This window comes from Diadema antillarum, unplaced genomic scaffold (genome assembly GCF_040938485.1).
Source record: "Diadema antillarum isolate AM-2024a unplaced genomic scaffold, OU_Dant_1.0 seq00000455_RagTag, whole genome shotgun sequence".
Taxonomy (NCBI): Eukaryota; Metazoa; Echinodermata; class Echinoidea; order Diadematoida; family Diadematidae; genus Diadema; species Diadema antillarum.
Genome location: NW_027271427.1, coordinates 464769 through 535000, shown reverse-complemented (window position 1 = coordinate 535000; position 70232 = coordinate 464769). Strand labels below are relative to the sequence as shown.

Genomic DNA, 70232 nt, shown 5'->3' with positions numbered 1-70232 from the left:
TTCATATATATATATATATATATATATATATATATATGCACTTGCCGAAATGGACGTATACATATATCAATATAGGGACCTAAACAAGCTCAACTTTTTAGGAGGTCCGTCTCATTTCATGTTTGTAAAATTGTCTTCTCTTATATTCTTTGTCAACGACGCTATGTCTCGTCTTATGTTCAATCGATTGTATCATGTTATTTGAGTATGAGATGTGGAACAATAAAATTAAATCAATCAAAGGTCAGCGAATAAAAAAAATACATGTGCCCGCTGAATCTAGTTACGCCTACCGCTCCTCTAAACTTACGTCTATATGAGGATTGTATTATATATTTGACATTACTACTGAACAATGCAAAAGACACATTCGAAATAATAACACACATAGGGAAACATAAAATGTGGCTATGCACATCATGTGATTTGTTTATTTTGTATTTCCACTAAGCTAATAATCATTATCAATCACTAATCATTCATGACATTAAAGTGAAAGAAATGATAACGTATTGAAATGTCAAAAGCACAATTAAGATATACAGTCATGTACGTGTAAAGGAAAAATTATTTACACATGTTCTGTAAAGAATGCAAGGGGCTGTTTCTTAATTTATCCAAACGGAAATAGATACACACATGCACACGCGGTTTTATTTGCCACTTAAACTTACATCAAAGAAGTAAAACCAGGAGAGCAAGAATTTAATTTGATGGTCTATAGGCTGACTTTAATTCACATGTAGCATTAACAAAAATTATGAAGAGTTACAACTTACAAGATTCCTTTTTTTCCAAATAGATGGATAGTATTACACACTGCATGATATTTCCAGATAAAGTACATGACTATGTACATGTATTGTATGCGCTGTAATCAATCATACCGAGAATATAGAGATTGCTGATTCAAATTAAAGATCTTTGATCAGCATTCAGTAATGTACACTGACAAGTGTGAGTCTTACTTCCAAAAGAGACTTGAGCGTGGCTGTTTTTACAGCTGAGGTTTCAGTGATTGTATGGATAGCTATACACAATACCATAAACACAGTAAATAGACTGTTAGACTGATTATGTATACAGAAGTCAAAGACAAAACAAGAACACACTGGCTGCATTCTTGGTTTAAAAAATATAGAAAAATCATTAAACAATATAAAAAAAAAAACTGAATCGGTTAAATCAAAACCAGTTGACCACAACATAATTATGTGCAAAAGATGTATTACTACATGCTACTACGGTATACTCTATTGGATAATGGGATTATACAGTTTCAATTTTCCCCAACATACGATCAAAGTGAAATGCACTCAATAATGTAATCTACACAAATAATATGCGCGATATATCAGGAAACTATTCTCCTGTTACAATGTACAATGGTTACAGTATGACGACAAAAAAGACCATGTGATACTCAGTACAGTAACCTATATTCGCATAGGAGGGAAATTCGTAAAATGCTATTCCAGTTTGTTAACGTATGTTGATAAACAGTCATGACTACGTTTGATTGAAATTCCTTACACGGGATCAAGTCCGTCATTGGAAGGCGTCCTGTGTGTTTCCATCCAGGGTATAATAAGGCACTTCATAGTCACGTCTTTGTCAAGCTATAAAAACACGTTCCTGCCCCTCCATCAGATATCGAATTTGCATTGACTGTATCACAGTGGCTACCATATAAAAATGGGTGAACAAACCACAGTGTATACTGCACATTAGTTGAATGTTAGCATCGTTCCCTCGTGGTGTCATCCTATATCGTAGAGGGAATTAGCTGGAGCACTCATGTTTAGATAATGAGCTTGGAGATTTCGTATATGTATTGGGGGAAATGTATTGAATTGCACTATCTACTTTTAATTCAGTCATTCCACTGTTCCCTAGTAAAATAATTGTTCTACATGACTATAATGGCACAAAAATCCGATTATTATGCATTTAATGATAAAATACGTTTGTATACGAATGATCATACAATGGCTATTTTACATGCTATCAACACAAAGCTATAACACACAGAATAGAAATCTATAATGCACTATACTACAAACGTGTAAAAAATATTCAATCAAGTACAACAACATACAAAAATTATGTTTCATAATTGTGTTCGGCTGAGATATTATTGACGTTTGATGCCATTCATCAACATTGTTTTTATTTACAATTTGGAATCATGCAAAAATACACTACAATAAGCCTCACGTGATGGTAGAAGTTAGGCTATGTGTTTACATTGGTTACATTGCTTAAAATCTGATTAAATAATGTTTCACCCTTATGAGGATTTTCACAAACCATTTTGACTCACAACCAGCAATTCACCAAATCAAAATTCGTTTACATTCTTCATTCTTTAATATACCTCGTTAACAACACACGGAGAGATATTTTCAGCATGATGTACAACAGCGCTAAAACATCAAATCACATCATACATCAAATTTAAGTCACATCATATTTACATAATGCAATTACAACATAGTCCTCACCTAAACAAGAAGGAAACAACAGCATTAATCATTATTTCACAAGCACACTTCTGTTTAAATTTCTAGTAAGAAAGTAAATAAGTGCAACGTTTCCATTCCTTCCTACAAATATAAATCTCTTCTCTAAAAAAGTTCATGTTAACGATTTCAAAAGTACAATGCATCATCTCTGATATTCTATCACACCCTGAAATATGAAATCTACACATACACCATGCAAATAAAACTATTTTATTGAATATGAACAAGAGAGCATTGCTAGCTATGTCTTTTTTACCAAATGAAGTCCGCATCAATCAGTCCTAATTCACAGACAATTCACATTTGCATTACGTCTTTCCTTTGTCCTCCCATTCGGCGGACTTCTATATTCAAACTCATATCGCTAAATGACCACAAATAGAAATGTGTTGAACGCCTAACGATGCATTATGTATCACAAGCTAGTAAATTATACAAAGAACAACATATTCATTCCATGTTACAATGGTGTTACGATTAGCTGCACTTTAGTGCTATTGCTCTGTTGTCATATTTTTCATGTTCATCATGTTATATATTTTCTCTCACCACATTCCCCCTTGCTGTCTAAAGAGAGAGGAAGTCATACAAATTCGATAACAAATTGCGTTCAAAACCTTAACAGAAAATTGTTCTATTTACACATTTTGATATAAAAATTACAAAATGTTTCCACTATACATGTATATGCAAGGGCGGCGCAGCCGTGGGGGCCGTGGGGGCTCGGGCCCCCACACTTTTTGTGCACCATACAAAGGAATACATAAGGTGTCATCACTTTTGGGCCCCCACACTTTTTTTCAACCCGGAAGTACGTAAGAGGCACTACAATGGGAGGGGAGAGAATGAGCTGAGGACCTTTTTTTTTTTTGCTTGTCAGCTGAAGAAACCCGAAGTGGACGGGTAGAGATGAGCTGAGGACCTTTTTTTTTTTTGCTTGTTAGCTCATGAAACCCGGAAGTGGGCCCCCACACTTTTGAAAACAGTGCGCCGGCCCTGATATGAGTATACCGACTAGACAATAAGAAGGTAATTACAACTTGCGGAAAGACCGCATTCCACCTTTCACTTCAATTTCAACTGATATATAGTCATTGCAGATTGATATCAGTTACTGAAATCTATTGTTTTCACTTTTGAATCATACAAAATACATTATATCAACATCATGAAAGTGGAAAACATATTCAAATAACCCTAGGCATAATCATGCTTACATTGTGTAGAAGAATGTGAAATTCTATGGGCTATAATTTCTCAGTGTTTGCTTATCAGCTTAGTGAGTCAGAACTTTAACCAAAATCTGTATATCACAATTTACAAGTGTCAGCCACATCACCAGTTTGACTTTATGAAATACACTGTCTAGTGCAAAAACCTACATTTACTTGCACCAAAGGGGGAGATATTCTACACATATTCAATGGTGTCTTTAACTTGACACATGTTCAGTTGTAACTATATAACATTATTTGCATAACAAAGAGAAATAGCAAAACATATTATACATGTACAAGTGACTCAAATAGACCATAATGAAATGATCTCCAATTCCATGCATAATGCATTAGACACTTTGGATTGACAGAGCAGCAGAGATGTGAGAGAGTCATTATTAACACAAACAGTGAGATTACGTACAGTGTACCTCCAATAATCACATGCAGCCACTTTCAATATCCATCCATTCATCCAAATAACACACAGTACAGTAATAAGTGCATTGAAATAAACATTTCTGTAGAAGTAGAGATATAGGTATATTGTAATGAATGATTGTTTATATATTGCGGCCATGACGCTTTTAGAAATTTACACCTATACTTAAGTATAAGTCTGAGTTTACTTTCAAATAACACTTGAGCATAGCTGTTTTAACTAGTGAGTTTTCAGTGATTGTATGAATAGCTATGTACAATACCATAAACGCAGTAAATAGACTGGTAGACTGATTATGTATACAGAAGTCATAGACAAAACAAGAACACATTGGCTACATTCTTGGTTTACAAAATATAGAGAAAGTCATAAAACAATAATATCACGGGAAAAATGATTCGGTTAATAATCAAAACCAGTTGACCACATCATATATGATCAAAAGATTTATTACTACGAGCTACTACGCTACATTCTCTTGAATAATGGGAGTATGCATTTTCATCGTTTTCACAACATACGATCAAAGTGACTACATGTATAAATGTACTCAATTTGTAATACCCAAATATGCGCGATACATATATAAGGACATAAAATCTCCTGTTACAATGAAAAATGGTTACAGAATGTCGATAAAAAGTGATAAATTCAGTCATATTCGCATACAAGGGAAATTCCTAAAATGCTAACCAGTTTGTTGAAGTATACTGATAAACAGTCATAATGAACGTGTTTGAGTTCAATTCTTTATACGGGATTAAGTCCGTCTTTGCAGGGCGTCCTGTGTGTTTCTTTCCGTGGCATAATAAGGCATGCACTTCATAGTCATGCGTTTGTCAAACTATCAAAACACCCTCCTGCCCCTCCATCAGATATCGAGCTTGAATTGATTGTATCACCATGGCTACTATAAAATAGTGGTTGAACAAACCATACACATTGGTTTAATATCCGCATCGTTCACTCATGGTGTCATCCCACACGTATATCGTAGAGATGCTACGAAGGTAATTAGCTGGAGCAGTCTTGTTTAATGAGCTTAGCGATTGCGTATTACTACATGTACTGGGAACATGTATTATTGAATTGCATTGTTTACTCTTGATTTAGTCATTCTACTGTTCCCTATTGAAATAATTATTACACATGACTATGACTGAAAAAAAAAACCGATTATAATGCGTTCAATGATAGAACTTTTATATACGAATGAGCATACAATGGCTATTTTAGATGCTATCAACACAAAGCGATGAACATGTAGAATAGAAATCTATAGTGTACTACTTTACAAACGTGTAGAAAATTATTCAATCAATTACAGCAATATATATACAAAAAGGATGTTTCATTCTGTTTTCGGCTGAGATATAATCATTGACATTTGATATCACTTATCAACATTGTTTTTGTTTACAATTTAGAATCATGTAAAATACACTACAATGAACCTCACGTGATGGAACAAGGTAGGCTAAGTTTACATTGGATACATTGCTTAAATTCATTTGATAATTGCTTACCCTTCTGACGATTTTCACAAAACACTTTAAATCATAACAAGTAATTTACCAAATCAAAATTCATTAATTTTTTTTTGATATACCTCTTAAACCTAGCAGACACACGGAGAGATATTTTCAGCATGATGTCCGATTGTTCTATAACATCAAACTACTCGTAACTTCACATTTACATAATATACAACACAGTCCTCGCCTGTACAAGAAGGAAATAAATTAATGCATTAGTCATTATTTCCATAACACATTCTGCTTAAATTTCTAGCAAGACTGTAATAAAGTGCAACGTTTCCATTCTATCCTTCAAATACAATTATCTTCTCTTGCTAAAATCTCATGGTGACGATTTGACGAGTACAATGCATCATCTCTGATATTCTATCACAGCCAGAAATATGAAATCTACGAAAAAAATATGAAAAAAGAGTGTTATTAAAAGAAAGCAAGAGGACATTACTATCTCTGGGTTTTACCAAATGAATTCAGGATCAGTCTGTCCTAGAAGTCACAAACACTTCACATTTGCATTACGTCTTTCCTGTGTCCTCCTATTCGGCGGACTTCTAAATTCAAACTCATATCGCTACATGATCACAAATAAAAATGTGTATACCGCTAAATGATACATGTATGTATCACAATCTGAAATTATACAAAGAAGAATAACTTAATACCATGTAACATTGGTGTTACGATCACCTCCACTTCAAGTTGGTATTATTGCCGCATACTTCCGAAAAGAGCATGTTTCACTTCTCAGCTCAGTTTTTACTGATACATATTCATTGCAGATTAATATCAGTTATTGATATTTTTAGTTTTGAATCATACAAAATACATTATATCAACATCATGAAAATGGAAAACCTATTCAAATTACCCTAGGCATATCATGCATACATTGTGTAGAATAATGTGAAATTCTACGGGCTATAATTTCTCAGTGTTTGCTTATCAGCTGAGTGAGTCAGAACTTTCAACAAAATCTTTAGATCACAATTTACAAGTGTCATCCACATCACCAGTTTGACTTTATAAAATACACTGTCTAGTGCAAAAACCTACATTTACTTGCACCAAAGGAGGAGATATTCTAAACATATTCAATGGTGTCTTTAACTTGACACAATACAATGTACAGTTGTAACTATATAACATTATTTGCATAACAAAGAGAAATAGCAAAACATATACATGTACTAGTGACTCAAATAGACCATAATGAAATGATCTCCAATTCCACACATAATGCATTAGACACTCTGGATTGACAAAGCAGCAGAGATGTGAGAGAGTCATTATTAACACAGACAGTGAGATGACGTGCAGTGTACCTCCAGTGATCAAATGCAGCCACTTTCAATATCCATCCATTCATCCAAATAACACACAGTACAGTAATAAGTGCACTGAAATAAACATTTCTGCAGAAGTAGAGATATAGGTATAATGAATGGTTGTTTATATATTGCGGTCATGATGCTTTTAGAAATTTACACCTATACTTGTGTAAACTTTAAGTACCAGCATGAACGCGTACGTGTATGATTTGATTATATCCAGTCATAGTTGTTTACTTTTTATTTAAAGAAGTACACAATCTTCAGACAAAAAATACACATTACCATTCTCCACAGAACAAAGCTAAGCTACAGAGTAAACTGAATGGTCGGAGTCTGAATGGTTGGAGTTTGCATTATATGCCAATAACAATATGTCACATGACAACACCTTTAAATGTCAAAAAAACCTAGCATATTCACAGAGTGAAAACTTATCAGATTACAATATAGTTTACAACCTGGCATGTAATATGTGCATTGCAAGTTCGTGTCGGATGTATACGAGAGAATAAAACAAAGTGTTCCATTTCAAACCTCCATCTACAGCTCTGCATTCAGACATTAACATGATCAACGTTAAAGTCTTATGACAATGAAACATGCAGCATTCAGCAATACCAACAAAAGGCTGTCAACTCACCTAAACTGGGATACTGCTTTCACAATGTTTCGTCCAAGCAGCATAATGTCAAATAGATTAAGATAGATTAAGAATCATAGGTGATGACCTCCTTTCAAACAGTAAACGTTGTGATTGCAGTTGATCACACTAAACACATGTATTTTTGATTTTTTTTTTTGTAGTCTCCAACAGATTTGGAATATTAAAATCATCAAGTGCTTACGATAAAGGAAATAGTTAATGATACTGTGAAACCATTGCACAGTGCAGCTAAAAGTGATATATATGTGTCGATTTGAAGAGTTTGTTTGCAAAAACCGATAAGTCCATTTTTGAAGATTTTGAAGTACGGTCTCTGTCATAAAGTACAAAATAATACCTTTTAAATGATATATTGTTCACTACATATAAAGGTATATATTTGAAGTTATGGTCAAAAGAAGCAAAAAATTTCCTATTATTCTGTTTATTTTTCTTGACCTTTCATCACAAATATCTCCATTTGACAAATTATGGACTTATCGGTTTTTGCTAACAAACTCTTCATTTACAATGATAAATTGGGCTTTTATTTTTCATTTCTTCATTTCAAAAGCTGAACAAACCTCCATAATGTGTGACTAAACAGAAAGGAAAATAATGAATAGAACGAAAAAAAAACCCTGTACATTTGCATGTAACTGGAAATTGTGAGATTATCAAATTCTCAGTTGTCTCAAGAATGTCTGAAATCATTTTCCCCTGAAAACATATGACACTATTAACATACACGGCCAGCGCCACGTTTTTTTGTTTGTTTTTTTGTAAGTGTTTGCGTGTGTGTGTGTGGGGGGGGGGGGGAGCAGTTTATCATTTCTGATGTCCCTTCCGGGTTTCATCAGCTAAGAAGAAAAAAAAAACTCGCACACACACACATAAAAAAAAAACCCCTGTAGTACAACTTTCTGTTCCCACTTCCTGGTTTCTTCATCTACCCGGTCCCCGGTTCCGCCGGCCCTGACACATTCCAAGTAACCATTATATTAATTGTCATGCTCAACACACATTATGAAACAGGGACCATACTTTCACCTAGGAGAATGAAACAATAACAAGAGTTCTGACAATTTACATAGGTCAGAGGTCAAGTCTGCTTCTGTGTTCAAAGAGAGCACAGCGGTGGCAATATCATGGAACCAAGTCAAACACCATTGCAGAAAAGCCGAACACAGAGTCTTGATTTGTCTTGGTTTGAATAATTCAACATCAAACCATCACATACAACATATAACTTGTTTTGAGCACATTTTGCTTTTCTTTGCTTTTTTTTTTTTTGCCGACATGAGACACATCGTCAACAAATGATTAACTGTAAACATATAAAACCACAATTGATAACAATCACACTGGGCAATGAAAATTTCCATAAAACAACTGATTATACACGCAATGATAGCACATACATTACAAAGAATATCTTTACATCTTAGGATACAATAATGCTCAAAAGCAATAAAGAAATAAAAGATTATGGCCAACATCGGATGCAGGATTGTCACAAGCTGCTGTATTACCAATCTTCACTTAGAGCAGCTGTAGAACGTCTGTCCGGTACAGCAATGTCCGTGGCAAGATTCTGTCTACGTCGTTGATTTTCACCATCACGACTACGGGAGCTCTGAAAGTTTGTATTCAAGCAAAATGAAAATGATTAGAGGTGTTTCAACATATAACAGTATGCACGTCTATAAAAACAACAACAAACAAACAAACTTGAAAGTCTGCATACAATTTGTAGCCTGTGGCGGATCCAAAGGGGCGCACCTGGCACGCTCCACCTCTGTGTTTGAGTAAAAAAAAAAATGAAATGAAACCCGGAAGTAGTATCAGATAAAACTGTTTGCGCCCCCAACCCCCACCCCCTTTTACGTAATGCCTGGATCCGCCCCTGTATAGCTGTCTTTCATCTCTGATTTCTTACCGTGAATTATATCTGAGATCGGAGCACAATATTGTATACAATTTCACCCACAATCTCCATTTTGTCTGGCAATCTTATTAGCAGAGTTTGCATTGGGGTTAAAATCAGAGACTGATGAACCCAAAGAGCTGAGTACTATTAAACGGACAATACAAAGAGATTTTAAATATGGTCTGCAGAGGGAAAGACTTAAGTCTTCTTTGAAAACCTATGACCTATTGAGGGCATTCAGGGATTTTTGCGAATTGTCTTTATGTGGATGCTTCATAGATCATACCTAAACCTAATGGTGAGCCCTGAATGATTTCTAGCGCGCGCACACACACACACACAAGGATTCGCTTGGTTACGTTAGAATTTAAACTGAATACAGCAGCACAAAGCAAACACAAAAATATTCTACATTTGTTTGATATCCCACTTGCACCTGTATTTTTCTGATGCAGTACTGAATTACATGGTGATGATAGTTAGTCTGCGACATCAACATTAGATGCAAAGCACCTGAATCATTGTATCCTGAAGTCTGACTTCTTAATCAATATTTATATTAATGCTGACACTTTTTACTCAGCAGTTACAGAAGACATTAAAAAAATCATTTGTATAAAGCTCTCTATGAATTTTTGTGACAACACTTTACAAAAAAAAAATAAATAAATAAAAAATCCTCAAATAGACCAAAGTTTTAGTTGGCACATGTCATGACTAAAACACTTTGTGCTTTTTTTTTCTTTTTTTTTTTACTGTATGAACAAGTAAACACCATGCACACACACAAACATGTAATTGAGTATCTGCATATAAGAACGACCCAAGTTCATGGAAGGCCATTTCGAGTAAACTTAAAAAAAAAAATAATATCTTTTCTATTTGTCCAATAATATTCTATTCAACTGTGATGGGAAGGCAACATTGTATAAACAAATTAGAACATATATAATTATGACAATTAGCATTTACATTAATTGTGGAGATGTCATTTCGTGCGATGGACTTGGGTCGTTCTTTGAATCATATACATGATAGGCTGCCATGAGATGAGAGAAGCGATGAGAGAGGGCGCTATAATATGAATGTAAAAATGACCCAAGTCCTGGACGTGGGTCATTCTTACATTCATATAAGATTTCACTCATTCATTTCAGGCACTTCCGGGGGTAATTAGGATGTATCATTCATACACAAGATGAGTCCTTGCATAAGCTACAATTTCCCCATGTCAAACTGAATTTGACCAAAAATTGCACTTGGGTCGTTCTTATATTTAGGTCTTCAATTGTATGCCTACACATTTACATTTAGGGAAGTGGTTATGTGAATATCTACATCAGTCTGCCTAAAGGACGCAGATATGATGGGGAAAATAGTTCGAGGATGATGATAAATACAGATTGCACAGAATTGCATTTGGTATGATACTACATCTACAGAGGGTATAGAAAAAAAAAAGTCACCTAGCTTTGGAGGGCTCCCGTTTCATAATTGTCACTAATCAAGAGTGCAGTGGTGGTTGTGAAGAAAGAAGAAGTCTTTCTCTTACCTGGTTATGTTGACAAATGCCTTGCGTGATTGAACACATGAACTTTAGAGACAACAATGACAAATTGCACTTTTCCAAGTTTGAGTGTCACATGAAGGAATAATGAAGTCTCCTTGATGAATAGATGAGATCTGTCAATAAAAGTGACCAAATTAACAGGCCGGCCTGTACGAATGCTGGTTTGTGTTTGGGGTTGTTCTAAACTTTTATGGTCCATAACCTCCACCATGGCCACCGTTGTGGATAACGTGGTCACTCTCACAAAGGCTAACTCATTATCCATTATCTATCTTCATATTTAAGACATGGTTTGTGCTGCAAGGTATAAGTTGAATAAGAACAGAGAAAAATGGACTGTGTTGGTTGGCCTAAGTGGGAGTAACAACGTTATTGGACAGGTGGCCATGTTAAAGGTTGTGGACCACAAAAATAAAAACATGTTGGAAGGAACACTAAACACAAACCTGCATTCGGACAGGCAGGCCTGTTTACTTGGTAACTTTCATTGACAGATCTCATCCATTCAGTGAGACTTGCATTGTTTCTTCATGTGACACTCAAACTTGGAAAAAGAGCAATTTGTCATTATTGGCTTTAAAGGTCATGTGCTCGTCATGCATGACATTTGTCAACATAGTTAGGTATCAATGGAAAGAGGAAGAATTCCTCTTTCCTCACAATTAACATTGTGCTCTCCATAGCTGACATGTATGAAATGGTAGCCATCCAAAGTTGGATTACCTTTTTTTATATACACATTAGCATATTAACTGGGATGCATACTTGGTTCTCCGTGCTCAACTGAAATGAGAAGCCTCCCTTCTGCGTTGACTTCTCTGCAGAATGGGTCAAGATCCTCAGATGTATCACACCTGATCAGCCTGAAGTAAGACAAACAAAGAAACAAACAACAAAAGCAATGTGTACATTGATCCGTGTGATGCTGGGTATTTATGATAAGCGAACAGTATCTACATGTAGCCAGCGAGTCAATATTCATGCGCTCATTTAGCTGCTTCGTAACAATATATGCATCACAAACATATATCAATATTCAATAGCAATCCCTCTTCGTTCATGTATGCTCTTTTCTTTCTTGTTTGTTAAAACATTTTTTTTTAATGCGAAAACCAATCTCTTCCCAAAAAGACGAACAAAAGTTCACACCTTTCCAGCTATATGTGTCTTGATTAAAGGAATCCTATTTTAAAGGAACACATGCACCATTGCGTTTTCTCTGTATTTTTTTTTACTTCCTAAAATATATATTAGAATGTAATATGAATTCTGACTTCTTACACCCTATATATTCCCTTGATCGTTCCTCCACAGAAAGTGACATACTCCATTCAAAATTATGTAACACAGAATTCTCTGGAGCATAATTATATAAAATTTGTGTTTAATTTTCAGATCAGATTTTAAAAGTGGAATTGATATCTATCATTCACAAGTGATATCCAACGAAGCAAGTTTGTGCAGATGGAAATAGTTTGAGGAATACAACTTTAACAAAGCTATGTCATGTACACATATTTCTTGGAAATTGACAAATTGATATCATTTGCGTAATGCATGCTCTGTATTTCATTTCACCCTTCTGTGGGATGGAAAGTAATTACAGTTGAAGTCAAGTGAATAAACTGCATGAAAGTAAGCTTGAGATACTAGGTTTTATTAAAACTTACGATACATGCTTGAGATGAGGGTAAGAGCTCAGAGATCTGATCAACTTCTTGGCTTCTTCATTGCCCACATCCTCGTCCGTCACAGACAGCCTAGTTACTGTAGGTGGTGCGAGTAAGGACTGGCGTAAATGACCGTTGCTTACAACCTCTGATATGACACCCTGCAGGTTGAGCTCTAAGTTGTGAGAATAGAGCGGCCACGCATTGTCTATAGGGAAGGAAGAGCTTCCTTCTTCTATGTAAACAGAGACCTTCTCCACATTGGGGCACAGGGAGACCACATTTAGCTGTTTGAGAAGTGAGAGGGATTTGAGATCTCCACCAAGATGAACGATAGGACTCCTCACAAAGCCACTCTGAAGAAAAGTAAGGAAAAAAGATGAGAAGAATGGATGCGTTTACATGCACTCACTGCTGCTTTAGTCACAGGTCTCATAATGAGATGACAGTTAGAACGATTTTTTGAATTGTATACATTTGTAGTCGTAAATTTTGTCATTTCAAAGAAAATGTGAAGAAAACAATGTAAGCACTGCATACATCCCTAGCCTATTCGAATCGTATCAATTCGATGCGACGCAAACAAAATTGCATGCTCCCATAAAACTTATGTCACAACTGTCTGTGTCTACACCTCGAACTAAAAATGACAAGAAATTACAACCTTTACCCACAGTGCTTAAATAGTCGTAGGAACACAAAGCAAATTACGGTCTATAAAAACAAGTATATCATACAAAATGCCAGTTATCTTCACCATCCTAACAGTGATACATGTGGATTGTATGAGAGGCATCATCGATCATTATTTTCTCACTCTATCAATCCTGCTTTATTCTGTTTGGTCGCTCATCTATCAATGCAGTAGACATGCTTTAGTGTTACAACATCTTGTAAACACGCACAAAGAAATACACAGATATGTTAATAACATATCAAATTCAATTCAAAAGAGAACTTTATTTGGCTTGCTATATTTATATCCCCGCCACTTTTTTCACAAGATACTGTAGACATAAAGTGCTCAATGACAACATTATTTTTTTCAGATGAAGCCCAATATCATTGAAATCTTACATTGTAACTAGGATTAAAGGTGTAGTATGACAAATAAATGACTCGAAAACCCCAGAATCATTTTAGCTCAAAAAATCATTAAAGCACAATGGACCAGATATTTGGAATTCTTTACCCCCTAATTTAAAACAACGTACGTCATTGAACATTTTCAAACGAGAACTAAAAAACACCCTCATAATCCAGTATACTTCAGACACATAAATATTCATACCACCTGGTCAACAAACACCCTAAACAATGAGTTCACGGCCATAACTGAAGTAACATTCACCTCATCACACTGATACACAAAATAACACTCAACGTACAAACCAAGATTCATCCGAACACAATGCACACCGCACTGCACCGCACGTCCTTCGCACAATATTACTTCCCACTCAGTGAGTGGCAAGATTTTCTTTATGTATCTCTTCGTTGTGCCCTTTGCACAATTACCCCCCACTCAGTGAGTGGCAAGATTTTCTTTATGTATCTCTTTACCTGGGGCCATCTTCCTCGTCAAGCTTAGCTTATGATGATGGTCCCCTGCATTTCATTTTTATCATTTCCTATTGCTTCCTTTCATATATGATATTCGTTCTTGAAAAAAAAAGAATGTATGTAAGATCCAAACGTTACGAATATTAGCTGTGTAAATGACTATGTAAGTATTTTGTTGATTTGTTGATTTGTATTGATTTTGAAATGCAGAAATAAAAACTGAACTGAACTGAACTGAACATAGTTTTTGCCTATCCTTGATAATTACCTGCAAATTAATTGAGATTCACAGAAAACGTTGGAGGAAGACCTAACAGTGAACTGTTTATCATTTTCTTTTATAAAAGAAAAAAAGTAGGATAAGTATAAGTTATGAAAGTGGGGCTACAACGTTTGATCCTTCCCAACCTTACCTTCTCATTCCCTTATCGAGGAATTTCGCAAGTATATCCGCAATGATCACGAAATGGGCACTCATGTTTCAAATACTATGAATAACAAATCATTCAGATCCACATATAATTCTACAATGTGATAATACATGTATTTGCAAACTCTTTTGTTTTCAGCGCTGTGCTTGAATAGCAAAAAATGGAATATTCATACAATCCAGACATCCTGCATTTCCCGTCATAAATACTTCTGTATGAAGTGCACATACAATCTTTCAAACACTATTTACGTATGTATTTAATGGGTAGTAACTGTCATTACTCCTTGGTACGACACAATAAAAAGACATGGAAGACCAAATCTGCGGTTATGGTGGTTTAATCGTGGAAGCCATAAGTTATATAATCCATACAATCGAATGACAACGTGCTTATCCATAATAACGAGTTCGATCTTGCATATACATTTTGATATAGTGAGAACTTCTTACACCATTCCAAACACGTACAATAGTAATACACTTCACAGCATTATGCATCCCGAGATGAAGGGGGTTTATAGCCTCTGTGACAAGGGCCCTTAATTCATATAGTAAACCAATGTTACTCAACTGGTATATCAAGCGAAAGCAAAGCCACCCGTAAAAGTCCATCTGCCCCGCCGCACCGATAGCGAAATTGGCAGGAAATAAAACCCAAACACCTGTTCTGGTCGCATTAACAAGTGCTTCACGAGGGCACATATACCAACTCCGATCCCTTGCGTCCGCGCCTTGAAGCAGTCACCGACCAGCGCGACTGCCCCAAGACTCGCATATTTACGGAGGGCTTAGATAACAATCCATCCTCGTGGTACTAAGGTCAGCCTGCTTCGCTACTCGCCGGTAAATAGAATTGCATCCAAAAGTATGTTACCAGAACAAAGCCCCCTTTACCTCGAGAGGAATATAATTATGAACGATTCAAACTGTACTTTAAAGCAGATGTTATCCTATAGCGGCTTAATTTTTTCAAAATACGGCCGCAAAGTGTGGCAACCCCCAAGCAGGGGCGAAAAACCAGCAAAAAACCCTTCAGCTTTCTCAACCACCCTTATTATGAAGGGAAAATGTCGCCGGAAAATTCCCCTGCGGTCCACCTGCGCGGTGCAACCAAGCTACGCTCTTGAGAATGGCCACACTATCCCACTGTTACCTTACAACCCATGCCTCCCTGACATGTTATCATTAATCGGCACATCCGTTTCCATCAAACCGAAACGTCCATTACGACGACCGTATGGAAATAGTAGGTAAGCTTGCCCCCTATGTACTTTGTTATCAATTATCGAAACACCCATAAGAAATGAAATACCAATCCAAGATTTGCAGGAGGCGGACGGGGAGGAGGTGGGTTTCGAAGTTCAATGTGTAAGACAATGCACGAAATCCAATATTAGGAGCCGCCTCAATTACTTCCTGCTTCCACGACAAACCACCATCGAATGACGCTACCTAAGCAATTTCTTCACCGCGTGCGCTTACCCCCGCAAACGAGAGGGGCAGCAAGAGCAGGGGTCACCTGTTGCGTAATCCCCCCTGCCCTATATCTGCCCGGCAACATCGCTACTGTGTCCTTCAAGAGTAAATTGTTTTAACTTCCTTGCAGTCCGTTAAAACCCATTACTCCTTGGTACGACACAATAAAAAGACATGGAAGACCAAATCTGCGGTTATGGTGGTTTAATCGTGGAAGCCATAAGTTATATAATCCATACAATCGAATGACAACGTGCTTATCCATAATAACGAGTTCGATCTTGCATATACATTTTGATATAGTGAGAACTTCTTACACCATTCCAAACACGTACAATAGTAATACACTTCACAGCATTATGCATCCCGAGATGAAGGGGGTTTATAGCCTCTGTGACAAGGGCCCTTAATTCATATAGTAAACCAATGTTACTCAACTGGTATATCAAGCGAAAGCAAAGCCACCCGTAAAAGTCCATCTGCCCCGCCGCACCGATAGCGAAATTGGCAGGAAATAAAACCCAAACACCTGTTCTGGTCGCATTAACAAGTGCTTCACGAGGGCACATATACCAACTCCGATCCCTTGCGTCCGCGCCTTGAAGCAGTCACCGACCAGCGCGACTGCCCCAAGACTCGCATATTTACGGAGGGCTTAGATAACAATCCATCCTCGTGGTACTAAGGTCAGCCTGCTTCGCTACTCGCCGGTAAATAGAATTGCATCCAAAAGTATGTTACCAGAACAAAGCCCCCTTTACCTCGAGAGGAATATAATTATGAACGATTCAAACTGTACTTTAAAGCAGATGTTATCCTATAGCGGCTTAATTTTTTCAAAATACGGCCAAACGGACCCCCAGGGTCCGCCGCCATAGGATAACAGAGTCACCGAGAAGTACGGACATCATTATCTCCAATCATCCAAGGAGCTCAACGGAGCAGCTCCTTTATAATCCCCTAAATTCATACGCAACCAATCCAGACCCTACTAGAGCATGCCCGCTACCCCCAGACTAGCATATAACATATATACACCTATAATAGTGAAACATGAATGTACACGGCCGAACAATAATCCAGATGGCACAACACTGACGGGCCGCTACTTTACGAGTTTGTATTATATTTCTAATTTATTTACTTACTAATGTATTCATTTATCTACGTGTTTAGTTGTAATCCATGCCAATAGAGTTAACATTATTATATGAGAACGGTTGGCCACAATATTAAACTGTGTCTTGAAGGGCCCAAACAAGGGAATGTATGATACAAGGTAAAACAGTCAAGTATGTAAACCCGAATAACGCGGAAAAGAGGAAGCAGAACCTACAATCCTGCGGGGAACCGGCTTCTGTCGAAAGTCAATGCCATGGCCTGTTTGGGTCCATTTAAGAATATTGCTCCCTGCCGCTAAATACACCTGTGCTCCAGCCCATGGCTGACATTATAATGACGCGAGAATATTGCTTTATTTATTTATTTATTTATTTTTTTTTGGCTTGTCTGTTTGTTAGTTCGTATGTATCGTGCTTTAATCCATTCGGAACAATGTATAACACAAAGACCAGGCAGTTCGAGATCGGTAGTGGGATGATATCATGGTTGCCTGACAGCGACTACCAAGGAATGATAGGATAAAGTTGCCCCGAGTTGAAACGCACACTATAAAAGTCGATGATTCTGACCTCCTGTGTAAACGCACACTATAAAAGTCGATGATTCTGACCTCCTGTGGAAACGGAGCCGACCAGGCAGCAACGCGAAGGTGGAGATGCTAATGACCTTATTACTATGCATGTCCGAAGAGCGAGTCCCAGCAGGACAGCCCGAGCCCGCTTCGTCGCTCCCCTGAATCCCCGTCTGCGATCACTCTTACGCCTGTATTGTGATAAGAGAGAAAGAGAGAAAAAGAGACGAGAAGCGCGGTATCCGAAATGGAAATGGGTGGGGGGGGGGGGGGGGGGGGAGGGTGCTAACTTTGGCATGAAAACAAACTTTGTTGCCCTATCTGTACTTTGACTAATGTAAGACAGCGTTCGGCAACTGTAATGCAACTGTAATGCACTGGCATATTGATAACTCTCAGTTTACAACTCTCAGTATACGATAATAACGATTGGGTAGCCCTTACCACAACTTGAAACATATAATTAAAGCTAAGAGTGAAGAACATGGCTTTCAAAAGATTGATAAAAACTTATTTTCGCTTTCAAACCAAAACTTTACTTGGGTTGTAAACCCCGAAACGCTCAATAAGCGCCACAATAATGTGCGCTATTATGAGAAAATCTTATCAATTCGGATGTAGCGTCTAAATGTATTAGACGACCACCGGCCCATGCCTTTAATCCTTGCATCCGGAATGCCTGCCGTGGCAGCTGACGTGGCCGCTCCAATACGGAACGAATGAGAAGAAAATAGTGCGACTGGGAGGCGTACGAACTCCACGCAGCGCTTTAATATGTTATTGAAATCCTTCCTAACTAGGGGGGCCCCGTCATAACGCACGAAGAAAGCTTCGCTACCACGTGGACGCACAGCCACGTAGGCACTAGCGGCTGCAACTGGACATAAGCTCTTGGATTCGTTGCTAGGCAAGATTATATAACAACCAGCACCCCCTGGTCAGTCTTGGAAGAACGGAGGTGTAGCTCCAAAGCTGCCTTGCCGCTGTGCAGGCGAACGTCAATCAATCTGAGAGTGGGGGTGTGGTTTCGGGCGCGGACGGTAAATTCCCCAACCCGGAGAAACGCAAAGAAAGCTACTAGGAAAGCAGTTCGAAACAGCAACGCGTCGAATGACGAAGCGCACACGTGTGGGAGAGCCGCAAGCATGCGGCTTAATATGGGTAAGGTGATCGGGCAGCGCACGTCCCTGGAGATGCGACCACGTTTGCTGCCGTCCAGCATGCGCCTAACGATAAAGCACTGTGTGACGTCACGTAGCCCGCGTGACTGCAAATGAAAGGAGAGCCCCGCGATATAGGTGGCCAACGTGGCAGCTGCGTAACCGTTAAGGGACAGGTAGGCTATAAATTGCACAATCTGCTCGAGCGTGGGGTTAGCGCTGAGGCTGAAATGATAAGCCGATCGAAAAGATTGAAAAGATTCCCATGCCTGTGTATACGTGCTGTGCGTGCTAGCAGCCCGGGATTGGGATAGGAGTCTCTCTCGTTCTAGCACAAGCTCTCCCACAGCTGGCGTGGCAGGGGGGTCTCGTGGGGATCTGCTTGTGGTGCCAACAAACGGAATCTCTCCATCTGAAAACGAGACAAAGAATCAGCTATGTCATTACGGCAACCGGGGACGTAACGTGCTCTGAACCAAATGTTGCGCTCGAGGCAGCACACTACGAAAATTCTGACCAGGGCCATAATGCGTGGGCATTTAGAGCTCTGCTTGTTTATGACATGCACTACCGTCTGATTATCTGAGCAAAACAGCACCTTCTGATTAGCAATGCGCTTTCCCCAAACTTGCACTCCGATGACAATGGGAAGAAACTCCAAATATGCGATGGAATGTTTTTCCCGCAGCACCCCGGCGGGCCATCTGCCCTGCGCCCACTCCCCATCGAAGTAGATGCCAAACCCAATGCTACCCGAAGCGTCTGTATAAAAACTGAACGCGCTATTCGAAGTCCATTCGCTTGCCGATCTAATCACGGTGCCATTGAACTGCATTAAGAAGGTGAGCCACGCACGCAAATCCTCTCGGGCGCCGCGGGTCAGTCTAACCTTATGAAATGGTTGCTTTATCCCAATTGTAAGGTCAATTAGTCTCCGCAAGAACGCTCGCCCAGGTGCGACCGCGCGACAGACGAAATTAAGCTTGCCTATTAGCGACTGCAAACGCCGGAGTGTAAGCTTTTGGCAACAGGTGGCTTCCTCTAGATCAGCGCGCAAAGCCACCACCTTCTCTGCTGGGACCTGTACAGTAAGCGAAACAGAGTCGATTGTGAGCCCCAAATACTCGATAACGGTGACAGGACCCGTAGTCTTGTCATTAGCCACTGGCACCCCAAACCGCTCACACATTGCAAGGAAAGAACGCATTAGACTGGCGCATTCACGTCGAGAGCTAGCTGCGAAGAAAAAATCGTCCAAATAATGCAATACGCCATCCGACTCAGCGATAGTTCTACAACAATACTCAAGAAAGGTACTGAAACGCTCGAAAATCGCGCACGACGCCGAGCAGCCCATCGGAAGACAACGATCGTAATAATATAGACCATCTATGCGCATGCCCAGTAGCTCAAAATCATCAGGATGCACGGGGATAAGACGAAAGGCAGACTGTATGTCCGCTTTTCCCATGACTGCCCCCTGCCCCAAACGCGTTACGAGGTCAACGGCGTCATCGAAAGTAGAATACCTGACCTGACAATCGCGCGGGTCAATGCAATCATTTACGGATGCACCGCGAGGGGCTGACAGATGTTGGATCATGCGAAATTCCCCTGGCACCTTCTTTGGCACCACCCCAACTGGGGAGCAGCGAAATCTTGGAAAAGGAGGTGAGACATATGGACCGACTATTCTCCCCAGGCTAACCTCTTTGAACAATTTACGATGTAGAACTTGCGCGTGTGCTGTCGCTGAGACCAGGTTCCGTGACTCGTGAGCGACCCGCTCCCCCGTATAACCCAAACGGAAACCAAAACGAAAGCCCTCAATAATGTTAACTGCAGCTGTCTTATCCGGATAATTGCGTAGAAAGGGGATCACGCGCTCAATGTTAATTGGGGATGGGCCGAGAGTCTTTTTGGGTGCCATTGACAGCGCCCCGCGTGCAGGCTTGAGCTGTGTGGGTAGAGGAGCCGCAATTTGCGCAGACATGTGCGAATCTGCAGATCGCCCGCTTGCAAGAGCCCGCGTTGAATGCGAAGCAGTGATTGGCTCGTCCGCGTGCAAAATCTGCCCCCGCTCTCCTATCTCTCGGGGGTGAGGAAGGCCCCCCGCGACGACCTCGCAGGTATGACGTGGCGGCTCCTGACCCAGCTCCCGCCCGAAAGGGCTGCAACGGAGTATACGAACGAAACGCTGCTCTGGGCTGGGCTGTGGCTACGGTTAGCCACAGCTCCGTGTCAATAGTCGCCCACGCACGGAGCGGCTGTCGCGCTTGCCGCAGCCTGAATTGCACATCATAGGTGCGCCAATTATAGCCTCCGAAGCGCACGATTGATCGAACTGTGTCCATATATTTGAACAACTCGCGCGCTCGATTTCCATGCTTTTCTACATACACCGAAGCGTATGTCAGAAAGGCCGACGTCCACATATCAATATTTGCAATTTGCGGGGTGCGACTCGCGCTCCTGACTTGCAGAGATCCTCCAGCCTGCACGAGGCTGAATGACGCCTCCTCACTCAGGGAACCTACGTCGGATTTGAGGAGGATGCCCAAATCAAGAAACTCCCCCTTCCAAATTTTCTCTTTAACCGACATGGGGACGACGCTCCCCAGCTCATCCCCTACGCACGACAAGGCTTGGGGAAGGGCATCAAAAGTGTCAGGTGGGTCAATCAACTGACCAACCGGACTAAGATCTACCGATTTGCTTGCCACGTGGTGCTCACGCACCACCGCGTCGACCACGGTGGGCCAAGAGGCGTCACCATGCCCACACGCAGACACACTATACTCACCGGATGCTGCAGGCGATCCGCCTTGACCAGCTGCCGGGTCCTCCTCCCCACTCTTGGTTGTCTTTCGCCCACGACGACGCGTCGACGAGGGCGGCGCTGGCGGCTCCTTCCCCATCACCTTCTTCATGATCTTACTCCGCGACTTCGGCATAGTGAAAGTCCAGAACCGGCGTTGTGATATGCAGAACTAAGATGATATTAACTTAGGCCCAAACGTCCCGATGTGAAAATGCAAAGACAGTGCCCCAGAATCGACGATGTAAGTTCACGTATGATATCCAATATTTCAAAGGCAAGAAGGTATACCCAAAAAAGTTCCAAGGGAGGGAAAGTAGCACGAAGATGATAGAAAACTACAAAGTTTCGAAGTTCAATGTGTAAGACAATGCACGAAATCCAATATTAGGAGCCGCCTCAATTACTTCCTGCTTCCACGACAAACCACCATCGAATGACGCTACCTAAGCAATTTCTTCACCGCGTGCGCTTACCCCCGCAAACGAGAGGGGCAGCAAGAGCAGGGGTCACCTGTTGCGTAATCCCCCCTGCCCTATATCTGCCCGGCAACATCGCTACTGTGTCCTTCAAGAGTAAATTGTTTTAACTTCCTTGCAGTCCGTTAAAACCCATTAAATTCCTTGTAATGACTGTCTGTTCCTGCTCTATATTCATCTCACCCTTTGCACACCAGCGTTATATGGATGGTGATCACAAAAGAAAAATGATTCCTTTCTTCCTCACTGATGACAGCATATTGCCTTTATCACAATTTTTTTATTTGTTGAAAGTCAAAGGTAAACACATCTATTTTCCTGATCTTTGTTAAGGCACATGGGAGCAGCATTGATATACAATTGTGCGTAAGTCAGTTTCGGAAGAGTGCATGCAAGATTCTAGTTGTCGTTTTTAAGGAAGAAGAGAGAGAGAGAAAATTCTAGAACAAACCTCATTTTCAGCTTTTTCCTTGTTGCTTCCAAGACGTGACATGGAAATCTGAAGTTCAAATTAAAGTAGCAAAATCATTGCTCTCACATTAACAGAAATCAAATTAAAATACCGTCAGCTAAAGTATATAAATGTTGATTTTATCACAACCAGACAATCAAAATATCATAAACAGTGTTGCAACACCTGACAGATTGAGCAACAACTTTGTGCTGGGAAAAGGTGAAGATGGAGCTGGGAAAGGAAGAGACAAATAAGAGGAAAGAGAACGAGATATATGAACAGCTACCGAGTGGGGTGGAAGGTTGACGAACATCTCCTTACATTACCATTGTAGTAGCAAAAAAAAAAAAAAAAATGAGGAAAAATAATATAATCAGACAATAAGGACTAGCATTGGCACTTGAATCTCATTATCTGAACCAATCATTCATATAATATAAACGTTAATTTAGACCCCCACTTTCATTCATGCACTTTTACAGAAAACAGCTAACCTTCAAGTAAACTGATGCTGAAGTACCATACGCTGAAGTATTTAATTAGTAAAGAGTATACATTATACAACAAAGCACACATGAATATCACTGCTGTATCAAACTAGCTTGAGTGGCCTTCTTGGCGACGGCTAAGTATGAATCTATTTCGCTATGTCCCTTCTTGGGAAAATCACAGAATCTAGCTTAGTAAACTACATTTGATAATACTCTCTTGCACCTATAAGTGTCGAAAGTGAAGTATGGTGGGCAGCAAATATGCTTGGATCTGTCAATAGTGCCAGGGTATTGTGTATAATTACTCAGACAAGACTAGACGCACGTCTTGGTACTGATTTAGTAGCATTCGATCCGTCTTTTAAATTGTGAACATCTTCACCCAGTAAACTATTGGTTCAAGCAAAATTCAAAAGAACATTATTTTAAGAGTGAGTAGGATAGTCATTTTCCTCCATAGTTGAGGTACAAGACAGTGAAGTAGAGGTGAAGTACAAATGTAGCTGCACCTCCTTCGAAATCTTTAAGAAGAAGTTGCAGCTCATAAAGCTCCAATGAGTTTCTGTTTTGTTTTTAGCTGCACATACAAAATTGTAGAGGACTTTTAACTGCATAATGGGCATTCAGCACTTGACAAGCACAAGGTACGATAATACGCCAGCGGCGGACTGTACCAGACGGAAAGAAGAAGAAGAAGAGAAGAAGAATTACTTAGAAAATGAATATTGTTCATAAAGCTATAATAAATTATGTACATGTAAAAGAAACATTGCCAGTCCAGCTACAGTCACAAATGGTCCGACGAATATCTCACTACAGATGGATCTCACGGCCTGAAGCAAACCCGATTTCCTTGTAAAATTTCTTCAAACTTACCTTGTTCCTAACATCTCGAACAGTAAGGGAACTCAGACATGGTAGATGTAAAACGGAGTGAAGAATACTAGCCGACATGGAAGCTCCGAGCAGTTCCATTCGCTGGATCTAATTAAGGATCAAAATCGATGTAGTGCTGATCGTGTAAGAAGTTACTGCCAGTAAAATCTCGATTACATAATAGGAAAGTAATTTGGCACTTTGTGGTGCTTGATAATTCCACAGATGATACCTTATATTTTACTCATATTCTGGTATTTCCTTTGCACTAGAAAAAAAAAAAAACCCAGTACAACTGAATAAATCTTTAATATTTGTCTCATTTTATGTTTCATTCTAAAAAGCAGGGGAAATGTTACGTCTGCCACAGTGTCTAATTGACTGGAGCTTTGCAGAAATATATGAGGAAGAAAAATGATATTATGGGAAAAGATTAACATATCCTTTTGATTCCGACAGAAATGCACATATTTGGTTACAGATTGCAAGAGGAGGGTACGAACATTTTTAACACTTAATTTTGGGGGCAGTGGGCTTTTAAGGCAAAAAACAAAAACAAAAAACAAACAAACACACAATATGACCTGTTACCTCATCCAATTACGTCATTGTCTATGATACAACTGTTCTGTAAACTAGAAAAACGTTTGAAAGAAATGAGCTGAAGTAAATTAAAAAAAAAAATGAGACAACCCTGCCTCTCATGCTGCTGCAGGACGAATGCAGAAAAGATCGTGAGAGTAGTGATAACAAACAATCATCTTTAGTGTCATTAGCTTCCCTTCATCCCTGAGAGTTAAATACATTGCGTAGACTATGAGATGGGTGATACACTTTTGGCTGAGATGGGTCTAGAGGTTTCCAACGTTTTTTCGATGATTATTTTTTGAGATAATAAAAACCTCCTATAAAATATGAAAGAGTGTAGCGACGCTGATGCAGCAGGGGAGATGTCAGGTCCCTCCTGGTGTATCATTGATTGAAGCTTTGCAGCAAAATAATATAAGGAATAAATTAATGATATGACCATTTATACAAAAAGATATGACCACATTACTCTGACCAGTTCTCCTATTCCCTCAATGGCTCCCCAAATATAAACGTATCAGCTTTAAAAATCCTCCTTATTGTTTACAAGATATGTAATAATCTTGCCCATCTTTTCTAAAAGATTTGATTTCCTTCTGCTCATCAACTTCAACCCGTTCTCTCCGTTCTTTCTCCACTCTCCAGTTATCACGTGGTCCCCGCACCTATACCCGCAACGGCTACGGCAATATGGCATTTTTTCTGTTATTTCCCTACCTCTTTGCAATAAACTTCCTATCTATATTCGTAATGTAAGTGTTCACAAGTTCAAATCATTCTTGGAAACTTATCTGTTTACTCATTTCTAATTTTGTTGTTGTTGTTGTTGTTGCTGTTGTTATATCATATGCGCATAATGCTGTACCTTACCTCATTCCCCCCCCCCGATTATTGCGCTTAAAAACATCAGTATTACGCACCATACAAGGAATCAACTTTAGTGTCATTACTAATCTAGTATCTACTTATCTAGTGCTTTCCTAAGACTATGTAATATGGCAATGCATTTAGAGAAACAAATTATTCTTTATAATCCAACAGGGCGAAAACATCTTTTTGCATCGCAGTCATGCCTGTGTTTGTTCTTTTGTGTGTGTGTGTTTTATAATGCAGAAATATTTCCCAGTCATTGGAAATCAAGCAAAGAAAGAACAAACCTTTGCTCCTGCTGCTGATGTATCAAGGGCAAAAAAGAAATCGTCTGCTATCCTGACATCCTTTAGCTGTAGAGTCTGAATGTTTGGCATGGTGCAGATACTCTTGGCGTAAGCCTCTGATGCAGCAGGGGAGATGTCAGGTCCTCCCTCGTGGTGTATTGATTGAAGCTTTGCAGCAACATCATATAAGGAATAAATTAATGATATGACCATTACAAAAAGATATGACCACATTACTCTGACCAGTTCTCCTATTCCCTCAATGGCTCCCCAAACATAAACGTATCAGCTTTAAAAGATCCTCCTTATTGTTTACAAGATATGTAATAATCTTGCCCATCTTTTCTTAAAGATTTGATTTCCTTCTGCTCATCAACTTCAACCCGTTTTCTCCGTTCTTTCTCCACTCTCCAGTTATCACGTGGTCCCCGCACCTATACCCGCAACGGCTACGGCAATATGGCCTTTTTTCTGTTATTTCCCTACCTCTTTGCAATAAACTTCCTATCTATATTTGTAATGTAAGTGTTCACAAGTTCAAATCATTCTTGGAAACTTATCTGTTTACTCAATTCTAATCTTTTTTTTGTTGCTGCTGTTGTTATATAATATGCATATAATGCTGTACGTTACCTCATTTTCCCCAAGGATTATTGCGCTTAAAAACATCAGTATTACGCACAATACAAGGAATCAACTTCAGTGTCATTACTAATCTAGTATCTACTTATCTAGTACTTTCCTAAGACTATATAATATGGCAATGCATTTAGAGAAACAAATTATTCTTTATAATCCAACAGGGCGAAAACATCGTTTTGCATCTCAGTCATGCCTGTGTTTGTTCTTTTGTTTTTCTCTGTGTGTGTGTTTTATATTGCAGAAATATTTCCCAGTCATTGGAAATCAAGCAAAGAAAGAACAAACCTTTGCTCCTGCTGCTGATGTATCAAGGGCAAAAAAGAAATCGTCTGCTATCCTGACATCCTTTAGCTGTAGAGTCTGAATGTTTGGCATGGTGCAGATACTCTTGGCGTAAGCCTCTGATGCAGCAGGGGAGATGTCAGGTCCCTCCTGGTGTGTTATTGATTGAAGCTTTGCAGCAACATCATATAAGGAATAAATTATTGATATGACCATTAAAAAATATGTATATAATAATCTTGCTCATATTTTCTTAAAGATTTGATTTCCTTCTGCTCATCCACATCAACCCGTTCTCTCCGTTCTTCCTTAACAGCGGCTACATGTACGGTGATAGGGCTTTTTCGGTTACTACAGTATTTCCCCATCTCTTTGCAATAAACTTCCTATCTATATTCGTAATGGTATTGTTGACCAAGTTCAAACCCGATTGTTGAAAACTTATCTGTTTACTCAATCCTAATTTTATTATTTAGGTGATACGCTATCAGCGTATCACCTATTGTGATTGTCAAAATCTCTCTTTATTTCTTTTTATTAGGTGATACGCTTTTAGCGTATCACCTATTGTGTTTGTCAAAATCTTCCTTTCTTTCTTTTTATTCTTCTTTCTTTCTGGCACATTTTGTGTCGTGAATATCTCAACATTGACATGACGGAATAACATGACATTTTCAGTCAACATGTCTCATGACAATATCTAGCCACAATAAGGTTTTCATGACAGTAACATATCTATGACGTCATCTAGGCGCCATTTTGTGATTTTCGGACCATGTTACATGATCGATCATAACTTCATAACTAAAGGTCATTTCTGTATCATTTTCGTTGGACATAAAGTTCAGGTCACGCTCTATCTTGCTTTTTAATGCTAATTACCCAGGACATCATTACGCGCGCATTAGCGCGCGTCAAAGTTTTTAAATGCTTAAAACGACTTCCCAATGGGAAATCTCGAAGTTTCAGACAATTTTAAGCGTTCCGCGCGTTCGCGTCCGTCCGCGCATTTCCGCGCGCAGTGCGCGTAAGCAACATGAAAATGCACATTTTTTGACAGATTTGGATTCCTGATACATTAAGTAACAATACCCATTGATTTCCGATCAATTTTGACCTATAACAAAGGAATGCGCTGGCGTCAAAGTTGAAATTTCGTGTTCGCGTCTATGTGGAAATATAGCGAAAAACATGTCTTTGTTTATTTCGCCATAGCTCTTTAAAACGTCAGGTGACCCTATGTTTTTATTGCATATTACAAAAGCATATGAATTGAAAATAACGTTTCAAGTATCAATATTTCCCTAAATACATTATGACGTCATCATATCATCATCTGAAATCAAAAAAGTGGAATTAATTTTTTTGAGGTACTGTTTCTGACATTCATTTGCTCGTATCTCTGTTGTTTAAGCTCAATGTTATCCCAAATTCAGATATGTTGTACTTTGAACATTTGCCTTTCAAGTCCATGTCATGGTTTTGAAATTTGATGACGTCATCATACCTTAAATTGTGATTAAAGGTAAAGATGCAAAATCGGACAAGTTTACGTGTTATGTCTATGGGAGGTGATTTTTTTTAAAACCATGCATTGACTTGACAACGTTTAAGCACCTTTATCTCAGCTGATTTTGCTTCATTTCCTCTGAAACTTAAGTATGTTGTAGCTGAGACAATAAGCTTCAGTAATCATGCATTTTATTTTTTGAAATCTCATCATCAGGTTGACAATTTTGCAGTTTAAAACTGAAAATGAGAATGGAATGTGGACAAAACGATTCCCGATTCAGCTTTCACATACATAAGTTTACGTTCCTCATATTTTCTCGCCGAGACGTATGGCCGAGTGGTTAAAGGCGACGTCTCAGAGACGTGAGGTTGCGGGTTCGAACCCCACAAGATCACGAAACAAAATACTTAGCTATTTTACTTTTTTTCTTCAATTTTGTATTACATATTCGTCCATGTAGAAATCACGTTCGTATATAAACGCACCTATACACACACACAGACACACAGACACACGCCATATCCCTCTTTTTTGTGTGTTGGAGACCACATTGCTTCGACCGCAGCAACATTTTGCAGGTTGACTTTGTCAAACCGATCATAGTATGTAATGACGACGACTGAGGTGTTGTACTTTGAACATTTGTCTTTCAAGACCATGTCATTGTTTTGTACTTTGATGACGTCATCACACTGAAAATTGTGATTAAAGGCAAGGTATCAAAACCAGCCGATTATAGGCTTTATGTCTACGGCGCGTATTTTTCCCAAGTTGCCAGAAATGGCATAGCGACATCAGTCGTTACAAGGCCGCATTTCCGTCTAGCGATGCAATACATGTTCACGCGGCCACGATTGTTGAGTGGGCATTGACTTTTTCCCCCTGTAATATCCATACATTTCTTTTTTGCCTTACCATTTCCGGGGATGTCCCGTGGCCGATTGGTTAGAGAAACGGTTTTGCATGCACGCTCAATATAACTTCAAGGTGCCTATATCACATTCTTTTCTTTGTCGATCACAGATGACCGACACCTGATGACCCCAAGCGTATCACCTAACTCGTCAGCGTGACGAGTTTCATATCTCGTTCTTCTTTCTTTCTGGACAATTTTGTGTCATCAATATCTCAAGAATGACATTACGGAATAACATGACATTTTCAGGGAACATGTCTCATGACAATATCTAGCCACAATAAGGTTTTCATGACAGTAACATATCTATGACGTCATCTAGGCGCCATTTTGTGATTTTCGGACCATGTTACATGATCGATCATAACTTCATAACTAAAGGTCATTTCTGTATCATTTTCGGTGAACATAAAGTTCAGGTCACGTTCTATCTTTCTTTCTCTGATCCTAATTACCTAGGACGTCATCTAGGACGCGTAAGCGCGCGTCAAACTTTTAAAAGGCTCAAAACAACTTTCCAATGGGAAATCTCGAAGTTTCAGACAATTTTAAGCGTTTCAAACGATTTTGCGTGTGCGCGTCCGTCCGCGCGTTTTCGCGCGCACAGCGCGTCAGTAACATGAAAATGCACTTTTTTTGACTGATTTGGATTCCTGATACTTTGAGTAACAATATCCATTGATTTCTGATCGATTCTGACAAATAACAAAGCATTGCACTTGCGTCAAAGTTCAAATTTCGCCTGCGCGTCTATGTGCAAATATAGTGAAAAAACATGTCTTTGTTTATTTTGCCATAGCTCTTTAAATCGTCTGGTTACCCTATGTTTTTATTGCATATTACAAAAGCATATAAATTGGACATAACGTTTCAAGTATCATTATTTCCATAAAACATTATGACGTCATCATATCGTCATCTGAAATCAAAAAAGTGGAATTAATTTTTTTAAGGTACTGTTTCTGAGATTCATTTGCTCGTATCTCTGTTGTTTAAGCTCAATATTATCCCAAATTCAGATATGTTGTACTTTGAACATTTGCCTTTCAAGTCCAAGTCATAGTTTTGAAATTTGATGACGTCATCATGCTTTAAATTGTGTTTAAAGGTAAAGACGCAAAATCGGACAAGTTTACGTGTTATGTCTATGGGAGGTGATTTTTTTAGAAACCATGCATTGACTTGACAACGTTTAAGCACCTTTATCTCAGCTGATTTTGCTTCATTTCCTTTGAAACTTAAGTATGTTGTAGCTGTGACAATAAGCTGCAGTAATCATGCACTTTATTCTTTGAAATCTCCTCATGAGGTTGACAATTTTGCAATTTAAAACTGAAAATGAGAATGGAATGCGGACCAAACGATTCCTGATTCATCTTTCACGTACATAAGTTTACGTTCCTCTAATTATCTCGTCGAGACGTATGGCCGAGTGGTTAGAGGCGTCGTCTTAGAAACGTGAGGTTGCACACGTACGGGTTCGATCCTCACAAGAGCACGAAGGAATATAATTTTTATTTTTACTTTTTTTCTTCAATGGAGTACCACACCTTCGTCCATGTAGAAATCACGTTTGCATGTAAACACACCTATACGCACACACTCACACAGTATACCTTTGTTTTGCGTTGGAGACTGCATTACTTCGACTGCTGCAAAACTTTGCAGGCTGGGCTTTCAAACTGATATAGTATATTGTAACAAAATGAAATTTGTTCATATCAATTCAGTAACACAATGTAGTCGTGGTTACTTTGTGCTGATTTATACATGTAACAAGCTATACATTGTAAAAAAGGTATTCAGTCTTCTGTATTGATGATTATTTGTCAATTAGTGGTTTTTGTGGAGTTTCAGATAGTGATAAAAAGTATGGATGATAAGTGCAGCGATACTTCCTACAGTTAGTTCAAAGTTGTGTTACAGATGTTTGATACATACATTTAGCATTGTGTGTGTATATATACGTGTGTATACAGGTTGGCCATATGACACATTCTAGACAATTAATCTTAATTGATTAGCAAACGTTATCAGCTATGGAATTGAATATGGTACTAATGTATGATGTTAATGATTCTAATTAAACTGTGACGAGTTTAAAGGGATAGCATAAGTGTGTGTAAAAATAAGGCAATTATAAGGAAATTTTAGGGCAATTTGATAACCATGCCTATAATAATTTCATACAGGTACTAATGCCTGCCTCACATTCATGTGATAGATTGTCATGTCAAGAGCAAACTGACAACGTACGATGAATGTGTTATACATTGAACAACTGTCTTTCAAGTCCATAACTTTCTCATATTTTCTCGTCGAGACGTGTGGCCGAGTAGTTAAAGGCGACGTCTCAGAGACGTGAGGTTGCGGGTTCGAACCCCACAAGATCACGAAACAAAATACTTAGCTACTTCACTGTTTTTTTCTTCAATTTTGTATTACATATTCGTCCATGTAGAAATCACGTTCGTATATAAACGCACCTATACACACACACAGACACACACACACGCCATATCCCTCTTTTTTGTGTGTTGGAGACCACATTGCTTCGACTGCAGCAAATTTTGCAGGTTGACTTTGTCAAACCGATCATAGTATGTAATGACGACGAATGAGGTGTTGTACTTTGAACAATTGTCTTTCAAGACGATGTCATTGTTTTGTAATTTGATGACGTCATTACACTGAAAATTGTGATTAAAGGCAAGGTATCAAAACCAGCCGATTATAGGTTTTATGTCTGCGGGACGTATTTTTCCCAAGTTGCCAGAAATGGCATAGCGACCTCAGTCGTTAGAAGGCCGCTTTTCCGTCTAGCAATGCAATACATGTTCACGCGGCCACGATTGTTGAGTGGGCATTGACTTTTTCCCCCTGTAATATCCATACATTTCTTTTTTGCCTTACCATTTCCGGGGATGTCCCGTGGCCGAGTGGTTAGAGAAACGGTTTTGCATGCACGCTCAATATAACTTCAAGGTGCCTATATCACATTCTTTTCTTTGTCGATCACAGATGACCGACATCTGATGACCCCAGGCGTATCACCTAACTCGTCAGTGTGACGAGTTTCATGTCTCGTTATTCTTCTTTCTTTCTGGACAATTTTGTGTCATCAATATCTCAAGAATGACATTACGGAATAACATGACATTTTCAGGGAACATGTCTCATGACAATATCTAGCCACAATAAGGTTTTCATGACAGTAACATATCTATGACGTCGTCTAGGCGCCATTTTGTGATTTTTGGACCATGTTACATGATCGATCATAACTTCATAACTAAAGGTCATTTCTGTATCATTTTTTGTGGACATAAAGTTCAGGTCACGTTCTATCTTACTTCTTTTGATGCTAATTACCTAGGACATCATTAAGTGCGCGTAAGCGCGCGTCAAAATTTTAAAAGGCTCAAAACAACTTTCCAATGGGAAATCTCGAAGTTTCAGACAATTTTATGCGTTTCAAACAATTTTGCGCGTGCGCGTCCGTCCGCGCATTTTCGCGCGCACAGCGCGTCAGCAACATGAAAATACACTTTTTTTGACAGATTTGGATTCCTGATACTTTGAGCAACAATATCCATTGATTTCTAATCGATTCCTACAAATAACAAAGCAATGCACTTGCGTCAAAGTTCAAATTTCGCCTGCGCGTCTATGTGCAAATATAGTGAAAAAACATGTCTTTGTTTATTTCGCCATAGCTCTTTAAAACGTCAGGTGACCCTATGTTTTTATTGCATATTACAAAAGCATATAAATTGGACTTGACGTTTCAAGTATCATTATTTCCATAATTACATTATGACGTCATCATATCGTCATCTGAAATCAAAAAAGTGGAATTAATTTTTTTGAGGTACTGTTTCTGACATTCATTTGCTCGTATCTCTGTTGTTTAAGCTCAATATTATCCCAAATTCAGATATGTTGTACTTTGAACATTTGCCTTTCAAGTCCATGTCATGGTTTTGAAATTTGATGACGTCATCATGCTTTAAATTGTGTTTAAAGGTAAAGACGCAAAATCGGACAAGTTTACGTGTATTGTCTATGGGAGGTGATTTTTTTAGAAACCATGCATTGACTTGACAACGTTTAAGCACCTTTATCTCAGCTGATTTTGCTTCATTTCCTCTGAAACTTATTTATGTTGTAGATGTGACGATAAGCTGCAGTAATCATGCATTTTATTCTTTGAAATCTCCTCATGAGGTTGACAATTTTGCAATTTAAAACTGAAAATGAGAATGGAATGCGGACCAAACGATTCGTGATTCATCTTTCACTTACATAAGCTTACGTTCCTCTAATTTTCTCGTCGAGACGTATGGCCGAGTGGTTAGAGGCGTCGTCTTAGAAACGTGAGGTTGCACACGTACGGGTTCGATCCTCACAAGAGCACGAAAGAAAATAATATTTTTTTTTTAACTTTTTTTCTTCAATGGAGTACTACACCTTCGTCCATGTAGAAATCACGTTTGCATGTAAACACACCTATACGCACACACTCACACAGTATACCTTTGTTTTGCGTTGGAGACTGCATTACTTCGTCTGCTGCAAAATTATAGTTTTGCAGGTTGGGCTTTTCAAACTGATACAGTATACTGTAACAAAATGAAATTTGTTCATATCAATTCAGTAACACAATGTAGTCGTGGTTACTTTGTGCTGATTTATACATGTAACAAGCTATACATTGTAAAAAAGGTATTCAGTCTTCTGTATTGATGATTATTTGTCAATTAGTGGTTTTTGTGGAGTTTCAGATAGTGATAAAAAGTATGGATGATAAGTGCAGCGATAATTCCTATAGTTAGTTCAAAGCTGTGTTACAGATGTTTGATACATACATTTAGCATTGTGTGTGTGTATATACGTGTGTATACAGGTTGGCCATATGACACATTCTAGACAATTACTCTTAATTGATTAGCAAACGTGATCAGCTATGGAACTGAATATGGTACTAATGTATGATGTTAATGATTCTAATTAAACTGTGACGAGTTTAAAGGGATAGCGTAACTGTGTGTAAAAATAAGGCAATTATAAGGATATTTTAGGGCAATTTGATAACCATGCCTATAATAATTTCATACAGGTACTAATGCCTCCCTCATATTCATGTGATAGATATATAGATAGATAGATATATACGTAACCCTGCATTTCTCTCGATGCAGGAGTAGGCAGATGACATCATTTCCGGAACCCTGTCCCCTTCCTTCCGTTGTATATATATCATTGTAAATATGAAAATAAATGTAATTTGCTTTTTTGTAAATAATTTAAAGTAGTTTAGGTTTTTATAATTAAATTTCAGGCATATCTGAATAATTATATTTTTTGGAGCAAATTGCCCACCCGGCAGAGAGCTCCACAATCTAAAACAACAACAACAACATGTGATAGATCGTCATGTCAATAGCAAACTGACAACGTATGATGAATGTGTTATATATTGAACAACTGTCTTTCAAGTCCATAACGTTCCCCATATTTTCCCGTCGAGACGTGTCGCCGAGTGGTTAAAGGCGACGTCTCAGAGACGTGAGGTTGCGGGTTCGAACCTCACAAGATCACGAAACAAAATACTTAGCTACTTTACTGTTTTTTTTTCTTCAATTTTGTATTACATATTCGTCCATGTAGAAATCACGTTCGTATATAAACGCACCTATACACACACACAGACACACACACACGCCATATCCCTCTTTTTTGTGTGTTGGAGACCACATTGCTTCGACTGCAGCAAAATTTTGCAGGTTGACTTTGTCAAACCGATCATAGTATGTAATGACGACGACTGAGGTGTTGTACTTTGAACAATTTTCTTTCAAGACCATGTCATTGTTTTGTAATTTGATGACGTCATTACACTGAAAATTGTGATTAAAGGCAAGGTATCAAAACCAGCCGATTATAGGTTTTATGTCTGCGGGACGTATTTTTCCCAAGTTGCCAGAAATGGTATAGCGACCTCAGTCGTTACAAGGCCGCTTTTCCGTCTAGCAATGCAATAGATGTTCACACGGCCGCGTTAGTTGAGTGGGCATTGACTTTCCCCCCGTTATATCTATACATTGTTGTTGTTTTTCTGTCTTACCATTTCCGTGGATGACCCGTGGCCGAGTGGTTACAGAAACGGTTTCGCATGCACGCTCAATATAACTTCAAGGTGCCTATATCACATTCTTTTCTTTGTCGATCACAGATGACTGTCATCTGATGACCACAAGCGTATCACCTAACTCGTCCTCAATGTGACGAGTTTTCATGTCTCGTGTTGTTGTTGTTGTTGCTGTTAATGCACATAATGCTGTATCTGTCCTCATTTTTTCCGGATTAATGCACTTAGAAACATCAGTATTACGCGCTAAGGAATCAACTTTAGTGTCATCAATGATAAATGCTACATTCATAAAGCTAACGCATGTTTTATGTGCGCTGTACAATGGAGATACAAAATATAAACAAACAAATGAATAACAAGTATAACAATCAATCTAATACATACAGTAATTAACCAAAAGGGTTATGAATATCTATCTTCATGATGGAAAATGGAAAAAAAAAAACGGGTTTTCTTTCCATCCCTTCATCATCTCATTTGCATTACGTGATCGTGTCCTATATCAACCTGTCATAAATATAAAAAGGTGAAAACTATAAACATAAAATACTATTCTTTTTAGTCCAACATGGCGAGAACATCGTTTAGTATCTCAATCACGTGTTTGTTTGTTTGCTTGTTTTTTTAATTACAGGAAGGTTTCCCATGCATTGGAAACTAAATGAGGTAAAGAAGATACCTTCGCCCCTGCTGCTGATGTAACAAGGGCAAGAAAAAAAAATGTGCCATTTTGACTTTGTATAGGTGTAACGTCTGAAGGTTTGGTATGGTGCAGATAGTCTTGGGGTAGGACTCTGATACAACATGCAGGGGAGATGTCAAGTCCGCAAAGGTGTGTTATTGATTGAAGCTTTGCAGCAACAACATTTAATTAATACATTAATGATATGACCACATTACTCCATGCAGTTCTCCAATCCCCCTATTTACTCCCCATACATCAACGTATCAGCTTTAAAGTCCTGCTTATTGTTTACAAGACATGAAATAATCTTGATCCATCTTTTCTTAAAGATTGATTTCTTTCTCCTCATCCACTTCAACCCGTTCTCTCCGTTCTTCCTCCAGTCTCCCGTTATCACGAGGTCCCCGCACTTATACCCGCAGCGGCTACGGCGATATGATTTTTTCTTTTTTTTCTTTTTTTTATTTCCCCATCTCTTTGCAAGAAAATCCCCCTATCCATATTCGTAATTAAGGTGTTGACCAAGTTCAAATCCTTGTTGAAAACTTATCTGTTTATTCAATCCTAATTTTGTTGTTCTTGTTGTTGCTATTGGTATACCATATGTACATGATGCTGGTACTTTATACCTCATTTCTTTCGGGATTAAACCCCTTACAAACGTCAGCATTACGCGCTATATAAGGAATCAACTTTAGTGTCATCAATAATAAATGCTACATTCATAAGCGCATCAAAAACACATGCTTCTTTGATTATGCGCTGTAAAATTCATATACAAGATACAAACGAACAAATGAATAACAAGTATAATAACCAATCTAATACTTACAATAATTAACAAAAGAAAAAGGTTATGAATATTCATCTTGATGATGGAAGACGGAAAAACAGGTTTTCTTTCCATTCCTTTATCATTTCATTTGCATTACGTGATCGTGTCCCATATCAACCTGTCATAAACTTGTAAAGGTGAAAACTATAACCATGAAATACTTTGCTAAGACTATGTAACATGGAAAGAAACAGACTATTCTTTTTAGTCCAACACGACAAAAACATCGTTTAGTATCTCAATCACGTGTTTATTTAGTTGTTTGTTTTGTGTGTTTTTTTTATTGCAGGAAGGTTTACCATGCATTGAAAACCAAATGAAGCAAAGAAGATACATATACCTTCGATCCTGCTGCCGATGTACAGAGGGCAAGAAAGAAATCGTCTGCTATCTTGACATAGAGAAGCTTTAACCTCTGAAGGTTTGGCATGGTGCAGATACTCTTGGCGTAAGCCTCTGATGCAGCAGGGGAGATGTCAGGTCCTCTCCAGTGTTTTATTGATTGAAGCTTTGCAGCAATATACTATAAGGAATACATTATTGATATGACCATTAAAATATATGTATATACTAATCTTGCTCATACTTTCTTAAAGATTTGATTTCCTTCTGCTCATCCACTTCAACCCGTTCTCTCAGTTCTTCCTTCACTCTCCAGTTATCACATGGCCCCCGCACCTATATACCCGCAGCGGCTACGGCGATATGTTTGATTTTTTCCCCATCTCTTTGTAAGAAAAAACTCCCTATCCATATTCGTAATTAAAGTGCTGACCAAGTTCAAATCATTGTTGAAAACTTATCTGTTTATTCAATCCTAATTTTGTTGTTCTTGTGTTGCTATTGTTATATCGTATGCACATGATGCTGGTACTTTATACCTCATTTCTTTCGGGATTAAAGCCCTTAGAAACGTCAGCATTAGGAATCAACTTTAGTGTCATCAATAATAAATGCTACATTCGTAAAGCGCATCAAAAACACATGCTTCTTTAATTATGCGCGGTACAATTCATATATAAGGCACAAACAAACAAATGAATAACAAGTATAACAACCAATCTAATACATACAATGATTAACAAAAAGGGGTTATGAATATTCATCTTGATGATGGAAGACGGAAAAGCAGGTTTTCTTTCCATTCCTTTATCATTTCATTCGCATTACGTGATCGTGTCCCATGAACCTGTCATAAACGTATCAAGGTGACAACTATAAACATGAAATACTTTGCTAAGACTATGTAACATGGAAAGAAACAGACTATTCTTTTTAGTCCAACACGGCGAAAACATCGTTTAGTATCTCAATCATTTGTTTGTTTGTTTGTTTTTGTGTTGTTGTTTTTTTATTGCAAGAAGGTTTACCATCCATTGAAAACCAAAAGAAGCAAAGAAGATACATATACCTTCGATCCTGCTGCTGATGTACAGAGGGCAAGAAAGAAATCGTCTGCTATCTTGACATCGAAAAGCAATAACGTCTGAAGGTTTGGCATGGTGCAGATACTCTTGGCGTAAGCCTCTGATGCAGCAGGGGAGATGTCAGGTCCATAACTGTGTATTATTGATTGAAGCTTTGCAGCAACATAATATAAGGAATACATTATTGATATGACCATTAAAATATATGTATATAATAATCTTGCTCATACTTTCTTAAAGATTTGATTTCCTTCTGCTCATCCACTTCAACCCGTTCTCTCCGTTCTTCCTTCACTCTCCAGTTATCACATGGCCCCCGCACCTATATACCCGCAGCGGCTACGGCGATATGTTTGATTTTTTCCCATCTCTTTGTAAGAAAAAACTCCCTATCCATATTCGTAATTAAAGTGCTGACCAAGTTCAAATCATTGTTGAAAACTTATCTGTTTATTCAATCCTAATTTTGTTGTTCTTGTGTTGCTATTGTTATATCGTATGCACATGATGCTGGTACTTTATACCTCATTTCTTTCGGGATTAAAGCCCTTAGAAACGTCAGCATTAGGAATCAACTTTAGTGTCATCAATAATAAATGCTACATTCGTAAAGCGCATCAAAAACACATGCTTCTTTAATTATGCGCGGTACAATTCATATATAAGGCACAAACAAACAAATGAATAACAAGAATAACAACCAATCTAATACATACAATGATTAACAAAAAGGGGTTATGAATATTTATCTTGATGATGAAAGACGGAAAAGCAGGTTTTCTTTCCATTCCTTTATCATTTCATTCGCATTACGTGATCGTGTCCCATGAACCTGTCATAAACGTATCAAGGTGACAACTATAAACATGAAATACTTTGCTAAGACTATGTAACATGGAAAGAAACAGACTATTCTTTTTAGTCCAACACGGCGAAAACATCGTTTAGTATCTCAATCATCTGTTTGTTTGTTTCTTTTTGTGTTGTTGTTTTTTTTTTAATTGCAAGAAGGTTTACCATGCATTGTAAACCAAATGAAGCAAAGAAGATACATATACCGTCCATCCTGCTGCTGATGTACAGAGGGCAAGAAAGAAATCGTCTGCTATCTTGACATCGTCAAGCTGTAACCTCTGAAGGTTTGGCATGGTGCAGATACTCTTGGCGTAAGCCTCTGATGCAGCAGGGGAGATGTCAGGTCCAAGACGGTGTATTATTGATTGAAGCTTTGCAGCAACATAATATAAGGAATACATTATTGATATGACCATTCATAAATATATATATATATATAATAATCTTGCTCATATTTTCTTGAAGATTTGATTTCCTTCTGCTCATCCACTTCAACCCGTTCTCTCCGTTCTTCCTTCACTCTCCAGTTATTTCAAGATTCAAGATTCACTATTATTTTCACCTCCATCAAAATGAATAAAGAAATTATGTAAATTGCATATGCACGGGATATTTGTGATACAGAACAAAATTTGAAAAGGTACATAAGAAAATTGTGAAAATGAGAAGTAGATACGATTACATCTTTGTTAAATACATAAAGCGTATAATACAAGTCAACTAAGGATAAGAATGGAAGTGGAGGGTCCCACTAAGAAGCTAAGAAGCAAAGCTTGTACGATATGGGACCCTCGTTATCATGTGATCCCCGCACCTATACCCGCAGCGGCTACATACGGTGATAGGGCTTTTTCGGTTACTACAGTATTTCCCCATCTCTTTGCAATAAACTCCCTATCTTTATTCGTAATGGAAGTGTTGACCAAGTTCAAACCATTGTTGAAAACTTATCTGTTTACTCAATTCTAATTCTGTTGTTGTTGTTGTTGTTGCTGTTATGTCATGTGCACGTAATGCTGTATCTGTCCTCATTTTTTTTCCAGATTGATGCACTTAGAAACATCAGTATTACGCGTTAAGGAATCAACTTTAGTGTCATGAATAATAAATGCTACATTCATAAAGCTTATTATAACGCATGCTTTTTGTACGCTGTACAATGGAGATTCAAAATGTAAACAAACAAATGAATAACAAGTATAACAATCAATCTAATACATACAATAATTAACAAAAAGGGTTATGAATATTTATCTTCATGATGGAAAACTGAAAAAACGGGTTTTCTTTCGATCCCTTCATCATCTCATTTGCATTACGTGATCGTGTCCCATATCAACCTGTCATAAATGTAGAAAGGTGAAAACTATAAACATACAATACTATGCTAAAACTATGCAACATGGAAAGAAACAAACTATTCTTTTAAGTCCAACACGGCGAAAACATCGTTTAGTATCTCAATCACGTGTTTGTTTGTTTGTTTGTTTGTTTTTAATTGCAGGAAGGTTTCCCATGCATTGGGAATGAGGCAAAGAAGATACCTTCGCTCCTGCTGCTCATGTAACAAGGGCAAAAAAACATCTGCTATTTTGACTTTGTATAGGTGTAACGTCTGAAGGTTTGGCATGGTGCAGATACTCTTGGGGTAGGACTCTGATACAGCTTGGGAGATGTTAGGTCCCTCCAAGTGTATTATTACACAATTATTACACAAATCAACTTTAGTGTCATGAATAATAAATGCTACATTCATAAAGCTTATTATAACGCATGCTTTTTGTACGCTGTACAATGGAGATTCAAAATGTAAACAAACAAATGAATAACAAGTATAACAATCAATCTAATACATACAATGATTAACAAAACGGGTTATGGATATTGATCTTCATGATGCAATGGAAAACTGAAAAAATGGGTTTTCTTTCCATCCCTTCATCATCTCATTTGCATTAGGTGATCGTGTCCCATATCAACCTGTCATAAATGTAGAAAGGTAAAAACTATAAACATAACATACTATACTAAAACTATGCAACATGGAAAGAAACAAACTATTCTTTTTAGTCCGACACGGCAAAAATATCTTTTAGTATCTCAATCATCTGTTTGTTTGTTTGTTTTTGTGTTATTTTTTTTTTATTGCAGGAAGGTTTACCATGCATTGAAAACCAAATGAAGCAAAGAAGATACATATACCTTCGATCCTGCTGCTGATGTACAGAGGGCAAGAAAGAAATCGTCTGCTATCTTGACATCGTAAAGCTCTAACTTCTGAAGGTTTGGCATGGTGCAGATACTCTTGGCGTAAGCCTCTGATGCAGCAGGGGACATGTCAGGTCCTTTCCAGTGTTCTATTGATTGAAGCTTTGCAGCAACATAATATAAGGAATACATTATTGATATGACCATTGAAAAAATATATATAATAATCTTGCTCATATTTTCTTAAAGATTCGATTTCCTTCTGCTCATTAACTTCAACCCGTTCTCACCGTTCTTCCTTCACTCATTTCTTTTTCCAGATTAATGCACTTAGAAACATCAGTATTACGCGCTAAGGAATCAACTTTAGTGTCATCAATAATAAATGCTACATTCATAAAGCTTATTATAACGGATGCTTTTATGTGCGCTGTACAATGGAGATTCAAAATATAAACAAACAAATAAATAACAAGTATAACAATCAATCTAATACATACAAGGTTTACCATGAATTGGTAACCAAATGAAGCAAATAAGATACATATACCTTCGATCCTGCTGCTGATGTACAGAGGGCAAGAAAGAAATCGTCTGCTATCTTGACATTGAGAAGCTCTAACCTCTGAAGGTTTGGCATGGTGCAGATACTCTTGGCGTAAGCCTCTGATGCAGCAGGGGAGATGTAAGGTCCTCCCTCGTGGTGTATTGATTGAAGCTTTGCAGCAACATAATATACATGGAATACATTATTGATATGACCATTAAAAAATATATATATAATAATCTTGCTCATATTTTCTTAAAGATTTGATTTCCTTCTGCTCATCCACTTCAACCCGTTCTCTCCGTTATTCACTCACTCTCCAGTAAAGTCACGTGATCCCCGCACCTATACCCGCAGCGGCTACATCCGGTGATAGGGCTTTTTCGGTTACTCCAGTATTTCCCCATCTCTTTGTAATAAACTCCCTATCTATATTCGTAATAGAAGTGTTGACCAAGTTCAAACCATTGTTGAAAACTTATCTGTTTACTCAATCCTAATTTTGTTATTGTTGTTGTTGTTGTTGTTGCTGTTATATCATGTGCACATAATGCTGTATCTGTCCTCATTTTTTTCCGGATTAATGCACTCAGAAACATCAGTATTACGCGCTAAGGAATCAACTTTAGTGTCATCAATAATAAATGCTACATTCATAAAGCTTATTATAACGGATGCTTTTATGTGCGCTGTACAATGGAGATTCAAAATATATTCAAACAAATAAATAACAAGTATAACAATCAATCTAATACATACAATAATCAACAAAACGGGTTATGAATATTTATCTTCATGATGGAAAACGGAAAAAACGGGTTTTCTTTCCATCCCTTCATCATCTCATTTGCATTACGTGATCGTGTCCTATATCAACCTGTCATAAATGTAGAAAGGTGAAAAGTATAAACATAAAATACTATGCTAAAACTGTGCAAACTTGAAAGAAACAAACTATTCTTTTTAGTCCGACACGACGAAAATATCGTTTAGTATCTCAAAAATCTGTTTGATTGTTTGTTTGTTTGTTTTTGTGTTATTTTTTTTTTTATTGCAGGAAGGTTTACCATGCATTGAAAACCAAATGAAGCAAAGAAGATACATATACCTTCGATCCTGCTGCTGATGTACAGAGGGCAAGAAAGAAATCGTCTGCTATCTTGACATCGTCAAGCTTTAAGGTCTGAAGGTTTGGCATGGTGCAGATACTCTTGGCGTAAGCCTCTGATGCAGCAGAGGAGATGTCACGTCCATAACTGTGTTCTATTGATTGAAGCTTTGCAGCAACATTATATACGAAACACATTATTGATATGACCATTAATAAATCTATATATAATAATCTTGCTCATATTTTCTTAAAGATTTGATTTCCTTCTGCTCATCCACTTCAACCCGTGCTCTCCGTTCTTCATTCACTCTCCAGTTATCACGTGATCCCCGCACCTATACCCGCAGCGGCTACATACAGTGATAGGGCTTTTTCGGTTACTCCAGTATTTCCCCATCTCTTTGTAATAAACTCCCTATCTATATTCGTAATAGAAGTGTTGACCAAGTTCAAACCATTGTTGAAAACTTATCTGTTTACTCGATCCTAATTTTGTTATTGTTGTTGTTGTTGTTGTTGCTGTTATATCATGTGCACATAATGCTGTATCTGTCCTCATTTTTTTCCGGATTAATGCACTCAGAAACATCAGTATTACGCGCTAAGGAATCAACTTTAGTGTCATCAATAATAAATGCTACATTCATAAAGCTTATTATAACGCATGCTTTTATGTGCGCTGTACAATGGAGATTCAAAATATAAACAAACAAATAAATAACAAGTATAACAATCAATCTAATACATACAATAATCAACAAAACGGGTTATGAATATTTATCTTCATGATGGAAAACGGAAAAAACGGGTTTTCTTTCCATCCCTTCATCATCTCATTTGCATTACGTGATCGTGTCCTATATCAACCTGTCATAAATGTAGAAAGGTGAAAAGTATAAACAAAAAATACTATGCTAAAACTGTGCAAACTTGAAAGAAACAAACTATTCTTTTTAGTCCGACACGACGAAAATATCGTTTAGTATCTCAAAAATCTCTTTGATTGTTTGTTTGTTTGTTTTTGTGTTATTTTTTTTTATTGCAGGAAGGTTTACCATGCATTGAAAACCAAATGAAGCAAAGAAGATACATATACCTTCGATCCTGCTGCTGATGTACAGAGGGCAAGAAAGAAATCGTCTGCTATCTTGACATCGTAAAGCTCTAACTTCTGAAGGTTTGGCATGGTGCAGATACTCTTGGCGTAAGCCTCTGATGCAGCAGGGGACATGTCAGGTCCTTTCCAGTGTTCTATTGATTGAAGCTTTGCAGCAACATAATATAAGGAATACATTATTGATATGACCATTGAAAAAATATATATAGTAATCTTGCTCATATTTTCTTAAAGATTCGATTTCCTTCTGCTCATTAACTTCAACCCGTTCTCTCCGTTCTTCCTTCACTCATTTCTTTTTCCAGATTAATGCACTTAGAAACATCAGTATTACGCGCTAAGGAATCAACTTTAGTGTCATCAATAATAAATGCTACATTCATAAAGCTTATCATAACGCATGCTTTTATGTGCACTGTACAATGGAGATACAAAATATAAACAAACAAATGCATAACAAGTATAACAATCAATCTAATACATACAATAATTAACAAAAGGGGTTATGAATATTTATCTTCATGATGGAAAACAGAAAAAAAAACGGGTTTTCTGTCCATCCCTTCGTCATCTCATTTGCATTACGTGATCGTGCCCTATAAACCTGTCATAAATGTAGAAAGGTGAAAACTATAAACATAAGATACTATGCTAAAACTATGTAACATGGAAAGAAACAAACTATTCTTTTTAGTCCAACATGGCGAAAACATCGTTTAGTATCTGAATCACGTGTTTGTTTGTTTGCTTGTTTTTTTAATTACAGGAAGGTTTCCCATGCATTGGAAACTAAATGAGGCAAAGAAGATACCTTCGCTCCTGCTGCTGATGTAACAAGGGCAAAAAAAAAAATCTGCTATTTTGACTTTGTATAAAGGTGTAACGTCTGACGGTTTGGAATGGTGCAGATACTCTTGGGGTAGGACTTTGATATAACAGGGGAGATGTCAGGTCCGCAAAGGTGTGTTATTGATTGAAGCTTTACAGCAACAAAATATAAATCCACTTCAACCCGTTCTCTCCGTTCTTCCTTCACTCTCCAGTTATCACGTGATCCCCGCACCTATACCCGCAGCGGCTACATACAGTAATAGGGCTCTTTCGGTTACTCCAGTATTTCCCCATCTCTTTGCAATAAACTCCCTATCTATATTCGTAATGGAAGTGTTGACCAAGTTCATACCATTGTTGAAAACTTATCTGTTTACTCAATCCTAATTTTGCTATTGTTGTTGTTGTTGTCGTTGCTGTTATATCATATGCAAATAATGCTGTATCTGTCCTCATTTTTTTTTTTCCGGATTAATGCACTTAGAAACATCAATATTACGCGCTAAGGAATCAACTTTAGTGTCATCAATAATAAATGCTACATTCATATACCGTATGCACATAATGCTGGTACTTTATACCTCATTTTTTTAGGGATTAAAGCCCTTAGAAACGTCAGCATTACGCGCTATATAAGGAATCAACCTTAGTGTCACCAATAATAAATGCTACATTCATAAGAGCATCAAAAACACATGCTTCTTTAATTATGCGATGTACAAATCATATACAAGATACAAACAAACAAATGAATAACAAGTATAACAACCAATCTAATACATACAATAATTAACAAAAAGGGGTTATGAATATTCATCTTGATGATGGAAGACGGAAAAACAGGTTTTCTTTCCATTCCTTTATCACTTCATTCGCATCACGTGATCGTGTCCCATATCAATTTGTCATAAACGTATAAAGGTGAAAACTATAAACATGAAATACTTTGCTAACACTATGTAACATGGAAAGAAACAGACTATTCTTTTTAGTATCTCAATCATCTGTTTGTTTGTTTGTTTTTGTGTTGTTGTTTTTTTATTGCAGGAAGGTTTACCATGAATTGGAAACCAAATGAAGCAAAGAAGATACATATACCTTCGCTCCTGCTGCTGATGTACAGAGGCCAAGAAAGAAATAGTCTGCTATCTTGACATCGACAAGTTTTAACGTCTGAAGGTTTGGCATGGTGCAGATACTCTTGGCGTAAGCCTCTGATGCAGCAGGGGAGTTGTCAGGTCCTATCCAGTGTTCTATTGATTGAAGCTTTGCAGCAACATAATATAAGGAATACATTATTGATATGACCATTAAAAATATATAATAATCTTGCTCATATTTTCTTAAAGATATGATTTCCTTCTGCTCATCCACTTCAACCCGTTCTCTCCGTTCTTCCTTCACTCTCCAGTTATCACGTGATCCCCGCACCGACCCGCAGCGTTACATACGGTGATAGGGCTTTTTCGGTTACTACAGTATTTCCCCATCTCTGTGCAAGAAACTCCCTATATCTATGTTCGTATAATGGAAGTATTGACCAAGTTCAAACCATTGTTGAAAACTTATCTGTGTACTCAATCCTAATTTTGTTATTGTTGTTGTTGTTGTTGCTGCTAATGCACATAATGCTGTATCTGTCCTCATTTTTTCCCGGATTAATGCACTTAAAAACATCAGTATTATGTGCTAAGGAATCAACTTTAGTGTCATCAATAATAAATGCTACATTCATTTGATTTGATTTGATTTGATTTATTTATTCTCTGTATGCCATTTTTTTTTCAAATACATCAACTTTCTGCAATTTCATTAACAAAGTACAAAATACCGGTAGTATACTTTATACAATTTTCATCATTTTCATCAATTATGCAATACATCTGTAGTATAATTACACGAGTAACGTGTTAATAATTTGCATACAGAACGATTGCCAATAATAAGCACAACGCTTGACTGTTTGGCAACCGATAACAAATAACATTATAGTGAAGAAAAACAAGAGAGTCCAACATGATGCTCGTGGAATAAGGGTTAGGGAGAGGGAGAGAGAGAGAGAGAGAGAGAGAGAAAGCTGACGCATGTTTTATGTGCGCTGTATAATGGAGATACAAAATATAAAAAAAAAACAAATGAATAACAAGTATAACAATCGATCTAATACATACAATAATTAACAAGAAGGGTTATGAATATCTATCTTCATGATGAAAAACGGAAAAAACGGGTTTTCTTTCCATCCCTTCATCATCTCATTTGCATTACGTGATCGTGTACTATATCAACCTGTCATAATAATGTAGAAAGGTGAAAAGTATAAACATAAAATACTATGCTAAAAGTATGCAACATGGAAAGAAACAAACTATTCTTTTTAGTCCAACACGGTGAAAACATCGTTTAGTATCTCAATCATCTGTTTGTTTGTTTGTTTGTTTGTTTGTTTTTGTGTTGTTTTTTTATTGCAGGAAGGTTTATAATGCATTGAAAACCAAATGAAGCAAAGAAGAAAGATATACCTTCGATCCTGCTGCTGATGTACAGAGGGCAAGAAAGAAATCGTCTGCTATCTTGACATTGTAAAGCTCTAACCTCTGAAGGTTTGGCATGGTGCAGATACTCTTGGCGTAAGCCTCTGATGCAGCAGGGGAGATGTCAGGTCCACGATTGTGTTTTATTGATTGAAGCTTTGCAGCAACATTATATAAGGAATACATTATTGATATGATCATTAATATAGACCCTGCACCTCAAAACAAACAAAAAGTCGCCAGACATGAATTTTTAGTTAAGACCATTTGTGACCCTGCACCTCAAAACAAACAAAAAGTCGCCAGACATGAATATTTAGTTAAGACCATTATTCTAAAAGAGCAGACTTTAAGCTTTAAAATGATGTATAACTCCAATCAAATGGACTCTCCTAACCTATCCAAATATTGGAAGAAAGCGCAAACTACATATACCTTCGCTCCTGCTGCTGATGTACAGAGGGCAAGAAAGAAATCGTCTGCTATCTTGACATCGAAAAGCAATAACGTCTGAAGGTTTGGCATGGTGCAGATACTCTTGGCGTAAGCCTCTGATGCAGCAGGGGAGATGTCAGGTCCTTTCCAGTGTATTATTGATTGAAGCTTTGCAGCAACATAATATAAGGAATACATTATTGATATGACCATTCATAAATGTATGTATAATAATCTTGCTCATATTTTCTTAAAGATTTGATTTCCTTCTGCTCATCCACTTCAACCCGTTCTCTCCGTTCTTTCTTCACTCTCCAGTTATCACGTGATCCCCGCACCTATACCCGCAGCGGCTACATACGGTGATAGGGCTTTTTCGGTTACTACAGTATTTCCCCATCTCTGTGGAAGAAACTTCCTATCTATATTCGTTATTAAAGTGTTGACCAAGTTCAAATCATTGTTGAAAACTTATCTGTTAACTCAATCCTAATTTTTGTATTGTTGTTGTTGTTGTTGCTGTTATATCATATGCATAATGCTGTGTCTGTCCTCATTTTTTTCCCGGATTAATTTACTTAGAAACATCAGTATTACGCGTTAAGGAATCAACTTTAGTGCCATCAATAATAAATGCTACATTCATAAAGCTTATCATAACGCATGCTTTTATGTGCGCTGTACAATGGAGATACAAAATATAAACAAACAAATGAATAACAAGTATAACAATCAATCTAATACATACAATAATTAACAAAAAGGGGTTATGAATATTCATCTTGATGATGAAAGACGGAAAACGGGTTCTCTTTCCATTCCTTTATCATTTCATTCGCATTACGTGATCGTGTCCCATATCAACCTGTCATAAACGTATAAAGGTGAAAACTATAAACATGAAATACTTTGCTAAGACTATGTAACATGGAAAGAAACAGACTATTCTTTTTAGTCCAACACGGCAAAAACATCGTCTAGTATCTCAATCATCTGTTTGTTTGTTTGTTTTTGTGTTGTTGTTTTTTATTGCAGGAAGGTTTCCCATGCATTGGAAATCAAATGAAGCAAAGAAGATACATATATCTTCGCTCCTGTTGCTGATGTACAGAGGGCAAGAAAGAAATCGTCTAGTGACATCGTGAAGTTCTAACGTCTGAAGGTTTGGCATGGTGCAGATACTCTTGGCGTAAGCCTCTGATGTAGCAGGGGAGATGTCAGGTCCATAACAGTGTTCTATTGATTGAAGCTTTGCAGCAACATAATATAAGGAATACATTATTGATATGACCATTAAAAAATATATATATAATAATCTTGCTCATATTTTCTTAAAGATTTGATTTCCTTCTGCTCATCCACTTCAACCCGTTCTCTCCGTTCTTCCTTACCCGCCTATACCCGCAGCGGCTACATGTACGGTGATAGGGCTTTTTCCGGTTACTACAGTATTTCCCCATCTCTTTGCAGTAACTCCCTATCTATATTCGTAATGGAAGTGTTGACCAAGTTCAAACCATTGCTGAAAACTTATCTGTTTACTCAATCCTAATTTTGTTATTGTTGTTGTTGCTGTTATATCATATGCACATAATGCTGTATCTGTCCTCATTTCTTTTTCCAGATTAATGCACTTCTATAGAAACATCAGTATTACGCGCTAAGGAATCAACTTTTCTTAGTGTCATCAATAATAAGTGCTACACTCATAAAGCTTATCATAACGCATGCTTTTATGTGCGCTGTACAATAGAGATACAAAATATAAACAAACAAATGAATAACAAGTATAACAACCAATCTAATACATACAATAATTAACAAAAAGGGGTTATGAATATTCATCTTCATGATGGAAAACTGAAAAAACGGGTTTTCTTTCCATCCCTTCATCATCTCATTTGCATTACGTGATCGTGTCCTATATCAACCTGTCATAAATGTAGAAAGGTGAAAAGTATAATCATGAAATACTGTGCTAAGACTATGCAAAATTGAAAGAAACAAACTATTCTTTTTAGTCCAACACGGTGAAAACATCGTTTAGTATATCAATCATCTGTTTGTTTGTTTGTTTGTTTGTTTTTGTGTTGTTGTTTTTTTATTGCAGGAAGGTTTACCATGCATTGAAAACCAAATGAAGCAAAGAAGATACATAATAATTACCTTCGATCCTGCTGCTGATGTACAGAGGGCAAGAAAGAAATCGTCTGCTATCTTGACATCGTAAAGCTTTAACGTCTGAAGGTTTGGCATGGTGCAGATACTCTTGGCGTAAGCCTCTGATGCAGCAGGGGAGATGTCAGGTCCTTCCCTGTGTTTTATTGATTGAAGCTTTGCAGCAACATAATATAAGGAATACATTATTGATATGACCATTAAAAAATATATATATAATAATCTTGCTCATATTTTCTTAAAGATTTGATTTCCTTCTGCTCATCCACTTCAACCCGTTCTCTCCGTTCTTCCTTACCCGCCTATACCCGCAGCGGCTACATGTACGGTGATAGGGCTTTTTCCAGTTACTACAGTATTTCCCCATCTCTTTGCAGTGACTCCCTATCTATATTCGTAATGGAAGTGTTGACCAAGTTCAAACCATTGCTGAAAACTTATCTGTTTAGTCAATCCTATTTTTGTTATTGTTGTTGTTGTTGTTGCTGTTATATCATATGCACATACTGCTGTATCTGTCCTCATTTCTTTTTCCAGATTAATGCACTTAGAACCATCAGTATTACGCGCTAAGGAATCAACTTTAGTGTCATCAATAATAAATGCTACATTCATAAAGCTTATTATAACGCATGTTTTATGTGCGCTGTACAATAGAGATACAAAATATAAACAAACAAATGAATAACAAGTATAACAATCAATCTAATACATACAATAATTAACAAAAAGGGGTTATGAATATTCATCTTCATGATGGAAAACTGAAAAAACGGGTTTTCTTTCCATCCCTTCATCATCTCATTTGCATTACGTGATCGTGTCCTATATCAATCTGTCATAAATGTAGAAAGGTGAAAAGTATAATCATAAAATACTGTGCTAAAACTATGCAAAATTGAAAGAAACAAACTATTCTTTTTAGTCCAACACGGTGAAAACATCGTTTAGTATATCAATCATCTGTTTGTTTTTGTTTGTTTCTTTTTGTGTTGTTGTTTTTTTATTGCAGGAAGGTTTACCATGCATTGAAAACCAAATGAAGCAAAGAAGATACATAATAATTACCTTCGATCCTGCTGCTGATGTACAGAGGGCAAGAAAGAAATCGTCTGCTATCTTGACATCGTCAAGCTCTAACATCTGAAGGTTTGGCATGGTGCAGATACTCTTGGCGTAAGCCTCTGATGCAGCAGGGGAGATGTCAGGTCCTTTCTCAGTGTTGTATTGATTGAAGCTTTGCAGCAACATAATATAAGGAATACATTATTGATATGACCATTAAAAAATATATATATAATAATCTTGCTCATATTTTCATTAAGATTTGATTTCCTTCTGCTAATCCACTTCAACCCGTTCTCTCCGTTCTTCCTTCACTCTCCAGTTATCACGTGATCCCCGCACCTATACCCGCAGCGGCTACATGTACGGTGATAGGGCATTTTCGGTTACTACAGTATTTCCCCATCTCTTTGCAATAAACTCCCTATCTATATTCGTAATGGAAGTGTTGACCAAGTTCAAACCATTGTTGAAAACTTATCTGTTTACTCAATCCTAATTATGTTATTGTTGTTGTTGTTGCTGCTGTTATGTCATGTGCACATAATGCTGTATCTGTCCTCATTTATTTTTCCGGATTAATGCACTTAGAAACATCAGTATTACGCGCTAAGGAATCAACTTTAGTGTCATCAATAATAAATGCTACATTCATAATAATAATAATAATAATAATAATAATAATAATAATAATAATAATAATAATAATAATAATAATAATAATAATAATAAGGTCTTATTTACCCAGGGTAACCTCTTCAGTGTTGCCACTGCTCTACCAGAGGGCCCTGCTATTATTATTACCCTAGCGTTGCCAGGTACCCATTTGTACACCTGGGTTGAGAGGGACATTGTGGGTAAAAACATCTTGTCCAAGGATGTAAGCACTGGGCGGGATTCGAACTCGCGGTCCTCCGTTCGGGAGTCGGGAGTCTTATCCACTATGCCACAGCGCCCCCATAAAGCTTATTATAACGCATGGTTTAATGTGCGCTGTACAATGGAGATTCAAAATATAAACAAACAAATGAATAACAAGTATAACAATCAATCTAATACATACAATGATTAACAAAACTTGTTATGGATATTGATCTTCATGATGGAAAACGGAAAAAACGGGTTTTCTTTCCATCCCTTCATCATCTCATTTGCAGTACGTGATCGTGTCCTATATCAACCTGTCATAAATGTAGAAAGGTAAAAAGTATAAACATAAAATACTATGCTAAAACTATGCAACATGGAAAGAAACAAACTATTCTTTTTAGTCCGACACGGCGAAAATATCGTTTAGTATCTCAATCATCTGTTTGTTTGTTTGTTTGTTTGTTTTTGTGTTGATGTTTTTTTATTGCAGGAAGGTTTCAACATGCATTGAAAACCAAATGAAGCAAAGAAGATACATATGGGTCAGAATTTTGATCGATGTACAATTGAGCCAAAACAAGGCAAAATTTAAAAAGTAGGAAATTCTCCAAATCATTCATCTTACCTGAAAGAATATAACTCAAGCTTTAATATGAACCCAATTATACTAGGATTTTCCCAGAGGAACAAGTTTTTATTCACCGCTGAAGTTTACCATGTCCAGAGCAGCGAACGTCCGTGAGGAATAGTACTGCACATACATTTGAATACCATTTAACATAGTTTGCAAAGATCTGATTCAGTTCAAAATCCTAACGAAATATTTTAAGGGACATGTGTACGTGCTTGCAGAATATCAAACTTGTACTCTTAACCTGTACGTAATGGTAGACAACTGATGATTTAACTAAATTCGTCATTTCTGTTGAAATATTGCTCTCCCGCTAAACACTTTCTCCACTTTAAGCGCATTTTACAGAAACTCAATATTTTGACCTCTTATTTCACTATCCCATACTTTAATCCTCACTCCCAAATAATAACATACCTTTTTAAGATGTATCTGATCTAGGCAGTCTCTATAACCCAACAAACATGGCATAGTTTTCATCACGGAGGTTGGCACGTAGCTCACGGACGTTCGGAACAAGCAAGATATTGAACAATGCAGCTCTCTTGAGTTGGAAACGCATTCTACTCACAACAAACAGCAATTTCATGTCGAGAACAAACTCCTCTGCAAAATCCTGAATAGATATTACCAATTCTCAATTATATAAGCTTGTTGATCTTCTCATACTAAGGAATCAAAGAAAACAATTTTTCCATCTCTCGTAAATGAACGTACAAACGTACGTGTAATCTCAGTGACGTAATCCATCCTTGAGAACGAATATATTTATGGAAATCTCGTAATTATGAAGTAAAGATTCAGGTCCTAAACTTGTTATATAAAGTCTACAATGCAAAATTTGCTGATAACGTACATGGTCACAGCTAGAATTATGACAAAGAATAAACATAGAAAAACAACAGAAATGTGCTCCGTTATAGAAATACGAAGTTTAGCTGCATGGGGAGGGCAAACGAACACGTTAGGAAGAAATCCCTCTGTGTTTGCTCCTTGAGTTACACACTGTACCGAGGAGAATTTGTGTTATTATATTAGTCAGAAATGATAATAGGTTCCATATTGCGAAGTTTCGTCATAACAAGACACAATAAGTCCATATAACTAGGATGGATGTTTGTGACTTCGATATTATACAAAATGGTTTGTTATAACAAACATTTTGTAGCGCGTCATTTCGGAGGCTCGTTATTCATACAGTTTGTCAATACGAAAATTGATAGAGTTCGTATAATTATGAAGCTTTTTTATTCGGTAAATGATAGGAATCTCCGAAGGTTAATCGAAAGGTTTATTAATTGGAACATGAAAAATCATGTTCGCTTATCCAAATGTGGAGAAACAAATTAACAACTAAAATCCTCCAAATTTCAAAATCTCATAATAACCGCTTTCACCTAAACGAATATCAGGCCCATTCCACTTTTAGAAGAACAGACCTAGAAATAGTGATCCTTAATAGGCCTATCTATTTTTCGGACTAACAAACTTTCGGAATAAGAACATTTTTAATAACAAACCTCCTGAATTACCTACAAACATTTTTTTTTTTCATTTTCGGAATAACAAACCTTTGGACATCGGAGTAACGAATCTCTGGAAGAGCGAGCGTATCAAAGTGCAACCTTAAACCTATTCTTAATCATTACTTTTTTAACACGTGTTTTCAAAGTAAGCACAAAAGCACAAACAAATTGACGATCTCTCTGTCTTTTAAATGTAAAATGAAAAAAAAAAAATCTTGGAAAGAATTACAAATGAACATTGCTTTTCAGTGATGAGTATAAAATAACACCATGTGATGATAAGCGGAGTATTAATTGTATACTGCATTATTTTTGTTCACTTGTGACGGCATTTCGATGAATAAAAAACATAAACAAACAAACAAAAACTTCTCCAGAGGAATTTGGTATAACGGGAGTGCACTGGCAATTCTCTTCTCTGTGTGTTGGAGCTCGATCCCTTCTCTGTTTCTCAGTCATTTTCATTCAACTGTTTCCACGTCCTTTTGAAACTTTTCCGTTTCTTATTCAACACATGCCCATTACAGACTTCTTCCGTCATTATCCTGAATGTGATTGCGTAGCACTTTTCAGATTTGTTTTCGTTTGTTTTGTTTTGTTTTTGTTTTCTGTTTGGTCGCAGCATGTTCAGGCTATTGAGGGAATGAGAGAAAAATCGTCATGAAGAGAAAAATAAGAATGAATTAAGGCATTTAATATCATGACAATTACAGCGAACGTCCGTTATGGAGACCAAAACTAGATGTGTTCTGTTTGAGACGGCAGATACCATACTCAAAAGATAAACACTTGGAGCACCTGTCACTAAAAAGTGGCACTGATCCTCTTTCTCCTACTATGTAATCCACTGACTTATTCTACCAACGAACATCCGTGACCAAAACGTTTTCCGTTTGTTATTACAGGTAAATTGAGTGATGAACGTTATTCACTTTTGGGTAAGAGCGGCTCCGTGATTTGGTAATATTTTCAACTAACATTAACTTTATGTGCAGTGATATATTTGTAATTATCAGAAATTTCCTTTCTCGGACAGAACGTCCGTGAGCGAAACTTTCAGAACCTGTAACAGTTCAAATTGTCTCCAGAACCTCATTAGAAAGAAATTTAAATGGACAGAAATTACAGATTACGCAAAATTCCATTTTCCTATAACTTTGTTTTCAGTGTTTAGCTGTTTTTGTATAATTAGAGGGAAAACAAGCGTAAAATTGTGAGTAAATTGTCAACTATTTGTTCCTCATGATCACATAACGCCTTAAAAATTCTGAATCTACTGCTCTAAACTTTTTGTTTACTTTGTAAAACTTTATTTGTCGCTATTGGAGCCAAAGGTTTTAAAGAATATAGGACACTTTCGGGACAAGTTATCCCTATCGGAGGGATTGCATACGTCACGGACGTTCGCTGGAATTGTCACGGACGTTCGTTCTACTACTAGGGTCATGTTCCAGGACTGATAACTAATCGGCAGAGAGTACCTAGCCTTCCTAACTCTTTCAAAAATTTGAAAAGGTATTGTCAATGCAAATTATAAGAAATTTGACATCCTTACAACATATGTATTGCTCGGAGGGAGATCAGGGGGTGAATTTTCAGAGAAAATATTAATTATTTGTGACCGTGTACCTCGAAACGAACATAAAGTCGCACACACTGATTTTGCGTGAGGACTAAAAATAAGTGAAATGGGTCAACCTAGCCGAACTTGACTTTTTCATATTTTCTGAAAGAGCGGGTCTTCTTTTACATTATGATAACATTTGTTATCATAAAACGGGCAGGAAAGTGTGTTTTTTCAACAGTTTATCTTGAACATTTTTGGTAGAATAGTGTGATTAGGTGTGTCTTTAGAATCCTTTTTTCATTTCTGAAAAACCTTGTCCACACTCTTCACTTTCAACCTTAATAACTTTTGAAAGGATAGTGCTACTGCTTTGAAAGTTGGCATTACTTATGGACAATGTGTTAATGAGGCATGCTTAATTTCAGCTCAATCGAACAATCCCTTCATTGTTGTTACTATGGTGGTTTACTTCCTGTTTTTTGTCCCATTCATCGCACAGACAGCACGGTTTGGTAAAGATTAAGCGCTTGAATAGGCACTGTACGTTAGAGCCCCTTTTTTCAGTACACACTTTTCCTGAGTTTGTGCTTTCTTTCCAATATTTAGATAGGTTAGGAGAGTCTATTAGATTTGAGTTATACATCATTTTAAAGCTTAAAGTCTGCTCTTTTAGAATATGGTCTTAACTAAAAGTTCATGTCTGGCGACTTTTTGTTTGTTTTGAGGTGCAGGGTCACTGAAGGTTTGGCATGGTGCAGATACTCTTGGCGTAAGCCTCTGATGCAGCAGGGGAGATGTCAGGTCCTCCCTCGTGGTGTATTGATTGAAGCTTTGCAGCAACATAATATAAGGAATACATTATTGATATGACCATTAATAAATATATATATAATAATCTTGCTCATATTTTTTTAAAGATTTGATTTCCTTTTGCTCATCCACTTCAACCCGTTCTCTCCGTTCTTCCTTCACTCTCCAGTTATCATGTGATCCCCGCACCTATACCCGCAGCGGCTACATGTACGGTGATAGGGCTTTTTCGGTTACTACAGTATTTTCCCATCTCTTTGCAATAAACTCCCTATCTATATTCGTAATGGAAGTGTTGACCAAGTTCAAACCATTGTTGAAAACTTATCTGTTTACTCAATTCTAATTTTGTTATTGTTGTTGTTGTTGTTGCTTTTAATGCACATAATGCTGTATCTGTCCTCATTTTTTTTTCCGGATTAATGCACTTAAAAACATCAGTATTACGCGCTAAGGAATCAACTTTAGTGTCATCAATAATAAATGCTACATTCATAAAGCTAACGCATGTTTTATGTGCGCTGTACAATGGAGATACAAAATATAAACAAACAAATGAATAACAAGTATAACAATCAATCTAATACATACAATTATTAACAAAAAGGGTTATGAATATTTATCTTCATGATGGAAAACGGAAAAAACGGGTTTTCTTTCCATCCCTTCATCATCTCATTTGCATTACGTGATCGTGTTCTATATCAACCTGTCATAAATGTAGAAAGGTAAAAAGTATAAACATAAAATACTATGCTAAAAGTATGCAACATGAAAAGAAACAAACTATTGTTTTTAGTCCAACACGGTGAAACATCGTTTAGCATCTCAATCACGTGTTTGTTTGTTTGTTTGTTTGTTTGTTTTTAATTGCAGGAAGGTTTCCCATGCATTAGAAACTAAATGAGGCAAAGAAGATACCTTCGCTCCTCCTCTGATGTAACAAGGGCAAGAAAAAAAAAACCATCTGCCATTTTGACTTTGTATAGGTGTAACGTCTGAAGGTTTGGCATGGTGCAGATACTCTTGGGGTAGGACTCTGATACAGCAGGGGAGATGTTAGGTCCGCAAAGGTGTGTAATTGATTGAAGCTTTGCTGAAACAAAATATAAGGAATTAAAAAAAACACGTGATTGAGATACTAAACGATATTTTCGCCGGGTTGGACTTCAAAGAATAGTCTGTTTCTTTCCATGTTACATAGCCTTAGCAAAGTATTTCATGTTTATCGTTTTCAGCTTTATACGTATATGACAGGTTGATATGGGACACAATCACTCAATGCGAATGAGATGATGAAGGGATGGAAAGAAAACCCGCTTTTTTCGTTTTCCATCATTAAGATACATATTTGTAACCCCTTACTGTTATACTTGTTATTCATTTGTTTGTTTGTATTTCTGAATTGTACAGCGCATATAGAAGCATGTGTTTTTAAAGCGCTTTATGAATGTAGCATTTATTATTGATGAAACTAAAGTTGATTCCTTATATAGCGCGTAATACTGACGTTTATAAGCGCATTAATCCGGGAAAAAAATGAGGTAAGAAACAGCATCATGTGCATATGATATAACAATAGCAACAACAAAAACAACAAAATTAGGATTGAGAGTAAACAGATAAGTTTTCAACAGTGATTTGAACTTGTCAATACTTTAATTACGAATATAGATAGGGAGGTTTTCTTTTTTGGCAGAGAGATGGGGAAATTACCGATATAAGGAATACACTAATGATATGACCCTTACAAAAATAAATTATATGACCTCATAAATCCACTTCTCCAATTCCCTCACTAACTAAGTGTGTTCTATTGATTGGAGCTTTTGCATCAATATATACATTAATGATATGACCAAGGAATACAATAATGATATGACCATTACAACCACCGTAATCGCCCTAACTATGCGATCTGCCAAGTTATATGAAAACGGTATAAGTATAAAGATTCATGCGCAGTTTTGATGCACATTGATTTAACTTAATAAACCATCGATACGTCATAATACCGTTGAAATAAATGATTCGTAAATTTCCCGGCAAAGTTTCTACATTTCCCGTCAAAACTCAATGTTTTTACAATTTCCGTCGATGCCATTTCCAAAATTTGTACATTTCCCGGGGAGGCGTTAGTTCATTTCCCTCCCGTTGTACAAATCTTCGTGTTTGTATTATACAAGGCTCCCCATGAATGAGGGCTACACACTTCATGGCAGAGGTATGAAAAAAAAGATCATTTTGTATCTCATTTTCATTATTCAGTTGTCACTGATACCACCGTTGTGAAAACATTAAAAACTACCATTTTATATTTTTGCAGATTTTTTGCAACATTTTCATCCTTTACTTTTACACACTGCCTCGTCCTCTTTTGTTGTTGTTGTTGTTTTTTGGCAGTTAGCATTGACATGCGTTGGACATTTCCTTCAATAAAAATGAGCTCAAGTAAAAAGAAAAAAAAATCGGCAAAAAAAAATAAGGCGTAGGGAGAAGAATAAATAAATGTATTGTTTTTTTTCCGAAAAGAACATTCTCAGATAACTGAATTGAAGATATGGCAAAGACCTGTACACTTTTAGTGCTTTTTTTCTCTCCGGGGTTGGTATGATCTGTATATTGTGCTACAAATGAACTTTAACCTGTCTACTTAGGTTTTTCTGCTGAAAAAGATGGATAGCCGACGATTACAGACCGGATATAGCACGAATAGATTCATAGACAGTCAAATTCAATACCGCTTTTATGCCCTCTAAATTCAGCAACATTTTTTTTTTCTTTTCAAACGGATTAGATAGCATTATTTCACAACGTTCATGGGGCTCACAAGATAATAGGGTTACACATGCCCAAATCATCTGGTTTTACGGTTTTGTGATATAATAACATAGAATATTCTGTAACTCTTCTTTTCCTATCTCTCTCAACATAGGCCTAATATTTTCTATGATTATGCAGAACACCTAAAAATTTGATCTCAAGTGTACTGTAAAAAAAAAGTCACATCTTTGATATATAATTATGATGAGTTTTTTTTATTGTCTGTTGTTGTACACGTCAGTCTTGTCAGTATATGAATGATTTTAATTTTCAGTATCTTTTTTTTTTCTTGCATAAACACAGACGAATTGTATGAATATAGTTTAAAGGAATGAATTATTAAGTCGGGGGGGGGGGGGAGAGAAGGGAACTGGGGTAAAACAACATAACCTTGTGACTGTAGTTCTTTTGAACGCAAACTACATACCACATGGAATACCAAGGAGGCAAATCCTGAGATGGTCTAAGACCATGGAACAACGAGTAAATACATATCCCCTCTTTTCATGACAAAACAAGCTTTACCGATTGTGAGCAAAATGACCTTGCATCACAAAACAAACAAAAAGTCACACACACTGATTTTGTGTGAGGACTGAAAACATCTTGACTTTTTCATATTTCTGAAAGAGCAAGTCTTCTTCTACATTATGATAAAATTTGGGATCATAAACGGGCAGAAAAGTGTGTTTTTGGCATATTATCTAATTTTCTTTTGTTTGCAAAAAGTGTGATTAAATATGGCTTTAGATTATTCTTTTCATTTCTTAAAAACCTTGTACACACTCTTCACTTTCAACTCCTGTAACTTTTGAAAGGATGATGCTGCTACTTGGAAAGTTGACATTAATTAAGGACGGAGTGTGTTGATAAGGCAAGCTTAATTTCAGTTTAATCTAATAATTCATTCGTTGCTGTTACTCTGGTGGTTTTCATCCTGTTTTTTCTCCCATTCATGGCACAGCCAGCACGGCTTGGTGAAGATAAGCGCTTGAAAAGACACGGTACTTCAGAGTCTCTTTTCTCAGTTCACACTTTTCCTGAGTGTGCGGTTTCTGTGCAATATTTAGATAGATTAGAAGAGTCCATTTGATTTGAGTTATACATCATTTTAAAGCTTAAAGGCTGCTCTTTCAGAATATGCTCTTAATTTTATGTCTGGCGATTTTCTGTTTGTTTTGTGATGCAGGGTAACAAACGATTCTCTAAGGTTGGAAAGCACGATTCTAAAACATTATGTTTTTTCTTTCATTTAAATGGCGTCCATAAGGTTCCACTGTTTCCACAGCACATGATTCTTCTAACGTATACTTATGCATCAACCATCTTTGATGTTATAACTGTGTATCATCATCTCCTGAGTGGAAGTTAACTCAATTCTTACAAATTATTTCTACGCTGTTAAAATTAGAGAAAAAAACACATAATAATGTATCATACAAGCACTTTAATAGATTCATTCGAACCTTCTTACAGCAATCACAGCTGATGCCAAAATCGACAAAGAAAAGTAAAGAAAATAGTAATACTCTTTGAACAGAAGATTCTAACCTTTGATTGTGAGGCCATAGAAGCCATTCCTGTGTAGAACGCGTCATGCAGCTGGACGTCGTCCAGTTCCATTGACATGAGATTGGATAGTGAGCAAATGCCTCGACCAGCAAGTCGAGCAGAAGAAGCAGGACTATCGTCCTTGTCTGCTATATCACATTTATCTGAACGCTCCGATGCCTGATGATTGAAGAAGTAGAACATTAAGACATTCAGTTTTGCGTTTGTGTTACACTTGAAATGTGCAATAATCTAAACAGAAATGATGGAAAGAGGAATATTTGGTATTTTTCAGTGAAAATTGTGCTAACAACTTGCAGAGATATCAATTCTGAATGCATGATCAGTTGAATGTCACAAGTTGGGTATGCGATTGACATCCTCGTTTTCTTTTTGATCCGGCCTCTCATTGTGCGTGTGTGTATGTGTGTGTGAGGCACACAAAATACAACAAATGAACTTTGACTGCAGAATTAAAACAGGTCATGAGAATTATAAGAATTCCCGTATAATCATAACTCTCGTGAAAATAAAGCTATAATGATGTACCCTGCTGCTGTGTATGCGGCATAACAGTAATATAGAAACGTAGTGATGTGAAGGAAAGGTGAACAATGCTTACAGAGTAACTACAGGCCTGAAGTACATACATCCATCCAGAAGTTGTATGGTCAGATCCTCTAATCAGCAATAATGAAAGTGTGTTAAGATGAAGAATCAGAGGCTTGGCGGCATCCAGATAATTGCATTCAAAGGCGACATTAATGACAAACAACAGTTCGTCCTTATCCTCAACATTCAACATCTCACATAAGAAACCTAGGACAGCCGTTCCAACATCTAGTCCTTGTGCTGCAGTGAAGTAGAGGAGGTATCGATACAACTGGTAGTCATCAATCAGCTGCTTTGTCAGCTTGTTGAACTCCTCCAGGTTGTTCTCATACAGCCATGCCAGATGTATTCCCGCTAGATACTCATGAAATAACTTGTGGGGTATTCGGTATTCAACTACAAGTTCTGTTTTCCTCTTGTTGTTTTCGCACTTTGAAACAAAACGCTTCTCTCTTGTGAGGACCCCAATATCACATGCCGTCTGTAAATCATTTTCACCTGCAGTGAGGTCTTTTCCTCTGAATACAAGTTCGTTACGAAGGAGACTATACAAAGCATCTTTGCCAAAATTCTGTAAACAGTCGCCACCTTCCTTTAATTTCTTTTGTTGGTCTTCTTGGTCAGTCACCTTACTAGCATAGTGCTCTTTAAGAAGGAGGATCAATTGGTCGAAGAGTTTGGAAAATGTCTTTAGTTCCTGAATCACACTGCGGCTTCCTTCGTTCTGCCAAATGAAACAAAGCATGCTGCAGTAAATGGGGTAGGGTGCCATATTCTCTGCTACAAGGCTGTCCTTCTCTGTCATCAATCTAATGAGACTCTCTCTGGCCTCTTCGTCGTTTTGGAAGAATTTCGAAATGTAGCAGGAAATATCACTTGGCTGGAAGCCCTCAATCTTAACAAATGCGTACTGCTTCTTCAATTTCTCATCGGCTCTTATTCGATCAGCTTTCCACGGTCTAGTTGTAACAATAACTCTGGAATTTTTGAACTTCTCGCACTTGATCACTTGCAGGGGTGGCATCTCTTGAAGCTTTTACGCTAATATCCTGACCGTACTCATCAAGACCGTCATAGAGAATCAGTACTTTCTGCTGGTTCGTTCGAATGTATTCGTCTAATTCAACCCAATCACAGTCCAGGTCGTCAGACAAATTGTTCATGATGGTATGACTAAAGCATGCACTCTCCTCGATTTCCCTAAGATGAATTAGGAAAAGGAGATCAATGGTCTGCAGACATCTTCCCAAAGCCCAGTCAAGTGCAAGTTTAGCAAGGAAAGTTGTCTTGCCAACACCCGCTTCTCCACAAACTGCAATACGTTTGCGCATACCTTTTTTAGAGCCAATCTGCTCCAAGTGTTTAATGAAATTATCATAACTGATTTCCTTTTTTTCATCCCTCTTATCATTAGAGAGCATCACTAAATTTGTGTAGATATCCTGCAGCTTCACTGATGATTCCGGATAAAGAGGGGAAGTGCACACACTGCTGTACATGCTGACATAATGTTCCTGTAGCCCCTCCTTGATTTGTTGAATTCTGTCATTTATAGTGCCTTTACTGGCTGAGACTGAACTTGGTGAGCCTGATGAATCTGAAAGAAAGCAAATTTGAGATCATCAATTCCAACTAAATCTGGAATGGACAATGCAACAAGGATTCTTCTATGTATACCAAATCAGGGATTTAGTCATCTCATTATTAGGCCAATACAACGCTAAAATGATTAGACTTCACGGATGTCACATTGTTAATCACAGACCCTCCTCCTGCGGCGCAGGGAAATGGGGGGGGGGGGGAGGATAACGGGCTACAAAATATTGCTGCCATTTCTAACACCCGTTTAACATTTGTTGTACCATTACCCTCCTTTGATTGATAAAAAAAACCCTTGAAATCCTCTAAACATCTTCTTACTGACATAGTGCAGCGTGGACACAAGAAGAAGAAGACTGTAATCTAACGTCTAAAGTCATTCACAATCATTCACTGTTTTACCATATTTTAATCATAACCACACAAGCACATAAAAAGGGAAAAAATATCGACTGGAATCAAAAACCATTTTGGCCAGTTCCGAATAAATTGATCTTTAGAGGTGTGGTCGAATGGAGCAACATTACGCTAATCCCCTTTAAAAAAAAAAATCAAACAAACAGGCACATAATTTTAATGTAAATACCTTCGCACACTATGCTGCCGCAGACTTAATTCAAAGATTCAGTATCTGATTGTATGGCTACACATGTAATATTTCAATCAGATTGGAAAGCCTGCCAGTCAATTCCTATTATCACATTTTTACTATGATGTAATTTCTAATCTGTAACTCCCAAATGAGTGCCAATAAATACAATGTACTACCAAGTATACATCATTATGCAACTGTGTACCTTTGGGAAAAGATATCTGAATATGAGAGATGAGAGAAAAATATAAATATGTCTAGCAGAGTATAAATTAGGTAGACAAGGCGTCTGTAAAAAGTGTGTGGATTCTGTCAATCGATTCCTACATTTTCGTAGTTGAAACACTCACAATGTCATCCTCAAGACAAATGACAGATTACTATAATATATAGCTGAAGGCAACTGTCAAGTGATAAGCTGAAATAACACTGGCAATTTCATCTTAAGCATATTCTCTCAGCATGATTCCTTCATGCTGGGAGTTATGATACAGCTTACATTCAACCTTTGTGTTTTTTAATTAAAATTACACAAAGTTACTGCAGATGATTAGAATATTAATTGTAGTATATTGAAAGTATTCTTAATGGTATGTTTGAACAATTTCAAAATCTCTTTCAAAATACTTGATGACAAGAGATCATGAAATATATGCATTCATACAAGTTTGGTAAGTAAAGAAATAAAATAGGGCAGAAGGATTATGAAGGTTGATTTCGGGGAATAAATTGTACAGTAAACTATTTGAAAAGTACAGAATCTAAGAGGATTGGGAGTAACCCCTATCGTGACCTATCGTCATTGCCCCTGTTACGAGTTATCCCCTCCCCTCTGATCTTTGCTCATATTGATGCTACGTAGCCACTGCGGTTATTGCCATGAAGCCAGAATATAATAGTGTTGTTGTTATTGTCCCTGTACAACACAGAAAGTGGTGAATTATTTTATGAACCAATACTTGGCTCCTTCAGCAGAATGCTGCTTGTAACTGGCAGCCTGGCATTTTATTCAAGTAATTCTAGACTAAACTTTAATTGGCAGGTGGATGAGAGGAAACAGAGGGCTTGAGATGATGACATGATGCCGCAAAAAGTGCGTATATGACTATTTGTTCTCCCATGAGCTATCATTATCATTATCTATTTTATTTATTGATTGATTCATTTATTCATTTGACCATATAAATAACATCTAGGCTACATAACAATAACATCGCAATCATGAAACAAAAACGACAGTGAACATAACCACACATACTCTATGCATGTAACAAAAAATGGTAGAGGAATAGATCATGACAATAATTACGGCGTACAGTCTAATCAGGACTACTCTTTTAATGATCACTATCATGTTTGTCTCCTGTATCACTCTGTCTTTAGGAAGATTACTCTATACATCGTTTTTAGACTGCACAGTGCACACACTAATTTTCATCATTTCATCTTTAAAGTATGATGACCTACCAGAGGGTAGATGTGTCTCAGCAATCCGGACAAGATTGGCTCTCATCAGAGCTTCTCTCAATTCTGATCGAAGTGACGACGGGCTCACCCTCTCCCTCCATTTACGGAGCATGCTGACAGTTCCATTATTTGTAAATTCATGGTAACGACCGTTGGTTTTGATAAAGTCCTGGATTACTCCTAAAGGGAAACCCAATCGTTTCCCCAGGTTCTCAATGTCTCTATCGTGTGAGATATCTCCTGCAATATCTGTCAGAAGGGTATCCACGTCATCTGACATCCTGTGATAAATTGAGAGGAATGGGCCCATTTTGAATTCTGTATAATTATATACATTAATTACGTGAATAATCAAGTGCCTCTATCAGTTCTGCTTGTTCAAGTTTGATGCAAATCCTATTGTATCCCTGATTGAGTCCCCTACAGTATTAAAGGGGATAAAGCCCTAAGTGAAAACAATGCATGGGTGGCAGTAAATGCATTAAATCTGTAATATTGGGTCATCAAGGATAGATTTCTGCTGCAACTGATTGACGATTGCCCTATATCGACAAAGCACTGAAATGATTAGTGTTCTAGTAGCAGCCATGATAAACAATTATGGGCGTACGTGCTCGAGCAGGATTCGAAACTAAGACCTCCTGAACTCCAGACAGGCGTCATCTCCAATAGAACATCGAGCTTTAAAAAAAAAAAAGAGAGAGAGATTTCTAATTGATAAGATTCAGTCTTTTGTTGCGGTGGGGTTACTTACATGCCTCTCAATTTACAAGGGAGATGTGTGATACAATACATCCAAGATCTGCTGTGTGAACTAAATGTATTCATTTCTGTCGTATAATCAGCTTACATTAGTGTTTCGTCAGAGTGTTATGACTGAAACATAACGAATTTAAACATCCATTTATTGTACCTTTCTAACAATTATGAGACTACAAAATCAAGGCCTACACCATAGGCCGGTATACTCACCACAATAGACAATAGCACATCCATTTACATTGCAGTGATTAAAGGCATCACATGGTTATTTCTGTTAATGATGAGCATCTTTTGTGTGTTCGAGCTATTCATTCATTTTCATTCGGAGACTTATTGGCATGCAAGGAGGTAGTTCAGACATTTCTTTTTAAATTTCTGATCATCAATGAACCAAGTTTGTAGTTGTTGTTTTCCTTTTTAATCATTTTTTTTTGTGCACTAGTACTTTGAAATGAGTAACCCTCGATGGAGGCCATAACCAGATCTTCCCTTCTTCGTGAATACCTGACAATTAGGCAATCTCCTATGTGACGAATCACAAACAGGAGAAAGTCGATGTAACGTACACAAATGGATATAGGTTTCCCAGATGCTAACCTTATCATGCAATCAAAGTAGTCGATCATTTTGTACAATGCAACACAAAGTTCGAATGGCTGAGAGAATAAAACCAGCCCTAATCCAGATGATCAGTTAAGTCTGCGAATCATTGTAATCATGAGTCGAAATGTGCCTATTGAAAACTCATGTCAATCACGGTGAAAATTCCCGACTGGTTTTCCTTTTGTGAAGCAATCATTGCAAAATGTTTTTCAACTGAACTGAACATGATTTTACAAAGGTCAGAAACATACACTTGGAACTTTCCATTCTTTTTTTTTAAGAAACCCGGTATGCAAGCTTTATCCACTATCCTGCCTGCCATCAAAACTGAAAGTCATACGGACGATTTGAAGACATTCCTATCTGATTAAAATTTCCTGTTTTGACTGTGATATGGTTTACCTCTTCTCATGAACTTGGTGTTGAAACTTGACATGTTTTTCAGCCTTAGCTGGCTGTTCTTCCTTCTCACGCTGTTTGGGCATGATTTTCAGCGAAGTATTGCCGCCCATAATGCATGAAGTCGAAATGGAGGATGGTGCAGGGTTGTAGTAGGTTTGTCCTATACTGGCGATTTCACGTCGTAAGGTGGTAAGACTGGGAGAAGTTCGTGGTTAATCGATGAACTGATCATCAGAACACCTCACCGGACTGAATTCTTAGTTCATGACCTGGAATGAAAAAGGCATATGATCACTCTTTTTGCTGTCATTGATCAGTGTACTTTATATTTGTGTAGGATAGAGAACTGTCTCCTGGGCACTGTTGCAAAAAGGTTGAGATCTTCATTAAACATAAAACATTAAACATACATAATTATCTAAGTACCAAATTCTGATTGACCAATATCTGACTTGAGTAAGATATTCTGACTTGCATTTGACTGCATGTGCTCATCCAAAAGAACGCAGAATTTAAAAAAAAAATGGATTCGAATAGTTTGATTACTATCATGATTATGAAGTCTACTTTTAGTTGTATATAGACCTACCTGCATCGTTTGTGTAAAGAAATAAACGAATAAGAAAAAAAAAACGATCAAGAAGGCCGATTACACTCAGGAACTAATCATAGTCCCGGAGCCTTTTCTGTTTGCGTGCTGCGCTCACTTGTGTGTGTGTATGTGAGTGTGTGTTTGTGTGTGTGTGTGCATGGATGTGTTTCAGTTTCAGTTTCAGTAAGTTTTATTTATCCATTGTATAGAACAAAAATAAGTATGACAATATCACATATTCGAAAATCATGGACATATAACCAGGGGTTCGCAGTATAATTATGTAAATAATACATTCTATATTTCATGACGACAAATCTTTATTGGTATAAAGGTGGAGGAGTCCGTTTGTTAATTTATTTGTATAAAGGTGGAGGAGTCCGTTCGTCAATTATCAAATCGCTTGAATTGGACAAGGGCGCGTAAGAATTACGACTTGGAACAATTCATTTTTTTTAACAGAAGGAACACAACACATACGTATATATAGAATATCTAACACAAAACTTTCATGTATTTTGAATGTCACTTGACCGAAAAGGACAACACGAGGTGGAAAATACAAAAGGAAAAATAAGAAAAACGAGAATAAGGGACAAGAATAAGAGGGTACTCAAATAGCAAAAGTAAAGAGAAGAGGAAAGAAGGGAAGGGGAAGAAAACGTATTTAATGTTCAGGAGTTGGGAGCTAAAAACGGCATATTTTTAATTCGAGTGATATATATATATTCTTCTGCGCTGCAAAAGCTTCTGATGTGTTTGATGATAACGAACAGTTAAATGAAAAGATGTGCTTTGAGCCGTAAATTAAAGACTGCTATTATGACGGTTGGGGATTTCCGGACTTCTATTGGTAGAGCTGCACAGGCTGCACAGGCAAATGCTCTGTCTCCCAGTGTTACTTTTGTTTTACATGTTGGAATTTGTAAGAGAAGAGTGTCCTTAGAACTGCGCAAATTGTGAGTGTGTCTATGGGATTTAAATACGAATAATTCGGATATGTACCTGGGGGTTTGACCAATGAGTGACTTATATACAATCAACAAAATCTTAAACAATATTCGTTTACGAATCGGAAGCCAGTTTAAGTCTTTCAGAAGAGGAGTAATCCTTGAAAACCTGGATTTGTTACAAATAAGCCTTGCGCAGGAGTTTTGGACTCGCTGCAGGCCCCAAACTTGAGAATCAGGGAGTCCATATACAATAATCCAATTTACTAATAATACATGCTTGGACAATCATTTTCATACTATTCTCATCGAAATATTCCTATTATATTTTGGATCATAAATTTGTCTTCCATTAATTGGTTAAAAGAGCTTCACGTGATTATAGGTATTTTGAACTATTTTAGAATGTTGGTGTGTTTGACACTCCATGAAGTACTATTTGCAAAATGACGTCACTTTTATGATGACATTTTGCAAATAGTATACTATTTTGCAAATAGTATACTATTTGCAAAATGATGTCACAATCACCCTTCTTTACAATAGTGTACCCGTCCGGTCCCGAATTCTAGTGTTCAGGTTTGCAGCGGCCATACGATCGCTTGGATACATGCGACGGCCAACTCTAGCGGTGTCACGGCTACTACGTTTTTCAATTTCCGATCTCTCGCACTGTTGCGTATTGAAGGCGCTGCGCTGCCGCCGCAGTGCGGCTAAGCCTATATAATAATTTTCACTTTTTATTCAAATTTTTGATCGAAAATATAAAACAAATATACTTTGCCTAGTTTCGAGTTTCTTGTTAAAACTATGGGCCTCGGTGACTCCAAAATAGTACTATTTTGGAGTCACCTCTGCCCACAGTTTTAACAAGAAACTCGCAAGGCCAAGTATATTTGTACAATACGTATAAGATTATATGACATAATTATGGTATAATGATTTACACACATTTGTGATGTGTGCTTCCATGTTAAAGGTCCTGTTTACCTTTGGGAGCAGTGATTTAAAATATTTTCAAGATATGACATTATGCATATGTGTAGGTCTGTTGTACCACAAAACATCCTATCATATAAAGTTTGGGTGATGAAGCCTAAAATATACGATCAACGAGCGCTCTTCTATGCAAACAGGAAAGAGCTGAAGGGTACGAACATCTGTTCATGAGAGTCTCACCGGTGAAAGGCAAGGATGGCTGAACGAATATCGTACCCAGCACCAACCAACAAAGTGTGGTCACAGAATGGTAAGATAAACAACAAACTTCTGATGGTCGTGTGTAGAGCAGATCTACAAAAAGCTGAATATCAGATAGAAAATCATTGACTTCCGGAACTTTGAACCCATGCACGTTCCAATCCCAATAGTGCATAACATTTTTCTTTCTTTGCACTTCGGTAATTACTCAATCCTTGTAACCATTGTAATTGTCCTAAGAAACTCTCAATTTTCTTTATTATTTGTACCGTTTTTGTCTCGCCCA

General features: G+C 37.4%; 3 protein-coding genes across 3 annotated transcripts; all 3 read right to left on the bottom strand.

Moving 5' to 3' along the window:
* Positions 1–11944: 11944 nt before the first annotated feature.
* On the bottom strand, positions 11945–37534 carry LOC139732916 (uncharacterized). Its single transcript, XM_071643753.1, has 7 exons — positions 37422–37534; positions 26982–27149; positions 26055–26222; positions 24310–24417; positions 22940–22987; positions 12867–13222; positions 11945–12059 (listed from the first exon to the last, which is right to left on the bottom strand). Exons 1-7 carry the CDS (start codon positions 37509–37511, stop codon positions 11945–11947), a joined length of 1053 nt encoding a protein of 350 aa, XP_071499854.1. The 5' UTR covers positions 37512–37534.
* Positions 21084–21986, bottom strand: LOC139732908 (uncharacterized; the record flags this gene model as incomplete). The annotated part of the gene is made up of 1 exon (XM_071643746.1): positions 21084–21986. A coding segment is annotated over one exon (903 nt), but the record flags the coding sequence as incomplete, so codon positions are not given.
* Positions 37535–61702: 24168 nt separating the features above from the next.
* On the bottom strand, positions 61703–62803 carry LOC139732915 (uncharacterized). The gene has a single exon (XM_071643752.1). It carries the CDS (start codon positions 62801–62803, stop codon positions 61703–61705), a length of 1101 nt encoding a protein of 366 aa, XP_071499853.1.
* Between the last annotated feature and the right edge of the window lie 7429 nt (positions 62804–70232).

Coding starts and splice junctions, on each gene's coding strand:
- LOC139732915 (XM_071643752.1), bottom strand. CDS start 62,803: ATGCCACCCCTGCAAGTGATCAAGTGCGAGAAGTTCAAAAATTCCAGA.
- LOC139732916 (XM_071643753.1), bottom strand. CDS start 37,511: ATGCCAAACCTTCAGAGGTTAAAGCTTCTCTATGTCAAGATAGCAGAC. Junction 26,223..26,981: donor CATCAGCAGCAGGAGCAAAG/GTTTGTTCTTTC, acceptor GTTGCTGCAAAG/CTTCAATCAATACACCACGA. Junction 24,418..26,054: donor CATCAGCAGCAGGAGCAAAG/GTTTGTTCTTTC, acceptor ATCCTTAATTAG/ATCCAGCGAATGGAACTGCT.